General features: G+C 43.7%; 1 protein-coding gene across 1 annotated transcript; it reads left to right on the top strand.

Moving 5' to 3' along the window:
* The first annotated feature begins 44465 nt into the window (after nt 1–44465).
* Nucleotides 44466–50405, top strand: FGF3 (fibroblast growth factor 3). Its single transcript, XM_038139063.1, has 3 exons — nt 44466–44715; nt 46446–46549; nt 50073–50405. The coding sequence occupies exons 1-3, from the start codon at nt 44466–44468 to the stop codon at nt 50403–50405; spliced, it is 687 nt and encodes a 228-aa protein (XP_037994991.1).
* Nucleotides 50406–72089: the final 21684 nt, after the last annotated feature.

The raw sequence follows: 72089 nt of genomic DNA, 5'->3' as shown, positions 1-72089 counted from the left end.
GTGTACCCTGGTGAAATGCTCATTTGCCTGCTGTGGTCACTGGCTGACATCAGCTCCCCTAGTGATGTCATGGTCAAATATTTCCTGGTGTTCAAGTGAATAAATACCCACCAAGGTCTAAAGGCCCCTGTGGTTTAGGCCTGAAGAATATTTTCGCAGCACCAAGGCTAGAAATAGTAAAATAATGATTCACTTCTGCTCTTTTAGCAGCCTGATGCTCTTCCAGCTGAGCTCTGATTCTCGATGTGTGATTTTATTCCCATCAGCAAAGAGCAGGACATCTTCTTATTTCAGTCCCCGGGGAAGTGCTCAGGAGAAAAAGATGGCTCATTTTAGCTGTTTGGGAGCACCACCATGTTCCCAGCAGGAAAAGGAAAAGGCAGGTGGGTTACAAGGAGGCATTTGAACAGTTCTGTCCCCCTCGAATGGTGTAAGACACGTTCAGCATCGAGCAGGCAGCCAGGAGAGGCCGCAGCTTAAGGGGTGAACAATTTCTGGCCAAACAGCATCATACCAACCTGTAAGAAAAACTTATAGAAAATAGGAGAAACTTCACAGTTACAGATTTCCCCGAGTGGCTGCTATTCGTAAGAAAACCACTAAAGAACTATTTTTTTTCCTTATTGGGAAGTCTCCATAACATTAGCAAGACAAATTTCTCTCCCTAAGTAAACTCAAGAAAAACTATTTTAGAAGTAGTAAACTGACTAAAATTTTATGTTTTGTTTCGTTACACTATCAGTAAGAAGAAAAAGTTATAGGAAAAAGAGTAGTGTTCTAAATGTTTTATTCTGATTTTTATTACTCTTTCTTTTAATTACTGTTAATAAATTTTTCTTTATACCCTTTTAAAGTTTTAAAGCACTTTACCTTTCTCCTAATCCTCCCTCACAACAAAAAGGAAGTACACTAGCAATTAACCAACACTGAAACCCACCGCACTCATTAGTACACAGCCCAAAAAAAATCTCAAATTAGCAAAGCAAAACCACTGCACAAAACCAGTGTCTCTACCCAGTTCAAACTAAAACAACATCCTAAGAAATAGGGTCTGCTTTTAAACACAGGCAGGCACATTTATTTTTATGCAGCGGATTATTGTATCAGTTATTGCATCCTTCAGAGGCTACAAGACCACCTTTCCCAAAAATCCAGATTAAAGCAAATTGTTCTTTACCCGAAACAGCCCCAGGTACCTGGGGAACCCTTGCTGAATAAAGGCCAGGAGCTGGTGAGCATTACCTCACCTCCACATACTCTTCATTTCTCCTGCTTTAGGAGGTTTTTATGCCCCCTGAGGTCACGTGCTGAGTGGGCATTTTTGAAGGAATGTTGAATGATTTAGAGACGGGGTGTATGAGTTTTCTAGATGATGGGATTTCTTGTTTTTATTTTTGGTATAGATAGGAAGGGTGAGTTTGGTTTATATTTTTATTGTGTGATTTAGAAGGTTATAAGATTTTTTGTTATAAGGATTTTAGTTGCAAAATTTTTAGTTATAAAATTTTTAAAGGATTTTTTATTAATAAAATATTGCTAATAAGGATATTTATGATTTTGATTTAATTTTTTAATAATTTGTTTTATGGATTTATGTTACGGTGTAAGTTTTTTTAGTTAATCATGTTATGATATATAAATGTATAGTATTTCATTTAATTTTTTTGTTTATTTTTGTAATCACTTTTACTTTTTTATATTTTAAACTTTAACATTTTAAACTTTTTTTAACTTAATGTGTTTTTATTTTAAACTATACATTTATACTTTCATTTTTAGCACTTAAGTTTGGAAGTTTTTTCCAAGGTTTTAAATTAAATCTTGTGTTTAATTCTAAGCTTTGGTTTACAGGCTTAAAGTTCTGGCAATTCTCCACATTTTGGGTTTTATGGAGCTGATGGGGAGCACAGCTGGATCTTGGTTAGCCACGAAGGAGAGGGCATAGGAAGGGACAAGAGGGAGATTTGGAGCCTTCTGTCCCTCCCTGGAATGGTTGTTGTGATATTCTGAGCCCCAGAACTGCTGGAGTGCCAGAGCAGGCTCCAACAAACTTCAACACCCTTTGTCAAATGCAAAGCCTGACCCTTAATATTGAAAATATTAGTGCTTGTAGGGATCCAACAGCATCTCCACAAGGTGGCCACTGTCTTACAGAAGTCTGGAGTTGCAGCCTGTTGCTTTTCACTGGCTGCATTAGAAAGGAACTGACGCTCTGCAAAAGCCTCCTGCAGGAAAACACAAACATGGTGAATTACACTGAGCTGCTTTTCTCCCAGTCACCTACAAAGAATTAAAAAATGCTTTTCTACTAGAATGTTTATTTGTTTTTCTGTGTAGAATAACAACAGAAGACGGCAAATACTTTGCCCTTCGTTTTCAGAAAAAAAAAAACATAATTTTGTGTAACTTCCATTTTTAGGTTCAAGCACGGACATGACTGACAGGTGTTGATTTTATGTACTGCCAAGATTTTCAGTGGCAAAGAAGCAGTAAAATAGAAATTGTAGTCTGCTGGTTTTAAACATGTGCTTTTGTTTAGAACAAAATAGTTTCAATTTTATTCTGAAGCAAATATATATATATAATATAATATAATATAATATAATATAATATAATATAATATAATATAATATAATATAATATAATATAATATAATATAATATAATATAATATAATATAATATAATATAATATAATATATAATATAATTATAATAATATAATATATAATATATAATAATAATATAATAATAATAATATATATAATATAATTAATATAATATAATATATAATATAATTATATTATATTATATTATATTATATTATATTATATTATATTATATTATATTATATTATATTATATTATATATACATATATACACATATATATGTATATTTAAGACTTGAAGCTGAATGGAAATCGGGTTAGTCATGGTTTGGCCTGAAGTTACCTGTAACTTTTTCCTGATGTAAAAGGTTTTCCTCTTTCCTCTTGGCAACATTCAGAATACTGTAGGCTTACCATTTATGGCAAAGACTTGTGTTTATTGCTCAGGATGAAGAGCACGCTGCAGATAAAGGCACACAATTCTTTTAATTCTAGTAATACCCTTGAATGAGAACCAGGAATTGTGGTAACCTTAAGGTCCATTTTGAGAGTTTCCAAGAATTCTGAATTAGACCTTTGAAATAGCCCATAAAATGCCTCCTTTTTCACATCATTTTTTTATTGTCAAGAAATAAAGTTGGCAGATCTCAAGAAATCTGAAAGTTTTTATTTACAGGTTTTTCAAAATTAATTTTTAATTACAAAAAAACCCAATCCCGTAACATTCTTCTCTTATCTCAAAAGCAACCAGAAAGAACAAACTGATGGAGTAACTTCAGAGCATTTATTACTCACTGGGAGATACTGTACCAGACAGTCCATGGCACCTAAAATAATTATCAAGCTTTTATTATATTATTACTGCCACTTGCCCTGGCAAAGAAATCACATGACTTAAGAAGAAACTCTGGAGTAAGACAGAAAATGTTGGATAACAATAATAGGTTGAAGTCTTGTTCCCATTAGGTCAAAGACAAGAATTCCTGCTGATTTCAGTAGTCTTGGTGGGGCTTAAGAAATATTTTGCCAGAGTCACTCTGCCTGCTAGGGCTTTGGGTTTATTTTTAATCAAACTGTGGTATCAGAAATGAGAGCAGGGAGCTGGTAAGTTCTTCTTCTGGTACTCCCATCTCCATTCCCCACAGCAGATGCTTGCCTGGGCAGAGTGGGCCACTTTAGGAGTCTTTTCTAAGAAAATTCTATTTTTTTCTTTGTCATGACCTTCCCCAGAAGTGGCACTGTCCTGAGCTGCAGCTTCAGCTCCACAGAATTTCAGCAGGGAGATATTGGGGCCAAGGATTACTCACCTTCTGTTTCAGTAATGCAGAGCCCAGTGATTTTTGATAAATACTGCACAGGGAGCAGCTAGCCATGAATATCTTTATTTAAATTCAATGTAGCTGCTGCCTGTTCTTGGTGGAAAGAGCTCTTTCTCTAACAGCAGCACTTAGGGGCTCACCAAAACCAGAAAAAAAACCCCAAAAAACAACTCAGAGGAGGGGAAAAGTCACCTCTGCAAGTTCTAAGTAGCTGTAGTCTAACATCGAGATTTTAGAGTGTGTACAGAAATTTGAATTTGTCTTTCCAAGGCGTTTTCCTTACCACAAGATGTCACTGTTTTTTATTTCTTTCCTCCCATCTGACACAGTCCTCTTGAGTTCCACAACGCTCTCTAAAGGGAAACCGATCAGATCTCACAAAGGTGAATATTTTGTGTACCTGTTTATTTTGAAAAACCCGCTGTTTTCTGGTTTTCAGTGTTTATTTATTGCAGATATTCCTTTCCTTTCAGACTGTAAAACGTTTCACAGCTCACCACTTCACTTTTGAATTTTCATTCTCAAGCCAGCTGAGGCTTACTAGGGGTCCACTAAATAAGAAAAATGTTTTAGATGTGAGACTAATCCAGATATTCTGGTAAATTTGGGGGGCTCTGTCAAGATTTGAAGGGTTTGACTTTTAAATTCCTAATGAAATCAGGCACACAAGTTTCTAGACATCATTTAACACACTTCTACTACAGTAAAGCTTTTTTTACACTGGACATCAGGATAAGGTTTTATTGCATAAACTTTTAAATATGACATTGTTGAGTAGGTAAATGTTCTCATAACAGACTTGTACTGTCTGCAAGGACCAGGGGATTCACTGATATCTGTATTTATGTTAAAAAAAAAGACATTTCCATTAGCTGAAACAGGAGCTGGTGACAATTGATTTTATCTTAAGATGTATTCAGAATGTTCCTCGTTGGCTCTATTTATCTGGATTCACCCAGATGTTGTCAGCACACTCTCCAATAAGGGTGTTACATGGGGACTGGATTTCTGCAGAATCCAGGTTTTGAGGAAGTTTCTCACAGTGGTGGCTGTTTGAGTGAAAAAGTTGGCTTTGTGTGAGAAGTGTGAGACATCTCCCAGGTCTGACCCACCTCTAGTTACTCATTTAATAAGCCAGGGCTCTGTGCAGAGTAAGTGGGACATGCAGGGCTCTCCTTTCCACATAATGGACAGGCTGCACTACCCCTGCATCTGCTCCTGTGTTAGCCTGTCACTCACAATCAGGGGTTACTTGATGCCTAAAATAATTCCTCCCCTGACAACTAATTCATCTGGGAAGAAAAAAGACTCCATCCAGATGGTGGGAATCTCACAGGCTCCTGTTTTCTTTTCTTTTCTTTCTTTTTTTTTTTTTTTTTTTTTTTTTGAAATGACAAAGTCCCTCTATTTTTTAGTAGACACTCAGTAAGTTATATAACATTCTTGGAGCTATCCCATGCTATTATCAGCCTTTAACTATGCCTCAGGCATTCAGAAAACAAGGCCTCCCCTGACCTGGGAGACTCCATCTCTAAAAATGGGGACTGCTAAAATCCTTCACAGAAGTGAGCCCTAATTCCAAATACTATATTTTTCTCAAGATGTGAAAATTAGGAATGGAGAGGGTGATGGGGAAAGGAATGGGGCAGACATTTTTAACTCGGTGCAGCGTTGATCTGCAGAGGTTGTTGGCAAGTGTCACCATCTGTGGACTTCCTCATGGCCCAGACACCAGGAATATGTGCTTTTAAAAAGCCCACCATTTAGCAGGTGTCCCTGTGATAAAGTGCAGCATGATCTGTGAGCTGCAACTGAGGAGATAAAGACATAATATCTGTGAAAGGATGCCTTATTAACTTAGCTAAATGCCAGGCTTCAGAAATGGGTTTTCGAGAAATGTGCTCTGTTGAGAAAGCTCCCACAGCCTCGCCCTGCCAGGCAGGGGTGCCAGGGTAATTGATTTTCTATTGTTTGGTTGTAAAAGTAGAGCAGCATGACAGTTGTAATGCTATTTTTCATAAACTGATGTTTCTGTTCTGGCACGGGTCAGATAGAAAGGCAGCTCTCCTGGCTTTTGCAAAGTGACTTTCCTCATCGTGTGTTTGGAGAAAAGGGCTTGGGAAAAAGGTTCAGGAAAGGTCAAAATGCAAACATGAAGGTTATCAACCAAGCAGTATTTTCAGTCAATTTTTTATCAGAATATTATCTCCTGCCTTTCAGAAGAGCAAGCAGGGTACCACCAATAGTGACAGAATATTCACGTGTCTTAGTGGGAGTATGAAGCACCCTGCTTTTGCCAATGAGGTAACACTGTGCGGGGTTTTTTATTTGGGGCCAGTCCTTTAGCACAGTGCAGCATTCTGCTGTGACAAAAGGTACAACTGGGGTTTCCAAAATGGCATTCCAGAGCAACAGGAAGGCTCCCTGCCCAGGCCTCCCTCTTGTGCTATTATTCCCTAGAATAAAATCTAAATTCTAAATTCTAAAACCAGAATTGCCATTCCAGTTATTCCGACGAATAACTCTGCCCAGGACCATGGCACATCCTGGCCCTGAGACTGATGGCCACCCCAAGAGAAATTCCCTGGACGTGGGAGCCTGTGTGACTCTTTATTTGCTGTGATCTCCAGCGTGGGCAGCTCTGAACCTGGAAGAGCCCCAGACCTCACCCCGTGCTCCCAGCAGGTGATCCCTTAAAGCTGCCTTAGGAGCAACAGGGCACAGCAATAAACTGATGGATATCAATTGTCTCATGTGGAAACCCAGGGCACTGGGAATATTTCTCTGTCTGCTCTGGGGTGCCCTGACCCTCAGGGGAGCACTGACTGTGACCCTCATCCATGGAGAAAGTTTCCTAGACTTCAAGACAGACTAGAATCCACAAAAGTGTGAAATAGATTATAGAGAATAGTGTAGGTGTATCACTTGGTGAGAAATTTAGGGTTTGGGATTTTTAGTATGTTGTGGATGGAAGCAAGATGGAGGGCACAGGGTGTCGTCCTGGGTTTCTTCTTCATGCTTCTTCTTCCTTCTTCTTGGGTTTGGATGGCATTCTGTAATTGGGCAGAAAAGCCCACATTGGGGCTCTTTGGGATCAGTTATTGGGTTAAAAGGGAAAATAATCTAGGTGTCAGTTCTTAATTGGATAGCTTAGTCTTAAAAGACCTTGTAACAAGAGATTGTTGGCCATTTTGTGCCTTCTAATGAAAAGCTGCCGAACTCACAGTAATGAAACTGTTTCACTGATAAGAAATAATAAACAGCTGAGTGCAAACATGAACTACTGCCTCAAGTGCCTTCAATCCTGACCCAAAGAAACCCACAACTGGAACTGCCACAGTCTCACTGTAAAATTCCTTCCTTAGGCTCAAGATGCCACCCCCAGCCCCTCATGGAGCTGCTCTTGGGGGTCAGGGCTCCCTGTTTGCTGCCTGTCCTAGATGGTAACAGCTACTGGGGGGTCCCCTTTCCCATTTATTGCAAAATCCCGTTGTTTTGGTGTCACTATGGGACACGAAACAAAATGACACGGACACTGGAATCTCCAAGGTAAAAGGAAGGATGTTTAATTTCTAACCCAACATTTATAGATTTCCAAAAGTGACAGTGGATTGGAGGGTGACGGGGCACCTCTGCAATGACACTGGACAAACCAACAGTCCATCAAGTTTCTCCTCCTCCATAAAAGCATGCAAAGCAATTAATTATTTAGAGAAAAGCCCGTGAGAAAGTCCATTACAAGAATGTAAACACCAGAAGGCTTAGAAGAGCTTAGAAGAACAGGGCAACATTTTGGGTGTCTTTTTCTGCTGGGGGGCTTTGTGAGGAGAGCCTGGGGCTGCCCTGAGCAGGACACAGCTGCTCCAACCACCACCAGGCACAGCTGAGCCCCTCATCTCTGAGGGCTGCTGGCACCTCCAGGAAAGGTGTTCAATAAAGGGCAAAAATGCTGGACAGGCAGAGGAGAAGGGGTAAAAGCCAAGGAACAGTCTTGGAGCACCCAGGTCAGGGAAGAAGGAGGAGGATAAGAGGTGCTCCAGGTGCTGGCTGGAGCAGGGATTCCCCTTGAAGAGACCACAGTGCAGTGAGGACACATGTGAGGATGGAGAGGCAGAGTGGAGCTGAGTCTGGGAAAGGGTGAGTGATTTCCCTGTCCCTATCTCAACCCACGAGCTATTCCATCCCATTGTTTCCCCTCTCCCCATGTCCCTGAGCAGGGGAGTGGGCTGGGTGAGCAGCTGGACAGTGGCCAGAGTCGGCCCACCACAAATGTACAGAGTGCAGCCTCTTGCTCTGAGGAACTTCCCATGAAAATAAGGTGATAAAGTGGGCAAAAGGGAAAGATGGTTAATTTTAGAAGTAATTGAGAAGCTGAGGCACAGAAGCTGCTTATGTTGTGGAGTTACACAGGGAGACCCAGCTCAGTGACCCCGTGTTCCAGGCACCCAGGTCCTCAACCGACTTCCCTCCCACAGCAGGACCATGGCAAAGTGCTCTTCTCCTGTATTTTTTCCAGTTAACTGGCACTTTATATTCCAAAGAGGCTCAGGCTACAGGCATTGAATTTGGCCTGAAAACAGGCTGTGGTATTTCCATCTGTCAGTAACAGATTAAAAGAAGATTTCACGGATTCTTTATAAACAACCCTAAAGCTTCACCTCAGCTATTTTTATCTAAACTGCAGAAACCCTTCATGACTGATGGCTGGGCTCCTCTGCCAAATTCTTGCCAATAGACTGACAGCCCAAATTCTGTAAGACCTGTGCCCCACTGAAGGGATCAAGAGCAACACTGAATTCCCATTCCTCAATAGTCTGAAATGTTTCCTACTGACTCATGACCTGTGGGAATGAATATTCATTTTGCAAGAAGGTTACTAAGGGTCAAATACTAATTTTTACCACTTTTCTGCTTAAAATTTTATTTTTAGGTTTGAGGTTTTTTTTTTTTTTTTTTTTTTTGGCCAACAAGCAAAGGACTAGGAAGTAATATTTATTTATGATTTCCAGATATCTGTTTATTGCTAATGTCTTTAAAGGAAGCAAGGAAGCAGTGAGGGGGTGATTTCTTTATAAGAGAGAAATGTGTGCTTCACCTGCTACAATAATGAGCATTTTAATACTGGGAAATAAAGATTTTTTTAATTAACTGACCCTCTGTGTTGATACTGTTACCCACCAAGGTTCTCAGAAAGTTAATTTAAATGAAGCACTCGAACACAGGAACCTCTGAAATATTTATCCATGAACAGAGCTGGGAGTAGAATCAGCACATACATTTCTAGCACAGCTGGTTTTATTTTATTAGTTGGAAACCATCATTCACCAAGTTAAATGCAAATATTTTGGGCTAAATGGGTTGGACAAATCCTTTTACAAAACTGATAGCTTCAATTTTGAAATATTGTTCTGTCCAAGTGGATTTGCTACAAAGCAAGTGAGGAAACTGAAATCAGGAGCAGAGGAAAATAAATTTCCTCCCATCCTTCCCAACTTCCTTTCACCATTTTGGGGGTTTGTTTAGAAGGCAGTGCTGAGAATCCTGTAAAGATGTGTTGGGCTTTTCCCAGAATTTTGCACTTTAATGCAAGCACTTTTTGCTTCTTTTTCACACTTCATAATTTTTCAGCGAGGAAAAACTGAGGAAAACAAAAGGAGGAAAAAAGAGAAATATCTGGGAATTTTTTTGCATTTGCTAGTGGGTTTTGGCACATGGAACTGTATAAGAAATACATGTTTATTCCTCAACAAATCCCATTTCATGTGGATATTCAATCCTGGTCTAACTATTGTGGCAAAATATGTAATTTTTTCCCCCATTACTGTACTTGAATGATCATCATTGGCAATTTAATGTATTTTTAGCACCACTTCTGCTCCAAGTTCTAGACATGAGTGGCCACACTGATGTGAACGTGAACAGAGATGTGGGAACTCAGACCTGACCTCTCGGGGTTCCCCAAAAAGCAAGAAGAGCCCACAGGGACCTCAGTGGTCCCAGAGAAAAAATGTCTGGTTGACATTTTGAAATCTCTAAGTGAACCACTTATTGCTCACAGGTTTTTTGAGTGCTGGCAGTGGGTGAATTTCCTACACCTTGACCCTCGGGAAGTTCTAAACCACATCACAAAATAATCTCAAGCAGTTCTAGCTTGGCAGGGGGAAGGATATAAAATTCTTGGGCTTGTCCTGGCCTTTGATAAAAATAATAATATAAATGGGTCCTGATCTTTTTTTGAATCTCTACAGTCAGGCCCTCTAATCAGTGATCAGCAGTGTGTTATCTTGCCAGCTTCTCTGGCGACAGTGAATTAACGCTGCTGACCTTTCAAACAAAAGCCAAAACCTTGACCTGGTTGCTGGGTGAGCTTCTTTAGACAGAGTTTGTTGCTCTATTAAACTTGTTCATCTAGGTGTATTTGATTAATCTGGTACAATGACTACTTGATTCTCACTTCAGAAGCTCCTCAGAGTCTGGGGGGGCAGGGAAGTTTGCCTTCCCCTCCCAGCCCTGAATAAAGTGAGGCTGTGAGAGATGGTACCTAATAAATCTCAAATTCTGCTCTGCAGTGATCAAACCCCAATCAATTAAGTTTAAAACATAGAGATAAAGTACTTCTTTATCTAAGAATCTGTCAACACCCTGTCTTGGTAAAACTATGTCTTTTTGTTACTTGTATTTGGAGAAGTATTTTGGTAAAATATTGTGTGTTTTATTTAGTTTCAAATTCTCATCTAAATGCAGCTTGATAGGTCTGAGTAATGCATGAGCAATACACACTAGGCAGTGCAAATTGGAATAAATGAGATGAGACACAGGGAATCTTTCTGGTAAGCAAAAAGGAGAAGGAGGCTTTATTGAAGGAACAGCCTTTTTGAATGGGAAACCGATGAAGAACGCGCACAAAAAAAGATCAGAGTCGTTCATACAAATTCTGTATGTAGTCAAGAATCTTTCTTTTGATTTTAAACCTCATTAAAATCAACTGTTTCTATCAGTCCACCTTGTTAGCATGCTACCAATTGGGACACCCTGTCTGCTTCTGAAGGTGAGTGAAGGGTGGGTATAAACAAGCTGTTCTTGTTTCTGCAAGACATTTGAAGGTTTTTAATATTTCTTTTAAATGAAAAAGTGACGTTTGATTGCAATGTCTGTTTCCAGGGAGCGCTTCACTTTTATGCTGATGTAAACCAAGAGTTTTCACACTTTCTGGGAACATCTTGTAAAGTGTAAATAGAGTAGAGATGAGGAACTGGCGAGGGAAAGGTAAGGTCAGTGCCTCAGATTCCTTCACGTGGGCTTTCCAGGCAGGATTGGAATAGCTGTTATGGCTTGATTTATTTTTTATTTTGGCAGCAGCCCTGAGAGGGAGCCTTTGTGTTGGGATGCCTGCATGGAACTGCCCCTACGAGCCATTTGTCTCATCAAAGACCTTCTGTTTACAGCTGTCTCATGGCACCTCATGGCTGCAAGGTCTGCAGTTCTCACGTTTGCTGGATGTCAAGGAACTATAAAATAATTAGCCCAGAATCAGGCCGTTTAACCTGGATCAGTTTACAACAAGGTGTTTTCTCAGTGCTTCTCCAGCACCATGCAGCCAGCCCCCATTTGCACCACCTTAACATGGAGCTGATCATACATTAGTTAGCAGTTATTCACACATTGCCCCGTGGAATAATTTCACAAAGAGCTGTATAAGCCAGGAGATGAAAAGGAGTTGGGTTTCACTGCTGGTTTAACATGTGCAGCTGTTTCACCCTGACACCCCTTTGCTAAATGCTCAGGAAACCCCATGCCCTAACACATCATTAAAAAACAACAGCGAAAAAAAGAATCTCCTGCTCTCCTGGGCATCTCAGATCAGATAAGGCTCATAGTCTAAAATATATCATTGTTTAAAGTCCCATAGAGCTGCCACTTAAAAAAGAAAGCTTCCATAAAGCACTTCCAAAAGACATGAACTCTAAGGAGATTAAAGGAAGTTTTGTTTGTGCGTGCAGATACGTATTCGAGGGGGAAGTCAGGCTCTGTGTTTTAATCATGTCTGAAATGATGACTCAATCATGATCCAATTGCAAACATGAGCAGCCCGGGCTGGTGGAAGGTGCTCCTGCCCACGACAGGGGATTGGAATTAAATCATCCTCAAGGTCCCTTCCGACCCAGACCATTCTGTGATTCGGTGATGGAAGGAGCTGATGCTGCTACCCAGCCAATAATTCTGACCAAGCCACTTTAATAATAATGAATCCTAATCACCCTTCTAGATTGGATAAGATTCCACTGTAAGTACTAGGTTGTTCTAAAAGAAGTTATCTTCTGTCTTATCTCAGTTAACTAGCATTGAAACACTTCAGAGAATTAAAGAAGATCACAACTAATGAAGGAGGAGACTTTGATAGAAGATATTTGTAGTGGTCTTAACATTTTTCCACGTGGTGGAAATAAATAAAAACAGCTTGTGAAAACTTTGCAGTTTTTAAAGGGGCATCTAAAGTGTAAAATCTCCATGGTTAGTGCAAGGACTGGTCATGGTATTCTTCTGTGTCTAATCAAATCTCACTGACAACGGTACTTTACTGAATTTATTCATGGTTGGAGTCAGTGCTGTTGAAGAGGCAACAACCAAATGCCTCAAAGTTTTAGACCTCGAATCAATCAAGATGCATTTTTAGATAGCAGATATAGATAGCAGAAAGAGATAGCAGAAAGCTCCAGCCTATTAATTATAGGATCTTCACACGTGCGGTTCACACTTGAATTCTTGCCCTATTCTACTTGAAAGAGATGCTTCTCTCGATCTGATGCTGCATCTTTGACCCTTCTTAAATAAGTGCCTGTTAAACACAACCCTGCCCAGAAAACTTAATTCAGTGCCTGCTGGAGGGGTAGATGAACAGGACAAGCTGCACTCTCCAGCTCCTCAAGCCAGACCCTTGGCTGGCAGACCTTGTGACTGGCAGAGGTCTTAGAAGGGATCTGAAAGAGGCAAGGAAATTTATCAGAACTTCTCAGGATGAACCTGAGTTGTAAAATGATATAAAGCAACATTTAAATTAGCCAGTTAACCAAAGAAAGTCAACAAAGAAAAAGCAATGCTTCACATAATAGCCATGCATAAATCAGGTGGCTTTGGCTTTTTCCTGCAAGCAAACTGGACAGAGACAGAGCCTAATTCTTCTCCTGGGGTGAGCCAGGAGGAATTCTGCTAAAAGCAGCACTAGTGGGAGCCAGGTCAGACACATCCCAGGTTTCCCAGTGCTCTAGATCAGGTTGACAAGCTGTCACCTGTAAGTCCTTCCTGTAAGCCCAAGTCGGGAGGTTTGGGAGCCAGGCTGAGGGTGACAGGGTGATACCAGTGAACATCCCCTTGAATAGCAGAGTGCCATGGGTCAGTGGTAAAATGGAAGGCTTAGCAATGGATCAAATTGTATCTGCCAAGTATATTTATCTTTCTGCCTGCTAAGTGTTAAAGAGTCCTGGTGACACTGATAAGGGAACTGTTACTTATATTTGCAAAGCCTAAATACATCAGGTCACGACCCCGATTGGATAAGTGGGAGCTAAACCCTTATAGCTCCCTAACAATGGGAAAAAAAATTACAGAGCTGGTAATTGGGCACCAGCTACGGGGGAAAATGGGAATGGCCAGAAGTACAAAGGCAGATTATGACTTTCTGACTCCTTGGCATGCTTTAGTGAGTATATGGACCATGCCACTTCAGTCTGATCTGCACAAAGGGCTTGTCTTTGAACAAGCCGAGACTGACAGCTTTTTTCTGCCTCTGTGTGGGGTTAAAGTCTGGGACCTGGCACTCATGTCACTGGTGCATGACAAGAAGTGGAGAAGTAACACTTTAGAGACACAGTGGGCCTTCTGCTGCTCCTTTTGTTGCCCGGACAGGGCAGTGTTCTTCCGTGTCCCCAGATACAATGAAGGTGCTGGCCACTGCTTTGGTCAAGGATGGAGCTGGCATAACAGCCCTGCAATGGTGCAGAACTAATCTGTGCTGGGCCTTTCCTGTGTGATAAACCCACACCCAAGTAACCTAATCTGCAATGGGAAATCACACACACAAAAAACCCCCCCCCAAAAAAAAAACCACCCAAAAACCAAAAAAAAAAAACCAACCCCAAGTGCCCAGCATTTAGTGACGGCCTGAATTTTTTCACAGTCATTTGAAGGTTTCCATTGGGGACCCTGGTCATTTGATGTGACAATTAGCAAGAGGACTTTTGTACTCCACCGAGATGAAATGGCCCTCTACAATAATTATTTTATGCCTTGAACAGAAACAACAACAACAACAACAACTAAAAAAAAGCCCAGAGAGCAGATAACATTGTTACATCAAACAGCAAATGGGTTGTGCTTGTAACTAGTTATTTTCTTTCATTAAAGCAAAGTGTTACTTTTCCCATGAGAAAAAAAAAAAAAACCCTTGGAATTATAAGACAAAATTCCCCCATACTGCCTTCAGTGTCCCCACATTTTTACCTTCATAACCCAGTCAGTTTGCTTGGACTCCAGAGAATTTTTTAACTCTCCTCATCTTTTAATCCCTGTATGAAATATTAGCAGCCTGAAGGGGAAAAGTGTCGATACCACCTGCAAGCTCTTTTTTTTTCTTTTGCCATCAGGGCCAACATTGCTGGCAGATGAAGGACCATCCTTAGGGTGCTGGAAAGCTCTCTTCAGCTTTTTTTTCCTTTTCCAGCTATAATTTTGTCTAAATGGAATTGTTCATCATTCTGAAGAGATGATCAAAGACCTAAGGAGTAGCGGATACAAGCAAATATGTTTGACAAAAAACTAATAAAAACTAATTAGTGAAAATAAATAAGATCTCCAAGCCTGTTTTTAGGAATTTGAACATATAAGCTCCTATTTTTTTCTTTACATTATTGAGAGATCTATACATGAAACTGGAGATTCCTTCCCTGGGAATGCAGTTTCCTTTGCAGAAAACCAGGTTAGGTATATTTTGATTTTCCTGGGATAGAATTAGAGGTATTCTCCTCCCTTGTGGACACATATGCTCACTACACATTTTTAACTTGTCACCTACACTGTAAAAACCCCTAACTCACCCAGCATGCTGCTATCAGCATTTAGTCCTAGCAAAAGAAATCATTTTTAAAAGGCAGAATGGGTGGGACTAATCGTGTTCTCACTTGGATAATCTGAGTACAAGGGAGACCACATTCAAGATGCATTTTTTTCCCCAAAAGACAGAGTGAATAATCTTACCGATTTCATTGGCAGCTACGTCAGTACTTTGAATTCTCATTAAAAAAATAAAATAAAATTATTTGTGCACTCCCAAGGAGTTACCTAAACTTCTGTGCTACAGATTGCACTTCATAGCTCCACTCCTTTGAATCAGGCAGAGGTTTATTTCACTAATGGTGAGCTTTTCTAGAAATGTTTGACACCAGTAGAAAATACACCCAGTTCAAAGGAAGGTAATGGATTGTTTGTGTCATCTGGAGCTGGGTGAATAATTTGCACATTGTTGCTTTCTTCACCAAGTTCTGTCTTGCTTTTGTGATTTTATTGCCTGTGTGATTTGATGGACAGCCAGTAAATGTTTATAAGCTGTGTTTTGCTGATAGTTGAGATCCAATTTAAGGTGGATTGCTAGAAACCCAGTAGCACAGTTGAAAGGCTTAGAAGCATGTTTTTAGTGCAAGAACTCACATTTAGCAACTGAAAAATCACAGCCTGACCCATTTGCAGTATTTGCTTAAAATTCATATCTGTTTCTGCCAATTTCACCCAGAGAGTGATCCAAATGAACCGAAACACAGCTGATTTTGATTTATATCAACACACAAAAAAAATACTTCTGGAAACATGCTGTGTGATGTGCTCAGGTCTTGTGCAGTTAAAAGTGACCCAGGTGACATTTGCCTGAGTCCTGGCAAGCAGCAAGACATGAGGAGCCCCCACAAACCTGGGCAAAAGGTTTCAAAAGTGGACAAGAGGGTGCAGGAGGGCAGGGTTAAATCCCTGCAGGCTCACCTGCCCTGAGAGCAGCTACTGCACAGCCCAGAAGCTGATTGGAAATGGTTCAGCAGCAGCCCAGAGCGGAGCTGCCCATGCACACAGACACAGCACACCCTCTGGGGAGCCAGGCAGGGCAGTCTGCCAGGAGCTTGCCTGTGGATTTGTTGCTTCTTTTTTTTTGCCAAGGTTGTTATTAAATGCACGAGAAGGTATTTCTTGTTCAGACTCAGAGGTTTGTTAGTTCTTATCTATGTCACAGTCTCGCAAACCAGGAGTTCTACAGCACTTCACTCTAACAAACTGAAAGTGGAGCCCCATCTCTCTCTCTACAAGGCCTTTTAAGGACAAATTAAGAAATGGCACCTAAATTATTTTTATTTTTAACCCAATGACCAACCACCCATGCCCGCAATGAGGACTTTTTATCCAATCATACAAACCCACCCAAACCCATGGAGAAGAAAGTGAAGCAGAAGGACCAGCCCCTGCCCTAAGACCTCCATCTTACTATAAATATATTACTATCTAAACCCTTAAACTGTTAAGTTTCCCTCCCTGTGATAGTACACCCTTCTATTCAAACTGCACACCCACAATCCCAGCTCTGAAATTCAACTTTGGAATTCTTCTCCAGGGCCTCAGGTGAAATGCAGTCCTCTCTTGGGGGTCAGTGCCTGCCAGCACAGAAAGTCTGAAATTCTCAGCAACCAGGATTCCAACACTTGCCCGTATCAGAGGAGTGAGCCTCCAGTTAGTGAGGGAATCTATTTCTCCTCCTTGTGCAGTGGCCTCACTCCTCGGGGAAGTGTAAAGAGCTGGAGGTGTGAAGGCACCACAAGCTCATCTGCATTTTGACAGTCCCTGATGCTGTTTGGGGTACTGTGTTCCCTGTACTAAAAAAAAAAAAAAAAAGTTACTTTTTCACCTCTGGGCTGCCAAAGTCTAATTCCTACACCCAGAGCTGCGGGGTTTGTATGGAAGAAGCAGCACTTTCAATGCACCCAACCCTTCCCGCTCCTTTGGAACACAAAAGGTTCTCAGTCCCTGACTAAGAGGCCTGCAGAGGGTGAAGACATTTTGTCAGGGCTTTGTGGGAGAGCTGGGCACCAGAATTCCCAAACTCCCAGCAAGAGCTGCCCTGCTGTCACGGGGAAGAGGTGCAAATCCCAAATGGGATTGCTGGGAGTAGCAGTGGTACTGCTCTGGTTTTAAACACGATTCTTATGAGTTGTGGGAAGATAAGGACTCAGCACAGGCACAGGACTGAGGGTGGAAGAGAACAGCTCTTACCCAGGTGAGCTTCAGAGCAGTACAGAGCATTGACTTCAAGAGGATTCACACTGCAGCTTAAGTGTTTCACTGAGATAGCTATCTTTAAAAAAGTGTTTTTAAGGCTTAGTTCCCTGGGGAAGCTGCACTGGTTTGTCCTAGGATATAAATTTAATTGATTTAGGGAAATCAGTGAGAACACTTGTGGGAATACATTCATTTCAGTGTAAAAGAACAGTGATTAGTTTGTCTTAAATTAGCTTAGCTTTAAATTAAATTAGAAGTACTTATCTAATCATTTAACCAAGCTTTAATGATATTGATTTTAAAACTGCTGGGAGTTAAACCAGAGCACTTTTGCTGTGGACACAAGACTTATGACCTTGTTGTCTGAATTATGCAGTCTTCATCCCTGATTAAATTGATTCTGTAGCCACCTCCTAGAGTGGGTGTGAAGAGAAGCCAACAGCTTGTGTTCCCTCGAGTCTCTTAACAATAAGATCCCACCACTTTTGGTTGACCTAGGAAATAGATGCTCCAAAACCATGTTTGCAGTGTGCTCCAGGGGTGTACATGTGCACGTGTTCTTTTAACTGCCAGGGATGGTGTGAAAAACATCAGAGTTTAGGAAATTGCAGAGCCAGTGGGTGGCAAGGAAGGATCACATCATCCTCCAAGGCAGCCTTCTGCAGCCTTCATCCCAGGATGTGAACAGAGCTGTGGGATGTGCACCAAAGTCCTCACAAGCTTTCCAACTGGGACATCATGACTGAGAATTTGAAGGAGCTTTAATGCAGACTCAGGATGGCAGCCCTCAGAAATTCTCCTTGCCTTCCTCCTCCCCACCCTAAACCTTCCAGGAGAGGAATGGTGGAAGAAGTCTCCTGGCAGGCCTGTCCTAGCAGACTTCTTTGGGTTATTGCACATGTAGAGAGAGCTGCTCCATGTCCCAGGGCAGATGCCACTGACATTCTTTCTCGGGCCTTGATGGTCCCCTTCCCTTGCAAAAATACACCTGCTCCCTCACCCGTTCATGTCTCGAATATCCAGGTAAGGATCTAAAGGAATATGAACAGAGCCCCAAATACAACAGAAATTCAAACCAAAAAAAAAAAAAATCTCCAGTGATGGTGCAGTTGGGATTGGCCTAGCTCAAGTCTCTGATGCCAATTGTATTAACTGGGAGACTAAGATCCAAGATACTAAATACTGATATGACTCAATGGGATAATGGAATGCCATTCAGCCCCCGGGCTATTTTATTCCCTCCCCATGGGGTTGTCTTGTCTGTTCAGATCATGAACTCTTTGGGATCTGAGCTTGCCCCTGCTCTGCTGAGCACCTTGCACAACAGTGGTCCTTTCACAGCTGCTCCCCTGGCAATCCAGCAGGGCTACCCTCACCATTGCCCCGGGGCAGTGGGAGTTTTTCCATCCAGTTTCACTGGAATTGGATAAGGCTCGTGGACCCTTTGAAGCACATCACTCCCAATGCTGCAGGGGAGCCGTGCTCCAGGGTTTGGTTTCATGGAATGTCAGAGGTCGGGAGCGGGAACAATCCCAGACATTGTTCCCGTTCCTAGCTCCTGGCATTCCACAAAACAAGCTTTAGGACGGGTTTTCTCGGCCTTCCACAGCCATCTTCTGACAGAGGATGGACGTGGGGTTGGGCTGATGCCTCACCTCATTTCAGGAGCAGCCCAGCAGCAAGGGAGCCAGGGCTGCACACAGAGAGGTGCTGGGCCCTCTCTGCCCTGGCCCCGTTATTTATTGCAGTTACATTTCTAATGGCTGCACGTGCCCTGCACGTGTTTGATGGGACAGAACAAAAGCTGGCTGTCAAAGCAAACGTGGTTTGGAATGCCTAAATATTGTCCAAGGCAGCTGCAGGTGTGAAATCTGTGGGGTTTTACACCCAGGGCTTGTCAAGAGTTGCAGTGTCAAGGAGATGACAGCATTTAATTACTGTGGGTTGTCAGCCCAGGCAGAGAGCAGAGGTAAGGCTGTGTCCTCAACTCTTCAGCCACACGAGCCCGAAGAGATACTGGAGAACTTATTCCAGCTGTGATTCTGCATTACTGATCTCAAAACTGGCAAGAAATGCACCTGGCAGCATCTAACCTCAAATGTAATTGAAATGTCTGGGTTAAAATATTTATTGTTGAAGCATGGCCTTTTCTCAGCATAAACTCTTTATGTGGAATATTATAAACTGGATGGATATTTTTATTTTTAAATGAAGATTTTTATTGAAGTGTTTTCAATATTTTTTTTTTATATCCACCTGTTCACATTATCATTTCTTCACACAACTGAGAATCTAGAACAAACTCTCTTTAAAATATCTCAGAAGGAGGTTCTTCCATGTCAATTTTGAGGGAAATATTGTGAAATTTGGCTGACAACTGAGCCAAGAGCAATAAAAGCAGCGCATGAAAATTTTGCTATTACACTTTTTGCCTCAGCACTGAAAAGCATTGTCCATAGTTTCGCACTCTGACAAAACTGGGAGAAAAGAAGCACGACCATGATTGGTTGGAAATGGGAAAAAGAAAGCATGCGGAATTTCAGGCCTGGTAAGGAGCAGCCTGTCTGCCATCAACACCCTCTGGAACACCACCTGGAGTGATGGCAACTCACCACTGCATGGCCTTGAGCTGCAGGAGCTTTTTGGGCTCCAATTCAGATGCTAAGAGACCTAGGAAATGGAGAACAAAAGGACTATTTCATCTTCAAAATGTCACTGTACTGACAGTCCTGCTCTGCAGATTAATAAAAGTTACTCCATTAAGAGGACTACTTGTTTTGCTAAAACAGAATATAAGATACTAATCAAACTAAAAATAGTTCAGAATATAATCTAAACAAGTCAATTCTGAATAATTCTAACTGGTTCAAAATGGTTATTGGCCTTTAAAATTTTCAGATGTTTAGCTTGGATATAATTTGCAAGATTTTGCTTTTGTGGTGTTTCCAAAGACGAAAGGCTAAGCTAAAATTAAACCAAGATTTTTTTTTTTAGTATTGCCAAAGGTGAAAGAAAACTCCCTGAGTGTTTTCCAGGCAGGTACTCACCATGGGTTAGGAAATTGGTGGTTCAAATGTCATGGGGAAATAGCATGTCAGTGCAAGTTCTTTAGTGATCAATAAAGTATTCTGCATTCAGCCTTCACAAAAAGGTTTCTGAGAACCTCCTCAGACTCCCCGTGGGACAATCCTTTGACATATTCATTGACACCTACTGGGGTAGTTGTCTTTTTAGTTTTGCCATAAGACAGCAATTTGCCACCTCATTATCAGCGTGATTGATGAGAACACCATCTGAAAATCTGTCACATGATGATTGTGGGCTTGACTCCCTCTCCAGATTGATCTTCTTAGAGTCATACGCTGATGTGCATGACAAAATGTTTGCTGGGGAAAGATGTCAATGACAGGTTTTTTGAAAGAAACTGCAGCTTCTGCAAAAGCAATTGACTCTTCTCTCCCTCCTCCCCAGCCCTCCAAGACTCTCTTTTTTCCCCCCTCTCTTTGATATTTGTGGCTGAAAAGTAGAACATTAGGCAGCATTTGCTTTTAATAGAATTCCGGAGCTGACTCCATCCCCTGGCAGATGTGGTGGCTTTGGCAGGAGTGCGAGGCCCTTGCAGATCCCTGAATGAAAAGTGCTTTGCAAATCAGAGTTACAAGCAGTGCACAAACAAGAACCCTTACTGGGAGCCCTGAACACCCCTTCACTGCAGTGCTGTCGAGGTTTCTCCCTCTCTGGTTACTTGCTGCACCTCCACACTCTCTCTGTCACTTTTGTAGCTGCTGTTTGTATAACTGGACATCTCCCATCTTTGCTTGTTCCATTTGTCCTTCTCATTTCAAGCTGCTCATTCTCATTTAGGACTGGACTGAGACTTTATATTCAGTAAGAATCTGGACAATAATCTTAAAAAAAAACCCAACCAAATATTTTGGCCAACCTAGATTTGCAAGCACTTTTCTTGAAGTTTTAGGAGTACAAACTCCATCAGCAATACTTCATCGCTTCCATTCTTCTGCAGTTTTATTTCCTGACAAGAGTCTCACACTTCTCTCCGTCCATGGGCAGATTTCCATTCTGACCTCTTCTTCCCTTTCATTCTGCTACAACTTTTCCAGCAGAGAAGATCAGCACCACAACATTCAGTGACATAAAATTGGCAGCTGCCAATCAGGATGATCAGTGTGGAGATGTCAGGCTTGAAACCCCTGTAACTCCCACAACCCAGAACATTACCTTGAGATGAAAAATCTGCTATTTTAACTGCTTCACAACTTCTACAGAATAACCCTGGAAAACTGAAATTGTTATATGATTTTAAAAAACAGGCTTTCCCCCCAGTTTTCAGCAAAGAGGCTTTTGCCTATTTGAGTAGTAGACATATTTTTATTGGCTAACATTTGGGAAAAAGATCTCGATCTGCAAGATATTCAGACCTGGTCCCTAGAGAGCAGTGGATGTATTTAATCCACTGTCCTGGAATGGCTGTTATACAAACATGTCCAAGTGTTCATATAAAGGTTTTCAAGCAAAGGTTGCCTTAAAAGTATTTAAAGACATTCTCATGAAATTATGATAGAAAAGCAGCCTTTTAGAGTACATCAGCTGAGGTCTTTGAGAGCTTTGCTCCACAACAGAATTTTTAAAGTAACAAATTTGCTGGTTAGCGTTCTTTGAATAGAGAGAAGAAGTGCTACTTCTCACACCTTCTGCCTTTTCTCAAGTATTAAATAAGATTCACTGGGGACAGAAATGTTACCAGCGCCACCCTAATCCCTAAAAAGCATGAACTGCTCCGAGGTTGAATCAAACAGCTCCATCCCAAGAGCCCTGCAGGGCACAGAGAGGGGACTGGTTTGGGTGTCTGGAGCTGCAGTGAGCAGACTGCAGTGGGGATTTGGAATTCACTTCAATCCTAAAGGAAGAGACCTTGGTCTTTCCCAGGGAAAAACCCTCAGCCAACACAGGTTGCTGCAGTCTCTGATTTCCAGCAAGGCAAGGGTTCCCGAGGTAGGGATGTGGTCCTGGGGCACACCCCAGGGCTGGCGGTGCTGGTGGCTGAGCAGCTGCTGCTCCACAGGGGGATTTCCCTGTTGTGCATCACAGCAAGGAGCACCCCGGCGATGGGGGTGCCCAGGTGCTGCTCTCCTTGGAGGCGCTGCTCCCCCAGTGCCACTGGGGCTGAGGGGGGCTGCCAGGGGCACACGGGGAAGGGAGAGAGGTCGTCCTCAGCACAATGTGGAGTGACTGCAGGCAATTAAAAGGAAAAGGAAAGAAATATCTGGCTGAATGCCAAAGCGCGCCTTTTTCTTTTTCTTTTTCCTTTTTTTTTTTTTTTTCTTTTTCTTCTTCACTGCCAACAGTCCATGAAAATGGGAAGGTATGTGAGGAATTCCCCCACTTTATATTCCAGCTGCCAGCCATTGTGTTTTGGCTGTGGCAGAGCAGCACTGCTATTCTCCCATGCAGCCTGGGAAGAGGCAGGCACCTTGTCCCACAAGACTGATGACGGTGCTGGGGCTGAGTGAGCAGCAGCCAGGGTTTGTCAATGCAGGCCCAAGGAATCTGCTGATCAGATAGGGGAAACAAGAGCTCTGCCTTCTGCAGAGAGCCACCTTTTGGGGGGATCTCTTTTGTTGCCTCTCTTTGATCTACAGGAAAATAAACAGCCTTTGCTTGGTCATTCTGCGGGCGGCAGTGGGAGGTCGGCAATAGCAGATCCATATTGTGACATCTTAAAGAGCTCTGGGAGTTGTCCTCCTACTTTTGCTCTACTCCTTGGGTTACATTAAAAAAATGTTCTTTGGCTTTTGTTGTACAAAAAATTCTCTGCCTGCTGAAGCCAGTGGTGAAAATCCTGCAGATGACAACAGGGATTGTAATTCAGTTGTGGAGCACTTTCTAATTATCTCCACATTCATTAGATGAGTCTAGCAAACATCCTTATGAGGGAGATTCATATCAGCATCATGCACCTGCCAAAAAAATTAATGGGTCTAGAGCTGGAAAGGAAAATGAGAGCCCTCATCATAAGAGAGAGCTCTGGAGAGGCACCAAACCTGCTCTTTGCAGGTGCCCTCATGCCTGCTCTGAAGAGATCCTTAAGGTCCCTTTCTGGCCAAAACATTCTGTAATTCCATGATGAAAAAAAAGACCCTGGATATTTATGATTTTTTCTGCATTAGGAAAAAATCATGTGCCATTCTCAATTTCAAAATCAGTTCCTCCTGTCAGTGAAATGTGTCTGGATAAGCTCTCAGACCTTGAAAGCTGGAATTCTGTATTCAGGAAGTGAGGCTTGGTGAAAGTATCTTTGAATCTCAGCAAATGTTTTTTGAGTCTTACAGGTGGTTGTTAAAACAGGTGCTGAACTCTCTGCTGATTTGTCTTTTCAATAGAAAGGTTTTCAGTATCTCAGGAAAACATGCAGACTAAAGGGAAAACAACAACCCCATGAATAGTATGCTCAAAATTACACTGTCTGAAATTGAAAACAATGATACCTATAATTTTATTTGGCCCATTTGTTGTAGAATACCACACAAAATCAATATTTGAGAAAAACAGCCTGCTTCATCTGCAGCAACCTCAGTGGTAAAATAACAAAAATTTGTGGAATTTCAATTTTCTTCCTCGTTTTTTTTTTTTAGAATTCTTATTTTTAGTAAATTTTTTTCTGAGCAGCTCTACTAAAATAAGAGCAGCTCTCCCCTTTTCTCTCTCTGCACATTCAAATACCCATGCATGTAGATCCCCTTCATAATTTTGTGGTGGTTCTGTTGAAACCAAAAGAACTTTGTATCCAGAAGTATAGAGAGGATGCACACACCCCCTGCTCCAGGGGATTTCTTGGTGAATATCTTCCTCCAGGTCCTCCTGCAGTTTGACCCAAGGCTCCTTGAGCAGATCTGTGATTTAATGACCAGCAGTGCAGCTGAAGGGATTTCTGGCCTAGTTTTGGTTGCATGATTTCAGAGAGCCACCCCAAACTTGGTTTATATCACATCACAGAGCAACAGAACACAGGAAAACCAAGAACTTCTCCTTCTGAGCATGGGCAGTCGAGAGGCAACAAGAATCAGAATTAATGACAAGGAAATAACAGCTGACAAGGAGTGACACCACTGCAGGCAGCGATGATGCCCTTAAATCATGCAGCAAATTTGACTTGGGGCACAGAAATGATTTCTCTTGTTGATGTGATTGATCACAGACTTTCCACTCCTCCCTTTCACCAAGGGCTCCTTGCATGGAGAATGTTCTCCAGAAAAGACAGACATGGCCAGAGTGCCTCAGAGACATGAAGGACCCTGCCCTGCTTCCAGAACTGCTCCAAGGAATGTGTGGATTCATGGGCGGAGTGTGAGGCTCAATTCACCTTCCCTCAGTAAACATTCACCCAGCTGAATCCATGCTTTAGGAGGATTAAGGAAAAACAGGCACCTTCCTGGCAGCATTTCTCTCACTTCCAGCTTAAATCACTACTTTCAGAATTATATTTAATCACAAATTCCATTTAATCCTCTCCAGCCCCTCTAGGAAAAGCAAGGATGGTAACTCTGGAGCTGAAGCATGGAAAGCTGGGAGGCAGGAGGCCACAGACAGCACCAGTGTGTCAGACACCACACTCCATCGTGTTTGCCATGGATGCAAACTGTGTTTGCCATGGATGCAAACTGTGTCTGAAACCAGAACTGGATGAATCAGCTTTGGGGTTGTATCATCATCAATGAAGATATAAGTTAGGCCTCCATTTCTTCTTATTATTTTTTCCCTATGTGGAAAAAGCAAATAAATCAATAAATCAATAAATAAATGACATACTTTCAAATGTTCTTTTTTACTACTTTTTTTTTTTTTTTTTTTCTGCTGATGCCATCTTTGGCTGGCATTTATCAGTTTTCTAAATATGTGATCACACCAGAATATCTTTTTCTTGGCTAATTTATGTAAATAATTATCTATATACCTTCAGTTGCAAAGAGATTAAAGCAAATGCAAACAGAAATCACCCTTAATTCACTGTTTGATATGACCAGCGTTTTTATTAATTAGGCACTACAAGAAGTAAATTTTTTCTTATCTTTTTTCTTCTATGCTCCCCTCTTCTCTGAGAGTAAATAAACATTACAATATCTTTAGGCCAAGCTTTTCACACTCCCTTTTTTTGCTTGCAATTTTTTTAAACATTTGCATCTTTCCTCTGTGGATGAGCAAAGAGATAAGCTGACACTGTCAGTTTTTATTGTGCCCCGGGGCTCAATTGTTAAAATCCCTGGTTCTGGTGTCCTTTTCAGGCATGGCCTGCCGTCCCAAGGTCCTGCCTGAGCACTGCTAAGGGTGGGCTGATAAAAGGTGATTTGGCACCTGCTGTGGGTATATCACAGAATCACAGAATCACAGAATCACAGAATAATGAGGTTGGAAGAGACCTCTAAGATCATCGAGTCCAACCTGTGCCCTAACTCCTCACCTGGACTACAGCACCAAGTGCCATCTCCAGGCTTTTTTTAAACACATCCAGACATGGTGATTCTACCACCTCCCTGGGAAGAGCATTCCAGTACTTTATTATTCTTCCGGTGAAAAAATTTTCCTGATATTCAACCTATCCCTTCCCTGGTGTAGCTTGAGACTGTGTCCTCTTTTATTTATTTTATTGAGACTGTGTCCTCTTGTTCTGCCCGTTGCTGCCCGTGGAAGAGACCGACCCCCACCTGTCTGCAGCCTCCCTTCAGGGAGTTGTAGAGAGCGATAAGGTCACCTCTAAGCCTCCTCTTCTCCAGGCTGCACAACCCCAGTTCCTTCAAACATTCCTCATAGAGCTTGTGCTCCAAATATACACCCTGCCTCCCCATAGTGACAATTTCCCATGGCAGTGCTGATAGGATTCAAATCAATACAGCCTGGAGGACACACGAGATTCAGCTTCTGATTGAGGCCAGTGCCTCTGGCTTCACTCCTCAAAGCTTGCCTGTGTGCCATACGCCCTGTGAATGTGAGTTCACTTCTGCAGAGTTAAATGCAGGATTGATCTGGTGTGTGCCAGTTCACAGAGTGTCAGGAGCTGTGCAACAGGTCCCCTTGAAATATCCCAGGGAGATGGGAATATTCCAGATCCCCCTGAAGGCTGGTGGAGCATGCACACAGGCACAGACCCTCATTTATATTCACTTATTTGTGCCTATTTTTATGTGCAATCGTGCATATTTACATACATTTTATAACCTCCCAGAAGCCACTGTTGCTAAAAGCTGAAACATGCACAGATGGAGAGCTGCAGGAAACTGGGCTGCCCAAGAAAATGGAATTTACTGTGGAAGAAATTGGTTCTCTGGCACACACACAGTCCCCCTCTCACCTGGACAGAGAAAAACAGGTAAATGAGGATGTCTCCTGTCCTCCTGAACCTCCAGCCCAGGGAGCAGCAGTTCCCTCAACAGCAGGCATCAAAATATGAGTTACCCAGTGCTATTCTATTGGCAAGATTAATTTATCAAAGGTGTTTAGAATCTGCAGTAAATAGAGGACAAACCCACATCAAAGACAGGTCTAGGTTGCTTTCCTAAAGGCACTTCACAAAACAAGCAAAGATTATGGAGCAGTTGAGGATTTAGGGATATCAAGTCCACCTTAAATTGTCAGGTAAAAAAATGTTTTGTTGTTAAAATACCAGAGTGGATGTCTGATTTGATGAGTATGTTCAAAGAATATTTATTTTAAATGATGTTGGCAGATTGTTGGTGAAAAATGGAAGATTTGCCTTCAGTTTCAAATTGAGACCAGTCAAATTACAGAGTGTTCAAAGTGAAGCAAAAGGAATTTGCAAATGCTCCTACCTGGATCTTTAGAAATAAACCCAGCAGGTGATGACCTCTGCAGTGTCTGACCTCCTTTAATTCACTTTAATTAAAGTGAACTGTCATTAAAGAAACTTCATTTCTAAAGTTAGACCTGGAATGCCTGGATTTGGATTACCAGATCTTCACCTCTGCATTTCCATTCAGTGGGATTATACAGATTACATTAGTTTTGAGCATTCTCAGGCTGGATTGCCTGGATGCGAACAGCAATGCCTTGCAGGAGCCTCCCTGGCAAGATTTACTGGTCAGAATGTATCAATGGCAACAGAACGCTTGCTAACTTTCTTCTAAAACATGTAATTTTAAGAAAATGCATTTCCACAGCTCCAGCAAGGTGAAGGTACGTTTATTTTGCATTGCTATGTTCTTAAAATGTCAGTAATTCATATTTATACATCCTAAGTAATTTCTGTATGTTTATGCTTACGTGAATCAATTTTGACTCCTTGGAGCTTTATGCAATTATACTGCAATTATTGTGCTGCAATCTGGTTTGGATTTCTGGGTTCTAAGTCCTCCATCCATCAGGTTTGGGTTGGATACTGAAAACCTCAGGATAAAGTGTGGTTTGATATATGATATGCACCAAATGAAGTCAGGACTTGCTCTGAATTCAGGATTTGTTGAAACCTTGACAAAGACTTTTGAGGACCAGGACTGCAAAGAACTGATGGACTGGCTGGATCTCAAAGCTGGAAACAGCATGGAATAGATGCTGGATGAATTACGCAGAATTATGAAGTGTTCTTCCAAAGTTTCTTCCTGGTTTTCAGCCACCTAAGCTTCACTGATTGCATATCACACCTTGTCACTGATCAAAGAGCTATAAAGGGAAAGTCCTGATGGCAAACTGACTCTGAAAATCTAGAGCTGACTTTTGGTTACATGACATGCAACAGCCATTCCCCCCCAGCTCATATTCTGCAGATTTCTTTGTGTCCAGTGATGGCTAATGATTTATCTCACTGGACTTTCAGAGCTACATCTGCCCTTCCTTTTTCCCCAGTTTCCTTCTTTAGCTTTGTTAGACCCATAGTTGTGTATCCTGAACACCCAGAAATATTAACCTTTAAAGGGAAGACCAAGGACTGGCCCTTCCTGCCTTTCCTTGTTTCCAGGAATTATAGGATGATTTTCCCCACTGATTCCTAGCCTTGCTATTTTTCCAATGAACATTGCTTCACTGCTCCCCCTTCCCCAGGTTAGAATGCCCAAGAATTAATCTTGTGTTTGCTGAATAATGCTGAATTAGGACAGTTTACATCTAGGTTACAGGATTCAAAATGCTTCTCTTTTTTTTTTTTTTTTTCTGTCCTGCCCTTTGTTTAGCCTCTTTGATTTATTATTGGAGGCTTCTTTTTGATCTGGCTTTACCTTGTCAGTCCTTCGTGTCCCACCCACAGACTTTTTATTTCTTTTTCATCTAGTGATGCTGGCAAAGAACTTAAAAAAAAAAAAAAAAGGACAGAGGGAGGGATTTGGGATTGTCATATAAAACCTGTGTTACTCACTTTTCAATATCTCATTGAACTTCTCACAGCTTTGATATTTTAAGTAGGTATCACAACAAAGGGAAACAGAAGTGACTGGAAAGGTAATGCAGTGTATTAGGCTTGTTAATGGCCCTGAAAGTCCCAAGAAAAACCTGCTGAAAGAAGGATCCTTTCCCATGAGGACTATTTAATTTCTCTGAGAGGGTTTTCCTGGTGAATCAGAACTCCAAAGAGCACATTTAGGCAATGCAACTGCTGTCTTAGCCTATGCTGTGTGCACAGTGACATTCACCTTCACTTTACAAATCCTTTTGTGAAAAACCCCATGGCAGAGAGATTTCTGGAGAATCTGGCTCTGCTTTTGCTCTTCTGCTAACATACTTGGGAAACATAGAAAATTGGAGTAGAAAACTGTTTCCTGCAAGGGCAGAGCAAGACCAAATAAATGACATGAAAATTTTACTAAATAATTCCTTTTATGAGTTGTAAGTAATGGCCCTGCTCCAACACTTCAAATTGTTCAATGTGTGAGCATGAAGCAGGTCAAACATCTATTCAGAATAATTTTAACAGACAAGATATGTGAGTCTAACAGGCAGAAGACCAAATGCTCCAGAATTACGATGTCAATTCAAAGCTCTGCCTGTTGGATTTCTTCAGCCAAAAAAAAAAAAAAAAAAAAAAAAGAAAAAAGAAACTTCAGTTGACCCCACAAGCAGTTAATTACCACAGGGATGCAGTAAAAATGTGAAACCCTGTGGTTTGTTTTTGCCTTGTGCCACCTGTGGGCTCTGCCAGCAATGACCACCGAGACACTGAACACCTTTAAGCATTTACATCCCACTGGAATCAGTGGGAATGGAAGTTTTAGGAAAAGAGTATTTCCTAAAGGATCAGTCCTAAATCCTTACAATCCAAACTGTGCTGAAGTTTGCACATGTTAAGTGGCAAAGTCTTTCTATGGCACCATCCCTTCTTTCTTGAGAAAGCAATGAAAAATGTCAATTATTCTCAAGTTCTTACCAATCCTTTTCAGTTTCTGGTTGTCCTATTCCTCAGTAAAATAATGCTGATTGCATTGCACCACAGAGGACTTTATCCATTTCCAAACTAAGTGATTATTGAAAGAGTGCAAGTTGAACATTCCCACTCATAGGAGATTTTCAGACAATATTGATCATCCTCAAACTGAGCCTCGACTTCCCCCACTGAGGCAAACTCCATCTGCCTTTGTGTGACTTGTTCTTGGAATTTCCACCTTTCAGCAACTGCTTGCATCTCCTCATTTTGTGATGTCTCACACTGAAGGCCCTTCAAGCCTGGCCTGCACACTGAGATGTCTCAGCCAGGGCTGAGTTGAAGCCCTGCTTTAGCTTTGCAGGCTCTGCCTGTTCCCCTGGCCCGGGTGCAGAAAGGGGCAATAACTGAGGGTGTGCAGGGGCAATGGAGAGCTGAGCCCTGCTCTGGGAGCTGCATCCCTGGAGCCCCTGGCTCTGCTCAGGCTGACAAACAGCCTCAGGTTTAGCTTTTATATTTTTCAGATCCTGTGCTGCTTTAGTGTGCGGGTCTGGGCATCATGTGAGGGGATGGTGAGCTCTGCACAGAGCAGGGAGACAAAACAATTCCTGCTCCAGCTGGGCACCAAGGACAAATGATCCAAATCTCAGCCCAGGAGCACAAACAGCGTGGGCTGGAGAGAGAAAAACAAGCAGGATGGGACTTCATAACCTAAAACTGTAATAAGACAATTAACTCCAAGATGCAAATGGAGCAGAACTGATCAAAGTGACAGACCCCGGGAACGCTCGTGCATTTTGGGACCATTTGGGTTCATCTTGGGTGCAGCCCTGGCTGGGCTCTTGTGCTGCCCAAGGTGGATCCATGGAGGCCTTTAATAAATCCCTACTTTATTCTTTAACTCCATCTAGCCTCTCTTCTAGGTCAGCCTTCTCAAGGCATCACTGCCACCATTCATCCGTAAAAATGGTGGGCTAAAACACAATCCCCAGAAAAAAATGTTTCCAAATTGTTCCTTCATTTGAAAATCCCAAGGACAGGTAATATCGTCGAATCTGAGAAATCCAAAGTTTGTTAGCAAAATTTATATTAACCTTAGAATTGACATTTCTATAGAATTTGTTTTCTGTTGTAAATTGTCATTCTGGCAGGACTTATTTACTGTCTCTAGGATGGACTGGCAGCATCTTTGAAGCTGTTTTTCTCAAGAAAATCAGTGCTGGACACAGCAGAAATCAGCATTCTGGTGGCTGCAGTTTAAGTATTAGAATCTGAAACAAACTCCTGACAGACAAGATCAATTAGAAAGTTGTTTATTTGTCTTTGAGACATAACAATGAAGCTCCTCCACTGAAGTGTGCTGTAGAACACAAGAAGTGAAATTCAGACAGAGTCAAGAAGAGACAAAGAACCCACAGTAGAGCTTTAAAGATTTTTGCTGGTATTATGCAGGTTTTTTCCATGAATTTTTCTTATTGTGGTTGATATGAAGAATCCAGAGTTTCCACCTTCAAAACAAATTTGTCTTCACTAAATTTATTTTTAATCAAAAAACCCAAAACATCCCAATTATTTTTTTAATTTGTAACTTCAGACACTGTCTTCGGGTGGACAAAGAGGATTTTACTCTTCTTTATAACAGACACAGTCCAGGTTTTTTTTTTTTTTTTCCTGATGATTGCTTTTTAAGGACCACAGAAGTTGTTTTTCATGGTTCAATGCAGTTTATGTGAGGGAGGTGTCCCAGCAAGGACTAGATGTGGCTCATGGTCTGGGTGACAAGGTGGGGATCAGCCAAAGCTTGGAGTCCACGATCTCAGAGGTCTTTTCCAATCTAATTGATTCTGTGCTTCCCAATTGATTCTGTGATGGCTGCCAGAAATGAAAATTTAATTTGTACAGCACAGCAAAGTCCAGACTGAGATCCACGTCAAAGCTTTGCCCAACTCTTTTGGAACCTCCACTGGCTTCTTGCTAAGTATCCTCATCTTGCTTTACAGTACTGAATAAACTGTAAATGTTTGCTGGTTTTGAAAAAGCCAAGTGGTTTTGAAGCACCACTTTCATAAATGGTGCTCAAATGCCAGTTTGCTGTGGTGGAGCCCTGTCTTTGTGTGCACTCATTATTCCCACATTTCACTGCATTCATTTTGCAAGCTATTTATGATGCCTCCATCAAGAAGTTGATACTTGGCATCTGTAAATGAACTCTTAAAGATTATTATATGTCGTTATTATAAATTATTATATTATTACATTATATGTCATTATTATAAATCCTTACCTGACCACCTGAGGATCATTTTGTGTGTGTGTAATAGAAAACATTTAGGGCTGTTGATTGCAAACATAAGCATCCAGCAGTATTTAACAATAATTTTATGCTCCTTGAGATACTCCTGTCCCATTTAAATGCAACTGCGGGTGGTAAACTTGAGCTTTACTGAATCCAGCTCAGCTAGGAAATAAAAACTTACTGATTCTTTTGCTGTTATTTTTAAGAACACTGTAAGGGCTTTTCCAGGTTGCCTCTGAAATGCTCAGCACTGACGCTTTTTTCCCACTCCCAGATTCCTCAATACCTACAGAAGGGCATCATGCTCCTGATGGGAGGCAAACAGGGCTGCATTAAACACGGGATGCAGCAGGGAAATGCAGCTGCACGTCCAGGCAGGAGCCCTGTGGCCACCCCAGCCGGGAGCAATGGCACAGGGGATGCCGTGGCTCCTCCAGGAGCTCTCTCTGGTCACAGCCTGGGACGGAAGACTGACTCTGCTGCCCCTGCTAGAGAGCTGCTCCAGTCTGCCTGACACAACTGTTTATTGCCAAATAAGATATTTCAGCCCTGTGGTGGTTGAAAGCACTAATTAGTGATCGTTTAGAGTACTTAGGTAATGTTAACTTGGCTGCACAAGGGATGCTCTTGAGTCTGACCCCTGCTCATTCCTTTGCTTTTTGGAGCTTTGAAGACAATTGATTTTTGAAGACTGCAGGCTTCCCTGAAAATCAGGGACTAACAAGAGGGGGGACCTAATCTTGATTCAACCATTCATGCCATCCTTTAAAGACATGTTTACTTTTTTTTTTTTTCTTCTGGATGTCAATGAATAGATTTTAAAGTCAGGGAATTAACCCAATGTGAAAGAGTTTAGAGCACAATTGCGTGTGGGCAGAAAATACTAATTATAAATAATCAGGCTCAAAAAAAAAAAGAAAAAGAAGAAGAAGAGGAAAAAGTGAGTGCACCTTAAATAGTTGATGGGAAAAGGTTAAAAAAAAAAAAGCAGGGGAAAGGTTTTCAAACCTAGCTTGAAAGCTGTGTGTAGAGTTACATGGGGGGAAATGTCAGTCAAAACAATTGATAGGAAAGGTAACTTGGAGCTGGCTTTTGCACACGTTGGGTCAAACACGAGCTGCATTTTCCCTTCATAAGGACAAAGAAATGCTCTGAGAAAGACTCTAATTTATACTGGCTAAAACAGAAAGGTCAGTGGTAGCCATAAAGATATCTGGAGAACATTATGGTGAAGGAGCTTCTCCCTGGCACCTTTTGGCAACATCTCCTTGGAATTTTTATTCCCAATTGTTATAGATTGTTGTGTTTACAGAATTTTGGTTACCATCTCCCTTATAAATGCACCTGCAGCTGTGCAGTTCAGCTTGGGTTAACAGCAGCAGCATCACCACATGTACCTCATGTTTATTAGGTCTGCTCCTTCTCAGAGCTGGCTTAGATGATCTGGCCCAGCCACAACCAGGATCCCCATGAAATTCCATGAAAAATGACCTTACTGCAATCTTACTGAGTTCCATTGCAGAGAATTCCCTGTTAAAAACTATGCAATTTAGGATTAATTGCTGAACAGCTGCTGGGACAAAATTATGCTTTGCACTACTCGAAGAGGATTCTCAAAGATTTTCCTCGAGGGCTGAGTGCAGGTTAGGAGACCCAGGGCATCACCAAAAAAAGGGTGGTGATGAAATGTCCTTGAAGAAGACCTGCAAGGTGAGATAGGGAGGGATCCTCTTGAAAAGATCCCGACCCTGTTTGGGAATGAGAGGTGAAAATACAAAAGCCTGTCCCTTTTCCAGGGGTATGGTCACAAGACCCCTCCACCATGACTGGCCTTTTTTATGTATTGAAGGAAATTGAAGGGCATTCTCCTGGGAATGTTCCACCCCTGGGATTGTTCAAGGCCAGGCTGGATGAAGATCTGGTTTAGTGGAAGGTGTCCCTGCTCATGGGAAGGGGAATGGAACTGGATGAACTTTAATGTCCCTTCCAACCCAAACCATTCCATGATTCCATCATTCCATGATACACATAAACAAGGCAACAATTTCTTCCCATCCAGCAAAATTTAGCTGATACTGAGATTCTGCTCTCATGCTTTGGGGACTGGGATTTCAGAATATGAAGCTGTACTAATTAAAAAAAAAAAAAAATCCACTGCTTCACTATCAAGAAGCAACAGCATTTTTATCTCATATATTTTAACAACATTTTTATATTTTAACAACATTTTTATCTCATGTATATTTTACATTATCAGGACATTGGAACAATGAAGCAAAACTGAGATTTGGTAATAGTTTTCTTTTAACATTTATAACCAGTTCTTAAACACCTTCTTCCCTTTTAATTTCAGAGGATTTTTTTTTTTTTCTGCCAAGTATAGGATTCTCTCCTTGTGGGGGAATCAGCAGAGTAACACTTGAAAGAAGAATTTACACACTGTAAACCAAACAGATATGTGGGGAGATATATATACATATATATATATATATATATATATATATATATATATATATATATATATATAAAATAATCACTACTGTTTGTATCAGGTAAGTGTGGCAGGAAAATAGAAACGTTGAACTTTCAGCCATGAAATGTCATTTAAATATTTTTTGTGCTGCGTGCCACTGTTTCATTCATATGCATGTTTGACAACAGGTTTGAAGGCTCTTCCTCCTTTTCATCACTGGTGTGGCTTTGCTTTCTCCAGAAGTTTATGCTTCTTTCAATCATTTTAAATAGAAGAGAGGGATGTGTTAAATTTCCTTTCTCTGAGTACGGCATGTACTGCTAGGCTAAAATAAAGGTGGAGAGGTATTTTGATAAAAAGCTGCCTTTTGGGTCAACAGGGCTGCTGCTGTGCAAGGAGGCTGGCACGTGGGGGAAGATAAATGGTAAACAGCTGGAATACACTTATGATCCTGCAAATCCGAGCTCAGGGACTGGATTCCTCCAATATCACAGAGTGAAATGCATAGAGCCATTGCCAATTGCTACACAATGTCTTTTCTAAACTTTATCTGGTGAAGAACTGTAAAATTTTTTTTAAAATTAAACATTAAATGTTACGGAGATTAAACTGGGAAAGAAACTCACCTATGGCTAAGTTTGGATATTGGAAAGGATTCAGATATCCCTTTAAATACTCCAATGGTTATTTACAATAGGATTAATTTCATTCACATTGGAGAATACCTATTATGTTTCTTTAGTTTATGCCTAAGCAGCTGTCCAATTAAAGGGAATCGATCTTCTACAAAGCTTGTATCTGAGCATAGCACTGCCCACTGTGCAGTAACTCCTTTGTGCTTGGGAGAGAACATGCCATGCAACTCTGACCTGGAGAGATCTGGGGGCTTTTTTTCACTCTTTTTATTAAACCTTCCATTCCTTAATAAATTATCTTATCAATCCACCATAACGGAGCATTCCCTGCCAGTCCTGCAGGTCAAAGAAAGGGTTAAAAATTCCCTATCTCTATCTTGATCTCTGCTGAAAATGGTGCAGAGGAATGAAATGGTTGCCAATTTGTTTGCAATGCATTCTGACTGTACGGGAGTTCTTTTCTGCCTGACAGGCAGGTGAGATCAAAGGGGCGCAGGACAAAAGGGGCTCAGCAGTGATTTGTCAGGGGACGAAAGGCAGTCCTGTCTGGGAAAGTGGCTGTAGCCCAGAACGAGCCTTCAGATCACTAACAGACTAAAGAAATCATGGCATGAGAAAAAGTACAGCAAAAAAGGTTCAAAGGTCAGTTTTATTTGGTTTGGATTATTGGTGCCTCCTTTCAAACCAAAGAGCAAGAAGGGAAAAAAAAAAAAAAAAAAGAACAGGCTAATAACCTTTGTTATTGTCCAGGAAAAAAAACCCTCTTTTGTACACATTGCTCGGGGATTGTCTGTAATTAAAATGCTGTTGTTAGATCCAGGACCTGATTCTGCAGAAGTTTTACTCATGTGAGTAATTCTCCATTGCGTGAATAGTCCTGTGGGGCTGCTCACGTGAATAAAGATTACTTCCATCACAAAGAGTTTGCAAGTTCAGGCATTACACACGGGTAGGGGCTGCAGGTGTGCCTGTGTGTGTGTGTTTGTGTGTCTGCTCAGAGGTGGGTGTCCTTCTTACTGGGCAAAGAATAGATTTTAATGAGTGACCAGAAAAAAAAATATATACACATTTGAAACCTCAAAATTTCAGACAAAAGCAAGTAATTCTTTATAACTGTTTGCATTCTGCTTCAGTAAAATTTGGGTGAATATAAAACCCACTGTTCTCTTCCAGTCCAGATGTTTGTCTGACAATAACTTCACTGATTTACCTCAGAGGAGCCCTGTGAACCAAAATTATCCAAAGAAATATCTCAGAAAAGTAGTCCAAGATTCACTACTGAGGTGTGAGACAGGTATCAGTTTTTAAGGAGCCATGTTGCACTCAGATGTAGCTGGAGCACAGCCACATTGTTCATGAATGAATGGACAAGGTGCTCCTGAGACAAACAGGTGATGGTGTCCTGGACCTCAAGTGAGTGATCTGACTTCTTCACATTTCAATTTACCCTTTTTCATACAATAAAATATCAGAATGGGGCAGGAGGGAAAAATGTTCCTGGGATAGGAACCTCAACTGGTCCGTGCAGGCAGTCAGTGGTTAAGTGTTAAAATCAGGGGACAAGTGATTTCAGAAAAGAAAATCAACCTGAAAGTTTCCACGGACCCTTTTTTCCTTTTTTTTTTTTTTTTTTTTTACAATTTTTTTCGGTGGTCTATTAAGGCCAAATGACTGGATTACCAAAGAGAGATTCATGGCAACAAACAGCCTTTGGAGAAAGCAGTGCTCCAACTTAAAGACACAAAAGAACACAAATAAGTGCTGACTCTGCCTCCTGTAACTCGCTAAAGAATGGATTCTGACAGATGCATCAATTCTTTTTAAGTGAGCCACAGGAAAAACTCTGCTCTGTACCTACCTGCCAAAAGAAAGGTCTTAGTAAAGCTCTCTAAGATGCCACATCTATAGGATGCAACTCATCTATCCTGGGACTCGCTGATTTATTTTTTCTTTCAGAAAAATATCAACTTACCAGTTAGCCATCCCAGCTAGAGGAGCAAAAGCAGATTTTATATTTGTATTTATTTTCAGGTGAGAAAAACACCTGAAAGAAAACGGTGGAGGGGATTCAGATGTGGCAATGAGGTTTAGAGACATAAAAAAAATAATATTGGTCATTAGATCCTGGTTTGCTGACCTGAGTTTATGAGCTTATGTCACTCAATTGCAAGGAGGGAGAGATTGCTGCCTAAGAAGCACTGGGGAAAACATCCAGTGCAAAGTCACTGGTGGCTTCCAGCACATGTGGGATGCTGGCAGTACAAAGACCCCCCAGAGCTGAGCCTTGTGTGCACACCTGGGCTTCACCTGGAAGGTGGGCTGGGAGCACAGCTACCTGAGTCACAGCTCTCAGCAGTGCTGCAGCTCTGCCCTGCAACCTCCAGCAGAGACACGGCTCTGGCCTCTTCTATTGATCATCACCCCACATCCCTTTGCCCCCAAAAAGCCCTGTTCAGTGGGAAGATATTCTGTAGGGCTAAAAAACACTAATTTGAACCAGAGGCTGCAAGTAGAGAGGGGCTGGGTAGAGCCCCTCCCCTGTGACTTTGCAGCCCAGCTTTGTCACAGGCAGCCCTCAGTCCATTCCTGTGCTGTCACCTCTCACAGCCTGCACCTGCACCCTCCTTTTGAGGCGTTCCAGGCACGTTTTGTTGATTTGTTGGATAATTTTGCTAATCTGAGTCACCACTTCTATGATATTTTTCTGAGGACAGGAGACATTGTAGAAGAGTGTCTCAGATTAGAGAGTGCCCTGAGATGACACACTATTCAATTACTGAGACTCCCTCTTTATGTTACAGGTGAAAAATACACCTTCAGTTCTAGCAGCTCAGGCCAATTGGGTTGAAACAAGAGACCCAAATTGTCTTATCTACCCCATACTTTCTTAGATGCACTGTCTCAGGTACAGGATATCCAGAACATGGTATTCATCAGTTGATTAGTACCCTAATTAATGGAACTGCTATGAAAAAAAAAAAAAAATTTTGTTAAGTGCTGCAGAAGAGCACCAGAGGATCTGAGGTCACACCTGCTAACGTGGGGTAACTGGTGGCAGAACAGGACAGAAGAATTCCTCCTTGTTGGCTTGGCTTGTTTGGAAGATTTAAGTAATAGGACTTCTGCTTTCACAAAATAGGAAAAAAAGATGAAGAAAGGTAATATGCATTTTTTTTTCTCAGCAGCTTATTTCCTCTATGGAGTTCCAGGTCTAGCAAGAGAGATTTTTAACCCCGCTGTGGGATTAAATGCCCACTTTGGGAAGGGTCTGTATCAAGCGGAGGCCACTTTTCTGCTGGCTTGGCTAAGCCCCAGAGCCTGACCCCACATTCCCCTTGATTGCAGACCTTCTGGGGAGGAGCAGAATAACACTAATTCCATGCCAAGCCTCTCCAGGTGTGTCCTGAGTGCCTCCCACCTGCCCCACAGAGGTGGAACAGAGAGGTCATGGCCACTGTGTGAAACCCAGTAACCAGGGAGGCCTCAGGGACATGGGATAAACCAGAGATAAACTCCCATACATGTACCCCCAGGAGTTATTATTGCTCCATTTTATGTCCCAGCCAGGCTCTGAGAGATAAATGCAGGGAGTCCAGAAGGGAAATATCCTCTCAGCTTGTTCCTCTGTGCTCTGCACCTTTCCCTTTCACCATCACTCTGTGCCATCCCGGCTGCAGGAACACATCTGGGATTGTTCCCCTGGGACAAATGCCTCACCTCTTCCCCTGTGGGGAAAGAGGAATGCTGCTGAAATTCATCTGAGGTACTCACTTGGTGTTTCTGTTGTTCTCTACATCAGCTTTTTTTTTAGATTTTAAAATCACACAGGCTTTCCTTGCCTGTGTTTCTCCTGATTCCTCGGCCCCATCGCTTATCCCAGGAGACAGGAGGAACTTTAGGACACTCTGCATCGTGGCCTTCTGAGGACAACCTATAACCAGGGGTGGGATTTTTGGGAATACCCCAGGCGTACCATGCAAACCTTCATCTGAAGTGGTCTTCCCAGAAGAGATTAAATGCAACAGTTGCTGATCTTCAGAGTGGAGTGGATCATCCCTAGCACCAGTGCTCTCTCCCCCAGGGACAAATGTCCATGCATGTGGCATTTTCCTGAGGCAGCCACTTCCAGGTTTTATCCCTGGTGTTTGGGCACAGACCTAGGCCTGACCCCTCTGCCTGTCATCTGATTGTGCAAAGTGTTGATGCAGCCACAGCTTGGAGAAAGAGAGAGATCTTTTATCTGCGGGTAACCCAATTCCCAAAGATTTGCAGGGCTGAGTGAGATGGTAACAAGCCTCTGATTGTGAAAGCAACGGGGGGATAAAATCTAAAAGTAGTAGGAGATTTATCTGAACTGCAGGTCCTTCAGGCACAAAGTGCAATTTCATCGTGGCTATGGGGGCCAGATATTTCTCCCAGGTACACCAGGCTCCTGTGTAAATCAGAAGAAACTCTTTGACTTCAAAAACACGTGCTGTGTTACCAAAAAAAAGGGAGTAAAGTTTTTCCTGGCTGTGAAGTTTTCCAGGCTATTGAGTGAGGATTGAGATGTCAAAGGTGTGAAGCAGGTGTGCTAACACGGTCTCCATGGTACTCCCAAATTACATTTCTATCATTTTTGCACTCCCTTTCTCCTCTTCTGGACTTTGTGTTTGGTTATTTTCAGGCTGTAGCTTACAGTTCTGCATGAGCCTGAACATCCCTGTCGTAGCATCCTGCATCCCTGCTTTGGAACTGCCACAGACCTGCCCCAGCCACGTGACAGCCATCTAAACCTCCCCACCACACATTTCTCTCCGTTACATTTCTTCTACTGTTTCCTCTGTGTCTTGTGTTGGGAAGGAGCAAGCAACAGAGGGTAAAAAAATTGGGGTTTTTTCCTCCTTTTCTGTTGCTGCGTTCATTGTTTTGAATATTTTCATTCAGTAAACCATTAAGAGATTATCAGAGCACGACAGAAAGTAATATTTTTAGCAATAAGATTGGGCCTCATCCAAATTCACTGGCATTAAAGAAAAGGCTCTTAGTGAATTCCATGGACTTTGAATGAAGGATTAATCCCTTGGCCCTCAGACAGAGAAACTCACCAATTTTGGTAGGAATTTAGTAGGAGTATGGAATTTAGGCACTTGCATCTTGAAATATTAATAATGGCAACAACAACAACAACAATAATAATGTTTTAACCAAAATACAGAAGATCAAAACTTGTAAACTAATTTACTGTCTGAAGGGCAATATAGCAGTTGCTCACATAATATGTGTAGAATCAGCTGTGTCATCCTAAAGACCTCAGACTGTGTTCATAAACAGCAAAAAAAATGTTACTACAGAAGAGAAAAACATTTTTAAAAATTATTTCATGCCTTTTATGTGTTCAACATTTCTTTTAGAGCTTTCTTTCTGTGTGCTTTCCCTGGAAATTACCTATATCTTATTTTGCCCTCCTGGAAAAGCAACCTGAACTTCAGAGGCTGTGAATTTCCTCTCGGGAGTTTTCCTTCTCCACTCTGCCTGCATCCTGCCCTCGGGGAGCTCCCAGTGTCCAGTACAATAAAGAGCATCGCCTCCCCTGCAGAACAGGGCAACGCGGTGCTGTGTGGTCTGGAAAGTCATTTAAACGAGATTATATTGTTCGCGGGGTGCAGAATAACCCCGCCAGGACAGCACAAAGAAAACAAAATATAGCCGAATGAAATCAATTGGATTTCAGGGGCTCTTCCCGGTGCCAGCAGGTGTGAGGGGACTGCAGCAGGGAGGAAGGCTCCGCTCGGAAGATGCCATTAGCACATCGCAAACAAACACCTCATCAGCGCCGCGCCTGTTTTCCTTGGGACCTTCCCACGCTCCGCAGCTGAGCTGGGATGGATTTTTAATTGGAGAAGGAGAGGGATTTTTTTTTTTTTTTTTTTTTTTCCCCTGCTGGGGGCTCCACCCACCGCCGCGGTATTTATTGCTCTACAAATTGGGGCTTCCTTCTCCTTCGAGTAACGGGCCGGTCGTAAATCAGCACCGGGCGCGGAGGAGCAGCAGCACATCCTGATTCGCAGCCCCCATGGCTGCAAGATGGGTGTTGGTGAAGTTAATTACAGCTTAAAGCTGGCGCTTTCAAAGTTTTGTCGTCTATTTTTTTTTCTTTTCATGTTTACGCTTAGGTAATATTTAAATAAAAATTGTGTCTCCATAAAGATGTCTATATCCGAATCCATACATATATATATGTGTGTGTATATATATGTGTGTGTGTGTGTATTTGTATTCCTTCTTGGAGGAATACAATTATAAAATAATTAGCTCAGGGCACGAGTGCTTCACGTGCTTACAAGGATAAAAGCTGTCTCTGTCTCAAATACTCGCTTTCACCCAATGGCTTTGCAGGAGAAACGCTTGGTTCATGGCTGGACCGAGAGAAGCCTTCCAAATGCTCCGTTAGCAAAAAAGACCAAAAAACCCTAAAAAAACCTCAAAAAAACAACAAAAAAAACCCAAAACAAAAAAAAACCCAAACAACAAAACAGATCCCCACCGCGTTCCATTTAGCATCACACACTTCGAGCGAATTAGAAGATCATTATCAGCCGTAATTCTGATTTAGTTACGCACGGTCTAGAGCCTCTTCTCTCCCCCCTCCACGTGAAGTGACAGACCCGAACCGCTCTCTGATTATTACTTCGGGGCTACAAGGAGCTCTGGGGCATAATTAAAAATATTTCCAGAAAGACTCGGTAGACCACATCTGACGTCGCAGGCCCTGTTAGAGTCAGACCACATCAAAGGGACCCTTTTTGTTTTCAAAAATGGTCACCAGACAAACTTAAAACCTGCAAGAGCGGGCTGATGTTTTAGGGTAGAGATGTCTGAGCAGGGCGAAACGATCGGGGCTGTTCGGGGCTGCCGAGCGATCCGGGGTAGTTACGGCCCTTTGATATTTCCGTGGGGGTCGGGGTGGTTTGATTTGGAAGGGGGACCATTAATGATGGACCTGCGAGCGTTCCCCTGCCTAACAAGCGGGATCCGCCCCGCTCGGGAAGCCCGGCCGCGGCAGATGCCCGGGGCGGAAAGATTTGTGGCTGATGGCGCTAATTATGAAAATGCGATCAAGATGGAAACAATTTGAGCAAAAGTCATTAGCGTGTTGCTCTTCCACCCACTGGTCTTTGGGGTTTATTGCTGCGGTGGGGGGCGGGAGGAGGGTCTTGCGGGCTTGGTGTGGGGCTTTTTTTCGGAGCGCTAATGAAAATGCCCTGCGAATCGCGGACCGGAAAACGTCAGATGCGCATCCACAGGGCGATGCACCAGGCTCGGGACAGAGCCCGGGTTTGCTCTTAAGAGATGGCTGTAATTACCGTCGGTAATTGTGTTTTTACCTTCTCTTCAAGCGGTGCCGGTGAAAGCATCTTTCAGGAGACTCGTGGCGCGTTAAGAGTTATTTTTCGGCTGCCACTGTTGTCTCCGTAGCCCGTCAGGGGTTACGATTTACGGAGCATCCCCGAGAGGAAGGTTTTCCACAGAGGTTCCCCTTTTAGGAGAAGCTGGAGGATTTGGCCCTCAAGCAACACCCCTCACCCCCCACCCCGTACACCCCAAAATTGGGGTCCTGCATGTTTAAGGTTCTCATATTTTTATTTGCATATACTGCTTTTTTAGCTTCCAATGGAAACGCCGGAACCACTTGACTGCCCGGCAGTGGCATTGTTGGAGAACAGCAATAAAGAATTAATTGTACAAACATTTATCATCCCCAGATCAAACTCTCCTTGTGAGGCTGGGGCTTAACTTGTGGAGAAGAAAAGGGGGAGGAAGGGTGGTAATGGCGGAGAGGGTGCTTGTGGGTTTTTTTGTGTGTTTCCTTTTATTCCAGACGACTGTGTAATGAAAATCCTTTTAGCCTTGAAGAACTACTAAATATTAAGCGCAGCTTAAAACGGGGAGTAGCTTTCTAGACAGTTTCGTCCTCCGACCATTTCTTTTAGGAAAAGGTCGTAGCCCTCCCCTTATTTTCCCGCTAGTAAAAGCTTCCCTTTTAAAAGAAGTCTTTAACGTGTAAGAAAATCCTCCTGCTCTACATAGGAAGGTATTTAAAAAAATTTATAGACCTCTTCATGTTCGCCAGTTCCGGGGGGGGGAAAAAAATTATATTGATCAAGGTCAAACGCTCGGATTGTGACTCACTTCAAAGGTGTATTTGCGTGCCCTTCAAGCACATTAATACTAATTATCTCTCAAACACTTCCCCAAAACTCCTACTGCCTGTTTCAGATGCAAATCTAATTAACGAGCTGCCTTTGAGGAGCACGCAGGGACAGCGTAATTCGCGGAGCTGTTGAACCTTTTGCCTTCTTTTATATTTATTTATAGGTAGCTCCATCCTCTTTTGAAAGCGTAGGCAGTGGTGTGAAGCGACAGGGTAGCGAGGGCAGCTCCGCGCCAGCTAATGAGACTTTCCAGGAGTCAAGGAAAAGGATTAGCTGCGACTTCTTGCAAATGCACTCAGGGATGTACATCACAACACTCGCCTTAACTTTGCCTAAGTTAATTTGGGAATGATTAAATCGTGAAAGCTCTATCTAAACAACGCCTAATAGTCCCGAGCGTGAGCTGAATGATTCGGGAATAGCTGTTTGCTCTCCTCACCGGGGGCAGAGCAGCGGACTCGCACACGCAGAGCGACTCCCGAGTGCGAGCCGGGGGGGTGTCCTCTGCCCCCAGCGCCTCCGGGGGAGCCGGGACGCGCACCCCCTCCCTCCCTCACTCCTCTGCCTGCAACACGCGCACTGCCAGAGCCACCGCCCGAAGATGCTCCCCGGGAGCATCATCCCCCTTCCCGGAGCGCGGGGCGGGCGGCGGGCGCAGCCGGCCCCCGTGCGGGGGTGTGCGGGGTGCGCGGCGGCGTGAGAGAGAGAGAGAGAGAGAGATGCTGTGTAATTTTATCCACGCTGCACTCTGGGAGTTCACACGAGACTGATACCTTTTGCCTCCTCTGCTCGGTATCAATTGGTCGCAGATCAGGCTATTGTTGCAGGAAGCTCCTTTTATTTCTATGCTCCGTCGATCAACTATTTTCCCCACAGTCTCCTGCCGAAATTCAGCGGCTCCCTCCCTCCCTCTCTCTCTCCCTCCCTCTCTCTCTCCCTCCTTGCCTCTCTGCCTCACGCATGCCGTCTGTCTATCTGGAAATCCAAGGAGAAGGCTGATCACGGCAGCTGCGTGTAACACAAACAGCTGGGACTCTTCGGTGGCCTTTGCCGATGTCTATTGATTTAAGTCAATCTGAGACAGATAAAAGGGCCGGATCGAGGCTGATAAAATCTCTCCGATGCTGCCCGGCTCGAAGCAGCGTGCGCTCGGCATCTCCGGAGTGCTGCTAGCAAGACGCCTTTAATGGGACCCCCGGTGCCGCTCGCTGCGAGCCTCGCCCTCCCCAGCAAACCGAGCGCTGCGGCCACCATGCCACGATGGTTATAATTTGGATCTTGTTGCTGACTCTGTTGCAGGAGCCGCGGTCCCCGGGGCGGGCCGCGGCCGTGCCCGAGCCCTCCGGAGCCGCCCCGCGGCCGCGCCGGGATGCGGGGGGACGCGGCGGCGTCTACGAGCACCTCGGGGGAGCGCCCCGGCGCAGGAAGCTCTACTGTGCCACCAAGTACCACCTCCAGATCCACCCCAGCGGCAGGATCAACGGCACCCTGGAGAAGAACAGCGCCTTCAGTGAGTACCGGGCTCAGCGGCCCCCCGGGCCGGCCGGCGCTGGGCATCCATCAGCGGCTCTGCCGCGGCCGCTGGACGGGGCGGCGGCGAAGCTGCTCCCGCTGCCCCCCCGTGCCTCCTCGGCGGGTCCAGGGGCATCCCCCGGGTCGGGGCTTTGGCCGCCTCCCCTCCCTTCGCCTCGGCTGCCCTGTCCCGGCGCTGGCAGCATCCCCAGCCCTCGGACCGGGCGGGAGCTCCCGAGCCCGCCCTGCAGGGTGCGGGCACCCGGCCGCCGGCGGAGGGGCGCGATGCCCCCGCTGCAGGAGGAGACCCCAAACCCCAAGTTTCCCCGACGGGGACTGCGAGCCTGCCCTGCGCAGCCCGGCCGAGCTGTCACTCGGGCTCGCTCAGCCCGGCACCTCCCGGGGCCCATCCCGGAGGATGCCCTTTGGAGCCGCCCCGGCCCGTCCCAGCCTGGCTCCCGCGGGGGGCTTGAGCCTCCGCCGGCTACATCACATCTGTCCCCCGTGACATGTGCCGGGCAGCGGCGGTAATTAGGATGAAAGCGGATACGTCGGGAGCGAGGGGGTTTGTGCGAGGGCGGCGGGAGGGAGGAGAGCAGGAGCCCCCGCACCCCGCCACCCCAGCGTGCGTAAATCCCGCCTGGTGATGGCACACAGAGATAGGGAGACCTCAGGGATGTGTCTGAAGTCCATAAAGGAAAACCACTATTTCCTAGAGAAATCCCCCCTCGCTGTCACAGCCCGGAGGAGGCATCCTTCAGCAGCGACCCGGTGCCTGATTCAAACCAGCTGTGCCAAACCCAGCCCGGCTCTCCCAGAGCTCCCAGCAATGCAGCTCTGTGCAGGGAACAGGCCCGCAGCCCTGCCTTCAGGCTTTCCAAAAGGCAGCAGGAGGTTTGGGTGCCGGGGTCACCTCTTGCTTTCAGCACTCATAGAAAGTACAGAGCCATCAGGCCACGGCTGCAGAGCTGAGAGCCGGGTTTGAGCCAGCCTGATGGAGAGCCACGCACGTACAGCAGCATCCTCTGAGTCATTTGTGCCTCCGTGGGTGTCCTGGCACCTTTGGCTGGACATTTGGGCAGGTGTTGCACCGGCCCTGCCTGTGACACTTCTGGTGCTCAGGACCCCATCTTGGACCGCCTGAAAACATTCTTCCTTTTAATTTGTCTCACAGTCATACAGTCCTTGTCTGGAGGGCAGCACTGACTTCCTAAATCTCAAGTCCCTTTCACGATTATGTACATGGCTCTAAAACACAGCAGCCTTGCTCTGGTTCACCCTCTGAGACCTTAGCAAGGGCTTTGTCCTGGAATGGGCGGCTTTGTGACTGGCTTCAATAAGTCTAGAGCTCTTGTGTTCCTAAGCATTGAAAAGGATTTAAAGTTTTTTTATACACATATAGGATTAAGTGAACCTCTAGTTCAGTGTCAGATCTTTTTCATTTTTGAGTGAGTTCAATCTCAATCAGACACATCTTGGGGTTTCTTGTCCACCTTGTCTCGAACAGTTCCCGCGTCATCCTTGCTTTGCATTGTTCCAAATAATAATAATAATAATAATAATAATAATAATAATAACAACAATAATAATTTCATTCACGTGATCGCCCTGATTCTTATGTCAGCAAGTGGTAGCTGTGGGATCACACTCCTCAGGTAAGCAGCCATGCAAATGTATCTCAAAAAAACTACACCTGAGCAATAACACATCTCCTAATTCTGTTTCGAGGTATCCTGGAAATAACTGCTGTGGATGTTGGAATCGTTGCCATCAAGGGCCTCTTCTCTGGCAGATACCTGGCCATGAACAAGAGGGGCAGACTTTATGCATCAGTAAGTTTTACTGAAGCCTGGCACGTGCCTGTCATTTCCTGTGGTGGGGGGAACAGGTCTAGTGGGGAGCACTGATTTCTTATAAATCCACATTTCTAGAGAAGAGTAAAGTTACAAGAGGTTTTTGCCTGGAATTCTTACAGGCAACCAATGAATATATTCTTAAAAGTGGGGGAAAAGCTGTGTTCTTACCTTCTTACTGCCTGGACAGCCACAGGTATGTGGAATGTCAGAATTGCCCATGTTTTATATGGATCTTGGATGCCAGCAGAGACACGTCAGGTAAAGAGTGCCCACAAGTAACTGAGCATTGATGCTGCAGGAAAGCAGCCTCCTGATGGGAGTTTCCTTGCACAGAGCTTATGGCTGGGCAGTGGAAGAGTTTGCAGTACTGAAAGGCAGGGCTGTGCAAGGAAAGCAAAAAAGGAGACGGTGCAAGAAGATAAAGGTGAAAATAAACACCTTATTTTACTCCTTTGACCTAATTTTTTTTCCGTGATCTGTGAGATAAAATCTGGGGTGTGCTGATGTAAGTGGGAGCCTTGCCTTCTCAGCCCAGACAGTATTTCCCCTGAGTGAACAAAATACTTCAGCTCAGACTTCTTCACACTCGGGGACATACCAGGGCACGTTTGTCAGCGTGTACCACATACATTATCTCCCTACTGAAATTTCTTCCACTGTCTTTGATTACATCCCAGCAATCTTGTGATCTCTCCCTGCAGGACAGCCAAACTGTGCAGCTTCCCCACGAATCCTGGGGCGTGGAAGCAGGTTTGAAGAGGGGAAACATGGCTGAGGTGAAATTTGCTCCCTCCTGGAAGCCATTAGATGTAATTCTGTTGATTCGAGCAGGGACAAACCCTTGAGCGATGTGATCTTTTCCCATGAGAGCCCAGCCTAGGTGACACAATCAACTCTGTCCCTCCCCAGGTTGACACCTTTAACTCCAGCTTTTCAGGAATGTTCTGGCAGTGTTTACCACCCAGCTCCCTTAATGTGCCTCATGTGATGCTCGCTGATTAAGGGGGCTGCGTGTAAAGATGAGTGCTCTTTGCCACTGCAGAGAACCACCCTACAAACGATTTTGGCCAAGGAAAATGCAGCTGAAGAGGAATGAGGGCATGGTAGCTCTGCTTGCCAAAGTTAAGGCTGTCCAGTTGTACGCTTCTGGTTAATATTCTGATTGAAACAGGTACATTTTTCCCCTCCATCAGTTCAGAGCCAGCATCTGTCCCAAAGAAATTATTTGGAAGGATGATTTTTTTCACATTCTTCCTCATGTTTCTCTCTTCTTCAAAATAGGGGTTTTTCCCTTCAGACTACTTACACTGAATTAAAATAAGACTAAAATTCTGAGTAAAAAGCTCCTCTCCTAAAGTGCAGGAAAGGCAGGAGCAGGATAGCTCTGAGACTCCTTTTCTCCTGGACTTCCCTCTCTGGTGGTAGGAGCATCAGGCCACCTCCTGACTGTTCATTCTCTGGTTTGTTCATCTGTCATGTGCCAAAGAATATCAGCCATGGAAGGTTTCTGTATAACTTGAAAAGATAATTGGTCCCCTTCCAGCTCAAGTTTGAGAGAGACTAGCTCAGGCTTGTGTTTCAGAGCTGGAGGGACAATCCAGGGAATGCTATTCCACTCCAGCTTTTTTCACAGGAGCAGGAAGGGGTGAGGACTCAGCTCAGGAGAAACTTCCTGTCTCTGCTTGCCTGTCCAACAATTTCACTGATGTCACTAGCCCAAGAGCCTGTGCAAGGTCCCTGTTTAAAAAACCTGACTAATTCAGGCATAAATTACCCAGGGAGCATTTTATGAAATGGTGTTGGAATAACCCCATCATCCCTCAGTTCACCCATTTCCCCATGCCAACAGGGTGGGTTTGTTGAGTCTGCAGCATTCCTTTGTGCCCTTGGCAGATTGTGATCATCCTCTGGATTTATCCTGTGTGATAAACCCTCCGCAGGCAGAAGGGAGGCAGGCAGCAGGACAAACCCACCTACATCTGGTGGCTGTGTGGGCTCCAGCCCCACAGCATCTGAGAACCTTGTCCTTGCAAGGGAGGGCGCTTCCGTTGCACAGCTGGGAAGCCAGGACATGTGGAGCCTTTTAAAACCTTGTTAAAGGCCCATCAGTGTTTCTGGGGAGTGAACAGCACCAAAGACAAGCTGCTCATGGGGTCTGGGGCTCTTCTGGCCCCAGCCTGGCTACCTGTGCCCTTTCTACACCCTCCAGACAAGGAAAAATAAAACCCCCGCGGTGGTGGTTCCTTCCTGCCTCTGCGCTTGACACATTTTAGGTCCTGGAGTCTTAATCCCAGAGTGGAGCAAGGATGGGTTTGGAGTTAAGGAAGGATGGACAGTGTGGGAGGTGTTTTGTCTGTGCTGGTTCTCCTGCTCCCGGGGAGGGGGAAGGAGCTCCGGGTGCCAGGCTTCTGCAGAGAGGTCTCTCAGTCAAGGAGCAGGTGAAAAGGGGCAATTTTGGTCAGATCACGTGAAATGTGAGCAACCGGGACGGGTGAATATTGTGCCTTACAGTTTGTGGTAAAGGAGCAGCCTGGCGTTTTGGAGGAGCACACTGGTAGGCAGAGTGTGCTTTCATTTTGTTGTGCTGCCAAAGAAGCTCCACAAAGGCGTGTTTTCCTGCTCAAATATCCAGTCTGAACGGGCTGTAACAGACTGCAAGGGTATCTAATGGCTAATACTCAAATTGAAGAGACACATTTTACATTACACTGTAGGATTTTACCTTTTCAATGGGTGGCAGAGGTTGATAGGCAGCAATTAAATAATCTATCCAGTTTCACAGCTGCATTAAATTCATAAGCACAAAAAAAAAAAAAAATTACAGCTGAACAATCAGTAGAGCTATTCACTCCTATTCACCTTTTTGTTTTCAGTTTGGTTTTGGGGCTGCTCCCTAGGGTCTCTGGTGCACAGAGTGTGCTCACACTGCTGACAGGGAGCACCTTGCTCAGGCTCAGTGCCTCCCTCCTGCCTTCTCTGGTTTTCTTATCAAAGAAAGAAGTGTTGCTGTCCTTGTCCTAAAACTCAGGAGAGTCTGGCTGAAGATTTTTTTGTCGCCACATTTCTCTTCACAGGGAAAAGCAAGGCACAGTTCCTCCCAAGAATATTTCCGGGTTTCACATTCTCCGAACCTCAGAGAAAGGAAAAACAATTCTCGTCTCACTTGCTGTGCCCGTGTTTGTGCAAAAGTGGAATGCAATATGGAGATTGTTCAGCCGGAGTGATGGTGTTTTGGTTCCTTGGGCTATCAGGGCCAAGTGTGTGTGTGTGTGTGTGTGAGTTGGGACTGTCGGGGGACAGTCATGAGATGAGTGCAGTTGAGTGCTTGGCAGGTTCAGTTTAGACGTAATAATATAATATAGAATAATAGAGTATAATGAAGTAATTAATTAGCCTTCTGACACGATGGAGTCCTCCTCATCATTCCCTCCCCTTCGCCGGGGGCGAAAATATATAATTTTATAATGTATAATTTTTTTTCCCCGTGTTTCCTTCCCAGGAGAGCTACAACTCTGAGTGTGAGTTCGTGGAGAGGATCCACGAGCTGGGTTACAACACCTACGCCTCCCGCCTGTACCGGACCGTGCCCAGCAGGGCGGGCAGCAAGCGCAAAGCCAGCGCCGAGAGACTCTGGTACCTCTCCATCAACGGCAAAGGGCGACCCAGGAGGGGCTTCAAAACCCGCAGGACACAGAAATCCTCCCTCTTTCTGCCCCGAGTGCTGGATAACAAAGACCATGAGATGGTCCGGCTGTTCCACAGCAGCGCCAAGTACCGGGAGAGCCTCCTGAAGGCGCCCAGCAGGAACCAGCGCAGGAGGAGAGGACACTGACGGGCTGGGGGAGCTCGTGGTGGGGCTGGGAGGGACTGAGAGCCTTCAGAAAGCTCCGGGAAGGACTGGCAGCTGTGGTTGTAGCAGAGGCACTGGCAGCAGCAGGTTTCACACGCTGCGCGGTAGAACCAGAGCCCGCATCGCTTGCTTTTAGCTGCTGTAGGCTTGTTACCTGTGGGGAGAGAGAGGGGAGGTAAGCTGAGGCACACCCAAAAGGTGAATTAGCTGGATGTAATAATTTTGCAATGACTTTCATGTTTTCTTTTCTTAAAAAAAAAACCCAAAAAAAGAAGTCAAGTATTTTCATTCTAACCTGCCCTAGGCTGTTTTCTCAGTGCTGCCCTCCCAGACCATACGGATATTTAACACTTGCCCAATTTATGTCCACAGGGAAGGTATAGTGCTTTCATGGCTCTTCTGGCCATGAGAGGCTACATTCTTATTTTTACATAATACAGGAGTTGGAAAACTGGTGGTTTGTTTTTTTTTTAATTTACACGTATTTATTTTTATTTTATGACCACCCATTATCAATTATACTTTTTCCAAGACCGTCCAAGAAAATTAAGATTGTCAGCTACTTGAAACACTTCAACAGACCTGCACATTACCAGATCATCCTTGATTTTGCTGAACTAAAACTCCAAGATGCCTCACCTTGCCTTTTTAAATAAATGAACGGTGGTAAAGTCACATTTGCATTGGCCAGGTTTGGCAGTATAAATCTGTTTACCAAGAGATGAATCCTCTCTTAGAATAGTACTCAAATGGGTTGTGAAAGAGAGTAGGTTTGGCTTGGATATTGGGAAGGAATTGTTCCCTGTGAGGTGCTGAGGCCCTGGCACAGGTTGCCCAGAGAAGCTGTGGCTGCCCCACCCCTGGAAATGTCCAAGGCCAGGCTGGATGGGGCTCTGAGCAACCTGGGATAGTGGAAGGTGTCCCTGCCCATGGTCAGGGGGTGGAATAGGATGAGATTTAAGGTCCCTTCCAACCCAAACCATTCCATGCTTCTGTGATTTTTCTGCCACGATTCTTCTTCTGCAAAGTTAACTTCTGCAAAGCTGAGGGGAGTCCCCATCACAGATTCGATTTTTGAGCAATTTTAAGCTTTAAACATTTTTCTCGGTATCCAGGAGATGACAGAGTAGTACCAAGATTGATGTGTGCTTGACAAGCACAAATAATGGTCATTTCAGAGGGGTTTGGCCTTGTGCTCTTCATTTCCCAGAATTAGGCCCTAACAGTGGGGAGCTGGAAAAAAGAAAGACTACACTGAAATAAAAGCTCCACCTGAATTTAAACAAAGACCTGTAAGTTAAATCTGACATTACATAGAAACAGACAGGTGTGAATCCTATTCCTGGTCACATTGAGAAAAAAAGGTCTTCTTGTGGGCTGCTTTTGAATAGACCCATTTAAATGTGCTCATTTAAAACTAGATAGGGAAAAAAAAAAATCTTCCTTTCACCAGGAGGTGAAATCTGTGAGACAGAGAAGTAAGATGAGTTCACAGAATGAGGTGACCAAGCCTAGGTTTAGCACTGCTTACGTCTCCATGAAGGTAAAACCAGAAAGGTTTTTCATACCAAGTAATTTTTTATCATTTAATATTTTTATACCAAATAATGTGTTCCATTCCTTCCACCCTCCTATCTTTTCTGAAATATTCCAACACAGGAGGAAAGTATCTTTCAATAAGAAAGTCAAAGTTCCTTGATCTCCGTTCTTTTTTATCCTAAAATAATGTAAAAAGACCCTTAAATGATTCAATATCATTCAATAATGTACACACATTATAAAGTACATTCAATAATGCTGCACACAGAATAGACCTAGGTTTAAAGAAGAGCAGGGAAAACCATGGCCCATGGCTCCCAAATTTTCCTGCTTTTACAAAACAACAAAAAAAAATAGTGATGGGATCTTCCTGGAGTTAACCAGGCAGCCTCATGTCAGGAGCCACTGTGCCAAGAGGAAACAGAGAGACTGAAAAGGAAGCTGAAGAATTCAAGTTTTCTCTTTGCTCACTGCCCTGTCAACCACACAGGGCCCAAACTGCTGCAGGATCCAAGGTGCCCTCTGAAAGCTGGTCCTATCAAGGAAGAAAATTAGGTTTTGCCTTCTGGGCATCAGGGCTGTCTTGGGGACACACTCTTGGGTCCCCCTGTCCCAATTCCCAGTTGCACTTCCCACTAGAGCTGAGAGACGACTGGGTAGGAGAGGGGGACACGAGGAGCCCTCCCAGCTCTCCAGCTCCAGGAGCAAAATGCAAGGGAAGGAAAGTGTCAGCAAGCCCAGCTGGCAAGAAAAGATCACATACAGCTGAAGGTTGAGAGACACTGTTTCCCTCAGGTGTAATTTCTAAATAAATAATGAAAAATATTTATTTTGACCACTTTCAGATTTACTTGACCTCAACTTGTAGCGAAACCAGGATCCATTCTCAGCTTTCTCTCCCCTAAAATTGCTGCTGTAAAGTTAATGATTACTGTCTGCTTCAGATATTTTTGACAGACCTGATGGTCTGAAGAAAATGAACCAACCCGTGTTTCCCATGACACAAAGATGCATCTTCACCCCTGCTCCAAGTCCCTTTCCTATCAAACTCTTGCTCTTCACTCCCAGCTTTTCTCAAGGGCAAGTTTTATTTTGGGCTGGCTGTATCCCTTGCTTTGCTGCACCTCTGTTGTTGCCGATTTTTCCTCTTGTTCTTTTCTCCCGCCTCTCTTTTCCAGATGGCCCAGCTCCCTGCCATAAAGGATCAGCAGTGGGTGATACAGGAATATCACTAATTACAAAACACCTTCTTACTCCTGCCTTTGTTTAGAGCTGTATTTCATGCTTGTGGGAATATTGTTTTAACAGTTTTCCCATAGGAAATCACAACGAAGTTAAGCTTAACACATGAATTAAATTCTTATTTCAGTGTTAGTTTTTGTCCCAGCAAAGCCTAAAATACTAACACTGAAAAAGAAAGGAGAGGGGAGACAAAAGAAAAAAATAATTAACTCATTGGACCCAACGGCATTTTAACTACTGTAGGTAAGTGATGATTTTCACATCAACCTGAAACAATTTCATCCACATTCTTAGGATTTTTCTTTGCCCAGTCTCATTGCATCAATTCAAAGGAGATGGCTTTGGGATTTGGCTTTTTTTCTTTTCTTTTTTTTTTTTCTCTATCTCTTAAGAAACATTAATGTTCTTGTTGAAATGCTTTTCATTACAGACATTCATTGCTTAATATTCTTTTAGCAACCTTGAATTCCACAGTTCCCAGACACTGACAGGCTGAAATCCTATTCATGACAATGATCCCGGTTGTATTCTATATCCCATTTTATTTATTTGGACCAGAACCATAGTGGATACCTTACAGGAGGAAGTGGATTTGAGCTATTTTCTCCTTAGGATTAAAACATCAGGATGCATCTCCTCTCTTAAAAGTTCCTTGAGTGAATCCACACCTTTCCATTGCACAGGCTGCTACCAGGACTTTTTTCTTTTGTGTTTTTTGAGGAAGATGTAAACTTTGCCCCTTTGGGGGCTCCAGAGTTTCTGCAAACTTCACCTACTTCAGAGCACAAAGCTAGTGCTGTTCTCACCCTGGAGCCAGGAGAGGATGCTCACCACAAATTCATTCACTGCCTTCTCCTGGGCTGCCTGCTCTGCATGACCCTGCCTGTGGAGAGGGCTTGGACCCTCCAGGGCTCCCCTCCATCAGCCCATCTGTGATTCGGTGATTGCTGTTCTTAATTCTAACTGATTATTAGTTTGTCCTCACCTTTGGATGTTCAGATTCCTGCAGCGCATTTTGGAGTCCAGCTCCCTCTCCCCAGCCCTCCCATTTCTCTCCATTCAGGAACGCTGTTCAGTTTGGGATCAGTAGTTCCCCAGCCCACTCCAACCATCTGGCGTGCTAACTTTCTGTTCTCTCCCTTAAAATCACTTGCTGCACCTTCAGTAGAGTTGCCCAGTTGGCAGGTATGAACAAGAGTGGAGCAGCTGGTGTATGTGCTTCCAAAAACTGTCTTTTCAGGTTGCTCTTCTGCACCATCTCTTTCCCACACTCTACAAGGTACCTTTTCTTCATCCCCTTCACCTCCTCCCCATGGCAAAAGTCTTTCCATTGGTGCCATTCCTAGCATTTGTAGAACCATTTCCTTGCAGTTTTGTACTTTTAAAAAACATTTTTCCATAGAAATTGTACAAATGATGCAATTTTTTTTCCCTTTCCCTCTCACTGACTCATTACTCAAACAGGGCTTGAAAGTCATTATCTTTTCACGAGGCAGAGGACAGTGAATTGAGGGGTTTTGGCAAAATTTTCATTTACTTGCTTCCAGACAGAAGAGACACAACCTGGTCTGTGACTTCTTGATTTATATCTGGAGCAGATTTTTCAGTTCCTTTAACCCTTGCTTTAGCCCATCATAGCTCTGTTCACCAACCTCATGTGAAATATCCTGGCCTTTGGTGATTGTGTTGGGGCTTTTGTGGCTGTCTCTTGGTAAAAAGCAGGAGTTGTGCTTGAAACATGAACAGCTCCCCCATGCTGAAGGACTAAGCCACAAGGCAGGAATTGTTTCCAAATTTACTCACACCTTTTTTTTTTTTTTCTCCACTTTCTAAGCATGGATTTCCCTTCTCTTTGAGCATCATTCATTTGCCATCCTGAGATTATATTCTGGTAGTTCTGTGATATTTCTGGCTCTTTATTTCACCACTTTATAGAGGTCTGATACTGGTTTCTACAAGCCCTGCTCCTGCTTGCCTCAGCAAGGGCAGCAGTGAAATCCATCTGTATTTGGAAACTGCTTCACAGTTATTCCCCCAGCATTTGCAAGAGGGCCTGGAGACATTTCTCAAGGTAATCTTATTTAATTACAATGAATGTACAAAATCTGTTTTTCTCAGTCACCACCAGCATGAAAATAATGCTAGAGAGGATGTTTTGTTCATACCCTTTAACAGCACTAACCAGCCCCAAAACCCTCTCTGTTCCGAGTCCTTTTGTGAGCTCTTGGATTTCCTGCTTTGCTTCCTGACGTTTCCACTTTCTTCCCTGCTTTTCTTCCACAGATGTGCAACCCTCTGGAAAACAATGGGCCAAGAAATCCCTTTGGCCACACGTGTCTTCCCTTTGGATACTCGCATGGGGCTGGTGGTGGCATGGGGCTGGTGTTAGTTCAACTATTCAGTGGACAAGGCTTAAGTGTGTCTTTTAATTGTCTGAATCAAGGATGTGGTTACACCCCCAGCTTTCAGAAGGTTTTCTCCCATCCAGAGCAGCTCAGGATGAGAAAAATCTCTACAACAAAGCTGTTACAACAGTTGATATTCACCATCATAACTTCGACTCACAGCCTCATCTGTAAATATGAACTCAGAGGAGCAGAAAAGTAAATATATTAAAATTGTAACCAGGCAGGGCAATATATGAGATATCACAGGAAAATGCCTTTGAAAAACATCTCTTTGAGTTGCATTGAAAACCTTTCCCCTGAGCACCCTGCCACCACTGAGCATTGACATCCAAAATCTCCTTCAGACCTAAACAATAACCTCAGAAAATAAAGCTGTTAACAACAGCAATGAAAACTTTGAATCTTAGTGCTTATTTGTGTCTGATACAAAGCACAAGGTTCTTCATACTTGGATGCCCCTGTATGTCATAGAAACTTGGAATTTTCCTCTGGAAAGAAATGTATAACATTAAAAATCAGGAATCCTTTTTGTTCCTCAAAAGCTGAGGGAGAGCACTAAAAGAGAGAAGTTTGCAATATACCTCCCCAAAAATGAATACAGGCAAATTAAAACCAAACCTTTCTAAGGTTAGTAGCAACAAAATCACTGGTTGCCACATTGATGCAGCAAAGACATTCACACCTCTGGACTCAAAGCAAATGAGATTCCACATAACTTTACATTCCTGGAATTGAAATGCTTCCATATCAATTTCAATATTAATTACCAGTGACACGCTGAGGGCCTTGCAAAGGGAGGCATTCAGTTAGGACAGCTGTTTAGGCACTGTTGATGTGCAGAATCGTTTTCTGAGAACCAAAGGGTAGCAGCTTATTATTCTGCCAAAAAGATTTTGATAGGAACTGCTGAGATCTGTCTTATCAAAATAATCTGTGCACAGAGGGACCTTACTGACAGCTTTTCTTCTTCTCCTTCTTGGAATGCAAAATATTTTCCTTGGTAATAAACATAGCATCTTTCTGCTGGCCACAAAAGAAGTATCTTTTCACAGGAAAATACACCTGCAAAAAGCCTTTCCAGCCCAAACTATTCCCTGGTTCTCTGTGGAGAGGGAAGGCAGAGGGGAAGGATGCCAACCTATCAAAAACAGGAGACTGCAAAGGGCATCTCCCAATGAGTCAGATCCTGGCAGATATTCCTGCATCTTCTGGAGCTGAACAAGAGGATGTGAAAGGTCTTCAATCACCCCTTGGCTGCTTCTGGTCTCCTCTGCTGTACAGATCTTCAGGGACTGAAGAATTCTTGGTTTTCCTCTGCTCTATTAATGGCATTTTTAAAAATTATCACAGTTTCCTGGCTGCTGCCAGGGTTTTTTTTCCAAGCAGTGAATTCTTTGGTTTGTCCCAGGAAAACTTAGCTGCAACATGAGGGAGGTCCCCTCCTTTGTGGTTGTTTCTCATGTTTTTCACTTGTGGTGGGTGGGAAATGAATTTGTAGAAAATTTTCAATTTGATAGAAGGCTTATACAGTATGTATTTGTATGCAAACTTTAAGATAAATGCATTATAACATCTGTATTGTCTCAGCCTTCACATGAGACTGAAAATGGAACAAAAGTTTTTAAAACACCTCTTAATTGCCCCATCTCTGGGTCAGAAAAGGCTTAATCTGACACTGGTACAAAGCCTGAGAAGGCACCTGGGATGGGAACTGGAAGTTCTCACCCTTATCCATGATGTGGACACAGCCATTAAACACAAACTGACCCAAGGGAGAAAACACTGCCAGCTGCAATTGTCCCTTTTTTATTGTGGCCTATTTTATTGAGATGACAGCAAAAAGAAGTGACCAGCTTCTAAAATAAGAAAAAAATTGACCACAAAATACTTCATTAATAAAAGTAGACACAAAAATATCTAGGTGTAAAAATTTGACTTGAATTTGACTTATTTTCCTCCAATTTTAGGCTGAAATATTATTTTTGTTAGCAAAAGGTGCCTTGCTTTTTGGATGTGCTCAGGAAGGAGCACTGCCCATAGGGATGATGTTGGAAAGGTTTATTTCAGCAACATGAATTAACAAAGCAGAGGGGAAAAGAGAGTGAGAATATGCATGAAACCCTAGGGGAATTATGGAAACTTGTTCTCCTGTGAGAACTAAGTGACACAACAAAACTGAGTAGCCTGGATAAGGCAGCAGTCCTTTAGTCCACATATCTGCCTCCTCTTCTATTAAAGATTTGCTCTCTTCCTCCTCGGATTTTCAGAGGTGAAATGCTTCCCATAGGGAGAAAACGCATTGAACTGATTGGTCTTTACTTCTTTTTAAAGCTATCTTAAACAGTCCTTTGAAGTTTGCAAGTTCAAATGTCTCCTGTTTCCTTTCAGAAGGTTTGAAGGATTTGGGAAGGTGAACAAGCAGATCTATAATTACAGAGCAGTTGATGGTAACTGCCCTCCTTTGTGAGCATTCTGGGGCCACCTCCAAATTTAGACGCTTGAAGAGAACTGTCCCGTTTTAGTCCTGCAATAGTTCAGATGCCACCACTGCATAGCAGAAGGGAAGCCTTTCTAAAAACCCAGGGAAGATCCCCTTTTTTGGCACAAAACATCGGGGGTTTTCTTCAAGGTCTTCACTTTATGGTTAAAGAAAATATTTAATTTTTTTCCACAGCATCAATCCTAAAAGCTGTGGTGTCTTTACTGCTGAAATATGTGGATTAGAAGAACACTGAGGAGAACTGTGAGGAGAATTTAGAGGCATCCTGGTGCAAATGTAAGAAACACAGGACAGCAGGGGTGGCTGCAGAGCTCCTGGAGGATGCAGCCTCCTGCAGGATGTGCAGTTCTACCAGCTTGGAAATATCTCTGGCACCAGCTGCTTGATTTGTAAATTTTTGTCTTAAAAGGAAGAGAACTAGTGCTGATAAAGTCAAAATATCTCACACTTTGAGCCAAATGTCTGTTTCTTTTGGAAATATCCTTTTTTTAAACTTGGAAATAATCTTCTGTTAGAAGCACTTAATGTAGTTTTGGTTTATCCTGTCCAATAATGCATCATACGTGAGAACCAGACAATGGTTTGTCTTAAATCAATTCTTATGACTAGAAGTTACTCCTTGCATGAATTTTGGAGGGAGAAATGGGCTCATTCACCAAGTGTGACCAGAATTCAGTGCCTTCGGATGCTTCATTAAGAAAGAATTGACAGCAGGTCACTGTTCCACCTTCCTTTTGTGTTTCTATGAGGAAAAGCCACACAAATGTTACTTTGGGGAGCCAGAAATTATCTAGTCCGAAAGAACAGTGTCCCTAGAGGATAGGTGACACAGTGTGCTGGGCACAGCATAGCTGTGGTGTGACCCTGCGTGCCTGCTTTGCACTGCAGACATCGGAGGCTCACAGGCATGTGTTGCTCAGACCGTGAAACCAACTGAAAATTATTCTTAAATCCTTTGACATTTTTTCATGGCAACACGGGTCTAAAACTACAGCAGCAGAAACTGAGTTTATTTGTGTCCCATAGCCTGTCTGCTCCAAGTATCTGTTACCCATTTTCAGTAGTGCACATGGAAAGAAAGCCCTCAGGATCGGATTAACTCTTTCTTTCCCCAGCTCTGAATGAAGAATGAAGCTGTACTTCAAGTGCTTCACTGGAAATGTGTTCAAAAGTGGCCACGAAAACTGAGATTTTCTATTGTCTTTGATGGTAAAACAAAGCTCTTCAGAACTGAGTCACAGGTGTCTAACAAGACCTTAGAGAGGTTAGACAAGAGTTTGCTTTCTTGATAAACCTTGGAGACAATCTAGGTCATGTTCCATGAAAAGAACATGTTGGTTAAACAAAGGAATAATTATTCTTTATTTTGGAAACTAGTGAAGCATTTGGTAAAAAAGCCATGGAAAGACTGAAAGACACTTTGTGCCTCTCTTCCATGCAACATTGGTAAAGCAGAATAGGAAAGGAGACATGGACAGGTAAAAATGCAAAGAGAGAGAAGGAAAATACTCTTACACCTTGAGGTGCTCTTGTGGGGCCATTTCCTCCATGAGGCTGATGGAGGATAAAGAAGAAAAGAAGCAGAGGCAGGTGGGGAAGAAAACAGAGAATCAGTTCATAAAACTGTCCTGGAGAGCCCTGCCAGGTGAAGGCCAGTGGGTTTTTATTCTGCACACACCTGCAGGACTAGAGCCTTTTATCTGAGGCAAACAAAACGCATCTTCTCACACCAGTGACATCATCCACTTGTCAGTGTGACACTTCAATTTCACTGATTTATGAAACAAACTCGTAGTTCCTCTTTGGCCAGATGGCAGTAGCAAACCAGGGATGCACTTAGTGGATGCAAACCCATGTTTTCAGCTTTGGGTGCACACGTGTGCTTGTACTTGGAGGCACCACAGGAAGGTGGTTCATGTTACCCCAGGAAATGATGGGATGAGGCTCTTGGAGCCCATCACGGCAGCCTGGGCAGGAGCTCCAGGGCAGCCCTGCAGGTGCTGGAGGGAGCAGGAGCTGGCCCAGATCTGCAGGGGCTCCACGTGTGCTGGTGAGGAACTAAAATAAACCAGAATGAACCAAAGAACCAGAATAAAAACCAGAATAAACCAGATGCCAAGGACAAAGGCTGCTCCCATCCCTACTGGGTACCATGACTGCGCAGCAGTCGGGGCAGTAGAACCAGGATTAGATTTCAGGAACTGGCTCAGCTCTACAACCCCGCTGCATTTCAGTTCCTCTTCAACGTTAGCGGCAGCACAAGGCAACATTTTCAAATAATTCTGCATTTCAGAGACGAGGTTTTCTTGCTCCTGCAAAGGTACAAACCTGCCAACAGTTCCAGGACTACTGGGGCTGTGTGAGATTTCATTCTCCTTTTTTGCTTCCAACCAAAGCAAAGGTAGGTCTCTCCCTTTCTGAGTGATTTTTGTGCAAATCTTTGCATAGCTTCAGTACACTTGTGAGAGGGGAAATGGTTTTGAGCCAACTGAATTAATTGCAAATTGATTTAATGGGTTCAGCCGCTGAATCTGAGTAACCAGGGTTTTGAATAACTGAGATACTTTTCAGTGTAAGCAATAAATGCCAGGGATAGAACTGTATTATAGGCAACAGAGACTATGACTGAGCTTTGGATAATCAAGATTCTACTTTGTATCATGTATACTTTGGCAGCAGCTGATTCCTGTAGGAATAAGAAAGAAAGGACATGTGCAAACTGCAGCATGACACTACCACTGTGACCTCGTCAACAACTTCAAGGTCATCATTTAGAAAATCCTTCAGCTTTTTTTTTGTCGCCTGTTTCCACGTGGGTTGTTAAGATTTATTACAATCATTGCTAGAGAACACCTGCTAAATGTCAAAAGATTCCTGGGAATCTTCAAGTGTTTTGCCGAGGCAAAACTGCACCTTTTACACAGCTTTTGAGAATTCAGCCTGATGGAATACAGTCCAGCCTCCACTGACTCAGGGTATTTCATGATTCTGATTCTATGATTTGATCATGCCCTAAAGCAGAAACATGACCACAAGTGGTATTCAAACACATTTGCCCTCCAGACAAACTTACCACTGTCTGAAACGATCCATTTTTGTTTCCTGGGATTCCTGATATATTTCATTCTCTGAGTAAGGACCAGATCCTTGGCTGGAGTCAGCTGGCATTGCTGTAATGGCTTTGCTGAAGCTGAGCACTTCATCAGGTGCATAAGCACTGTCTAAATGTATTTGGGAAAATTAAATTTGACTTGTGAAATTTATCCTAAACAAACATGGAGAAAGACCTTTAAGTTCAAGTTTCTAGAGGTTTTTACTGGAAGTCACCACGTGTCTCCTTTGCGGAGACAAAGCACTGTTCCTCCCCTACATCACCATTTTATTTTCAGATCTGCAATTCTCTGTTTCTTTTATTTTCTTTTTTTTTTTCTTTCCCTGAGCAATGAAACTCTGTCTGCTTTTCAAGACTAATATACGGCCCCTGAGTGAAGGCAGGGCTGTGATTCAAATCAAGGGTTCTGTTGACATTATAATCCTTAGAAGCACAGCTGGAGCATTTCATGAACGGTAGCAAAGACCCTCCATTGATTTACTGCCTTGGTATTCCATCAGGAGTCCATGTTCTGTGTCATTGGCTGCAACTCACAAAAAATAACTCAGTGAACTTCTAATTAAAGCATTTAGCTCCTTGCCTATCTCGTAAGAAAGGAGCTGTGCTATATGTGAGATGCTGCTGCTGATTTTATGGATTCTCCCCTATTTTTATAGCAGGAGGGCTTCAGGCCCTAAGAAGGTCCTGTGGGCTATAAACAGGATAAACACTGAAGTCTCTCCCTGACCCTTCCAGCAGCATGGGATGGCAGGAATTTTCATGTGTCTCCCCCAAGCTCTCTCTCTCTCCAAGCTCCTTTCCGTCCCAGTTCTACACAAACCTTTCCCAGCCTCATCGCTCCTCAAGCAGAAAAACACTCATCACAGCAAAGCAGGGACCCCCCCAGCCCTGCTTCTGGGCATGGAACAGACCCTTCCCTTCCTGCAGGGCCAGTCCCCAGGCACAGCATGCACGAGAGCAATTTGGGAGCCGTGCTCTTTCTCGTCTCGCCCCTCGGAGCGTGGCCGGGCTGCCAGCCCCCACTGACCTGAAGATGAGAGTTCCCTAGATTGTTTCCAGCTTGCACCGCTAGCCCCGCTCAATGAATAGCCCCGGCAGTATTTTTGGGGTGGTGACTCACCACAGAGTCATGAACGGCCCCTTAAGAGACCATCAAAAGCCCCCTGGTAAAAGGTTTTTGTTGTCCTAAGCTCCAGCGCAGTTTTCTCAGTTCATTGTCCAAGCAGAGAGTTGATACTTAAAAGGCAGCAGAGGAGAGATGCAGCCCCTGGTCTGACACCATTCCTGGCTATCCCAGCCCACGGCAGCAGCCAGAACAGTCTTCCCAAGCGCTGCAGGGGCTGCCAAAGTGCCAGCCAGGACCCCCACTTGCTCGCCTGCCTGCTAATTCCTTCAGGCAGATAACATCATGGAAATGCCAGGGTTTAGGGATAAAGGTGTCTTGGCAGATCTGGTCTCAGGTGTGTCAGTCACATTTTCTTTTTTCACCTTCAGGAAGTGCTTTGTGAACTTCATTCAGCCTCTCAAAAATAACATCAAGTTGGCAGGGATTGTTATCACAGTTCCCTGTACCTCCAAGGGCGATGAGATTCAACAGCTTGGGCAGGACCAGAGAAAAACTGGGGTTGATGCCTGGTCTGGATTCAAAAAAGGCTTGGAATGGCTGTAGGTTCTGGAGTTGTGAGTGTTATATTTGGACAGAAAGACAGCTGTGGAAAGGAAAAATGGCATATGCCCATTTTTTTGTCTGAACACGTGGCAGGACACGCAGCACTTTAACAGAAGGCGTTGCCTGTTTACCTTCCTTCATCTCCAACATTTGTGTTCTCCAGGCACCTTCACTGGGCTTCAAGCCTTGGTCAGCATCTCTTACCGAGCCAGAGGTGCAGCTGGGCAGAGCTCTGCCAAAGCCACCTGGTCAAAACCTGCCCAGATGTCTGTTGGCACACCCAAGAGCTCAGTGACACAGATCTGTCTGAGTAATTCTTTGCAGGGCCCATCAGTGTTTTATCTGACCCACATTTTTGGGGCTGAGTGCTCTAGGAGGCAATAGGAAAATGTTCTGGAATTGCCTTCCCGTGAGCAAGGCTGGGTTCCCCCTTGGCAGCAATCCCTCCCTGGCAGCGATACCCCAGCCACATCTTCTCAAAAGTGGGCCATTACAGGCAGGAAATAAGTCAAAGGAAAGCTGAGGACAAAAGTTTTGAGGCTGGAAGTCTCACAGGGCAAAGCAGAGCAGATCTCTCCTGAACCACTTTCAGTGCTGCAGGGTGATGGAACTGGTTTGAGCCCGGCGAGATGCGCAATTCTCCTGACAGAATTGCCCAGTTTGACTTCCCAGGGTGGCCCTGTATCCTGTGAGAAGCTGGAAAAGCTTCTGGCAACACCAGGCAGGACTGTAAGAACAAAATTCTGTGTGTTGGTGGACTTGCTGCAATAATTTTATCCCAGGCAACTTGCTGTGAACAGCCAGGTGGAGAGAGTGGCTAAGGACAGAAAGGCTGGGCTGCTGCTCCGTCATTCAGCTGAAAACCTTCCTCAAGAACAGCTCAGTACAGTCCTTCCGAAAGTGTTTAGCTGTGGCTTCCCTCACAGGCATGAAGGGGAAGATCTCTCACCATAGTTCACTTTCAGAACAACAGAAAGTTTTCTAGTCCATGTATGGCTAAAGACTAAGTGCAATGAAGCCATGGAACATTCCAATTATTGCTTCTTGAAAGGAATATCTTAACATTGTCCTGGGCCAACAAACTAAATATTCCATCTTATTCATTTCTCTTAGAGCCCTGATTCCAATTTGGTGAAAAAAAAAAAAGTGGTGGAAAAACCTCAGGATCTGATATTAGCAAAATAACGTAAAGTAAAATAAAGAGAGTGTGAGGTTTATGACTGCTTATTTGGTGGGGCTGGGGTTATCCAATGGGAGAAATACTACCAAAATCCAGTGAGATATGGTTACCAGACAGGAATCCCAGGAGATTCTGTTACCATGCAGGAATCCCATGAGACAGTATTATCAAGAAGGAATCTGTAGTATTCAGTTCACCACAAGGCAGTAATATTAGATTTTTAGAATTAAACCCTGTGGTATCTTGTTTTATAAGAGTTGGCATCGGAGGGACAGAGAAAAATGCAATGGAAGAAAGATGCCTCCCTGGAACCTGAGCTGGGAGCCTTAATTGTTACACTGATTTCCAGCTGAAATAAAACATCACAAACTTTTCCTCATGGTCCAGAGATATTTTTACTCCACGTGATATAAATAATTTATTAGTGAAATGTATTTTAATTTTTTTTCTTTGTTTTTACAAAATACAGATTCAAGCATTAAAATGCCAAGGCGTGAACACCGACATGACTATTTTTGACTGGTATAAATATCTCCTGGATTTATTTATTTCTCTGTAATGGGTTTACTTCTGCCCTGAGCAGTGCTGTTTTGTTAAAAATGTGTGAAAAGGCTGTTTTACATCAGCACCAAGCAAGCTTGTGAGCTGCTCAGAGCAGTGCCTTACACTGCAGGATTTTGTGATGCCTCACACCACGTCTGCAGTGTTTGAACAACACAGAAATGTTAGAGAATTGTTTTCCTCGGTGCCTTTTTTTGTTTTTTTTTTTTTTTAATTGTTTTGTTTGCTGTTTTCACCTGATCACAACAGGTAATTCTGAATGCTCATCATCCTTCACATAAATGTACCATTTTGCCTGCCTGTATCATGGTACATCTGTATGAGTGTTTAATCAGATAACATCTGGTCAAGGACAGAAGTCCATCAACATAAAGAGTTTAGTGTGAAGAGACAGATCAGTTTTGTGATTAGCCTGAATAAAGGCTGAGTATGTGTTAAATTAGGACCTCAACCCAAATTCCAGTTGTACTTTTAATTCATCTATATTTCTAAATAGATCCTTTGAGAGAGAGAGATCTCTGTGTGGTGGCAGGTGAGGGACACACACAGTGGGTCACAAACTCACGTGGCTCCACACAAACAGTCACAAACCTGCCAGGATGGTTCATCTCCCCAAAGCTGATTTTATGGACAAGGGAGACAGAAAAAGGCAGGAATTTAGGTGAGAAGTGAGAAATGAGAGTGGAAACGGAAACCTATTGGAAAGAGCATTGCTGAAACGTGCTGGGAAATTTGGAAAAGGAAAAGCCAACAAACACGGGTGCCATGAATTGAGACCAAAAGCCATGAAGTGGCTTTGCAGATCCTTGTGGCCCCCTGGATCCAGCCCTTGGTGTGACACATGGCCCTGCACCCTCCTGGCTGTGCAAAGGTGTCACCCGTGGGACACTGCCAGCTATCCCGGCGCTCTCTGGAGCTGCTGAAGGACTCCCCGGCTTTCAGCTGTGCTCACAACAAGCCAAGGAGAAAGAAAAAGAGGTGGCAGGAAGGAATATAAAACTCAAGAGGCATTAGCCTGTTCGCTGTGTTTGTGAATCCATCTGCTTGAGTGCCTGTGAACAAGAACGGGGCCGCAGCTGAATGGCAGGCTTAAGGAAAAGTCAGCTCAGCTTCAGAAGAGGGTGTACAAACACTGATCAGATCTTAGCCCTAAAAGACATAATCAAACAATGCTGGAAGCTTGGAAGACCTCTGAATGTGCTAAGTGGACCATTAGAAAGCACAACACCCATAGTGGGGATGCTGGTGGCACACAGGTACCAGGAAGATCACACAGAGAGATTGCTGGTGACGACAGATGGAGAAGTCTGGACCCATACTCGGGGAGATGCAAATCACAACCTCTGGTGCTTTTGTGATAATGATTTCAAGCCTGTAGGTAATGGTTTGGGACCATTAGTTCACACACCCGTGGATGCTAATGGATTGCAGCCCTGGGGACAGCAGAATTGTGTCACCCCACGGGTCCCGGGGCAGCTGAACTTCCCTCTGTGGTCTCTGTGAGCAGCTGAGGGCACCCCACACACCTCTGCTGCACTTTTGGCTCAGTGTATGACACACACCTCTGCCCAGAAGCCTATGGAAATTTAAAGGGGGAACATAACCTGTGAGTGAAGCCGCAAGGAAATTCATTCTCCATGTGCAGTGACCATTTTCATGTTGCCAGAAGACAAAAAGGTCAAATGACTGAGTTGTCTTGGAAGGATTAACCAAATTAGTACATTCAATATCAAGCTGAGAGCCAGGACAACAGTTCATGGATCTCCTGACACAATCTATCAGGGAAATCTCACCTGTATTCATGGAACATTTCACAAAGTTTGTCTCATCCTGCTTAACTAAATACCTTCTTCTTGACATAATGTGCTTCTAATTGCTTGTACTGCAAAGAAATAATTCTCATTGTCCTCATTTCCCACAAATCACCCCCACTAGTGTCAATCTCACCAGCAGCACCTCCTGTGCTCCCCTGCAACATGTATTTTCAAAAATTTGACTTGGGAGCCACCAGTTTTGGTAGGAGTGGAGCTCTTGCAGAGAGGCTTGGTGGACTCAGTCGGAGTCTCGGAGCAGCCTCCGTGGCAAGTCACAGGTCTGAGACTTGGAGCAGAAATCTGGTCCTGAATTTGGTGTGGGATTTATTGCTCAGCAACTTGGAGCACAGCGAGTCAGCAGCTGGCTCTCTAGCCAAAACACACCGGCAAACAGAGCAGAACTGTCATGGTAACAGTGACACAGAGCATGCTGCAATGGCACCCTGCTCTCCACAGGGAATTCCTAAGTGGTACCACAGTAAAAATTATGGCTAATAATAACCTTAATAGTAACTATTGCTGCTACTAATAATAGCAGTAATTATATTTGTGCTGTAACAACAGCGAGATATTTTTGGCTGGGATTTGGTGATTCCAAATTGCTCTTTAAATGGGTCAGGCAGATTTCTTTGTGACCCTTTTGTTGAGGTGTTGCAGCTCCTTCAACAGTGTAGGGTTAGTCCATGAGCTGCATTTTTTCCTCTGCAGGTGATGGAAATGTCATTCCCTTATCCCTGACTGTCACAGAAGTTTTAGAAATATGTAACTTCTTATAGTATTGTTCAAATTCTAGTAATACTTAACTTCAAGGAATATGCAACTTTGTCATAAATGACAAAGTACAGTGTTGGTGATGCAGGAGTAGCTCCACGGCAGGGCATTCCCAAAAGGGAAGAAAAGAGTTCCTGAAGCCACTTTGCCAACACGATCAAACCATCATCCCTTGTATTTAGGAACTGATCCTGCAGCCTGTGTCCATGTTGAGTTGAAAGCATCAGGAAAATTGAGAATGGGTTGCAAACCATTCCTCAGGCTTGGTAAAAAATAGGGGGATTTTGCTGCTGTTAAATAATAATCTCCAACAGTGCGTGTGAGGTTTGTTCCCACAGCTCTGAATTATGATTGCACCTCCAGAGCTGCTACAGGAGGGAGTTTGGGGGTAGTTTTTTGGATATACACTCCTCAGTTTGCCTGCTGCAGTTTAGGTAAACTACTGTGATGATAGAGAGGGGTGGAGAGAAACTTTCTAAGCTCTGTCAAAATATTTTGTATAACAACACTTGCCAGCACAACTCTTCTCCCCACTCTCCTTCATCTTCCTAATTTTTCAGCAGTAGCCCCAGCCAGTGTGAGAAAGAGCAGGGAAGTTTCAGGGGGAAAGGAAAAGAGGCAAACTGACTGCAGGTGTAACACATCCCCGTGCTGCTGTTCAGAATGACAATTCTTGCCTCTTCAGCACGCACGGTGCAAACTGTCTCTGCCACCAAAACTAGCATTTTATTCAATTATTTTGGCAGCCGTTCAGTGAGGACTTCCAGGCAAACAAACAGGAGAGCTCTGAGAGCTCCCAGGCTCTGCTCACTCCAACACCTTCCAGCCCTCAGGCAGTGGGATTTTTACTGGGGCCACAGCACCTCAGTCCCCAAAAAGGGTTCTGAGCCCGGATTTCCATCCACCCTCTTAGCCCCAGGTAGAGCCCACACCAACAAACACCCACCTCCCCTGGGGTCCTTCACAGACAGGATCCTGAGGATTGCTCCATTCTCGCCCAGGCTGGCTCTGGTTTGACACAGACCTCCAGTTCCCAGAGGTCCTGGCAGGATGTCCTGCCCTTTCCCAGCTGCCCTCCTTCTACAAATCAGCCAGCAGCTGATTTTTCCCACCCTGTTTGTGGTTTGATTGTGACTGAAGTCTTAGAATGACTTTTTTCCCCCCCAGAAAAATAATCATGAAGATGATAATGATAATATGTATGGTGTTGTAGGCAACAGAAATGGCATTGTACAGTAAGAACTGTTGTACCATTATGATGATACTTTGTCCTCCAGTCTAAGAAATGCTCACAAAGACTCCAATGTTTTTCCTTTTTCTGAAACCCTGCATTTGAACTTCAAGTGACAAGTGGCCTCCTACTGTGCTGGTCCAGCAGCTCTCAGGAACATAAACTTACAAATTAAAAAGTGGAAAGAGGGGGGAGAAGGAAAGAAGACAGATTAATTTTGAAAGTATATTTTCAAAGATTAATTTTGAAAGTATACATATATTTTTTAAGGACAGAATCCTTTTTTTACCCAATACTGATATCTGAATTTAGCTTTCAACCACCGAAATAAATGGATACTCTGAAAACTCCAGATAGTTTTGTAACACCTCACTCCAGCATCATGAATCTCATCAGGGGAGCCAAAACTATTTGTTTCCCTGTTCCAGAGCAGTGCTAGATGGCCATGAAGGCACTGAACCCAGCCCCTGTGGCTTTTGCCTGACTCTTTAAATACAGAACAAACTGCATGCAGTGTGTCCCTGGCAGGTCACTGGGAGCACTGCTGGGCTCCTTTTGTGGAGGAGGGTGTGCTCCAGGGGTTATTATAAGACTCCAGGACTTTGGGGTTCACAGGGCTTTTTCTGGCCGTGTCACTGAGTGAAATATTTTGTGCCTGGATATAGCACGTGGCAAATAGCACAGCAGTGACTGCACAGCGCTGTCTGAATTCCCTGGGCAGGGAGTTTTCCCTTGGTTGTGTGTTCTTCCCATCCTGCTGTCCTGATTCCAAGAGCTCTCCTGTGCACCCTCCATGCCTGCTAATACGGAGAATAATGCACGTGGGGTTTTGTATCAAAATAATCATCCTCGGGGGGTGTGCTCTGAAGTAAAAACAGTGTCTCTGGTAGAGTCAGACTTTGTGCAGCCACAGCTTCTTTTGGTTTGCTCCATTATGCCAGGAAGTTATGTGGAAATGAGCTCAGTGGCACCTTTTATGCAATAATTTACCTGTTTTTTCAGGTGTATGGTAGCACAGGGAGGATGTCAGGGAAAAGCTGCTGGGACGTGCTCTGCTGGGATGTGGCAGCTCAGAGCTTCTAGATGGCCACGCAGTTGCACTCAGCATTTGTAGGACATTCAGGAGGGACACTTGGCTGAGTTCCAATCAATGGAGGGAATCACAGGGTGCTCCTGGAAATTATTAAAAACACCCAAGCCTTCATTCTGTTGTTGACTGCCTCATTTAACACTTCTTTTTTTCCCTCAAGACAATCTTCAATTTGGTCATTTCTAATTTGCATTTATCTCATTCTGTTTATTAATAAGCAGTCCCAAGTCAGGTGAGTATCTGAACTAATTCCCTGGGGATCTCTTCCCTCAGAGCTCATTAGCAGAATGGAAACTGTACATTCTCCTGGTCCGAAGATAAACACATTCTGAAATGCAAGAAAATAATTCATTGCTTAGAGCTGAGGAGGCTGCATGGGTTCATGGAGCAAACTGACTCAGAGCCTGGTCCTGTTCCCTCTTTCACCTACAGGAACAAAAGCAAACCCAGAGGGAAATGTGTTCTCAGAGCAGCACGAGGAATCATCCAAAAGGAGATGAACAGCCTTTACTGCTTTCTTTTGCTTGTCTTTTCTTACAGGATTAATTCCTGTAATGCTGATGTTTCTGTAGCTCTCAAAGCTTTATTAGTGAAGTGAGAAAGATGGGAATAAAAATAGTATGAAAGTGGTTGACTGGAACAATGATGCTCTTGGGCCTTGAATAGCAAGGAGAATTAAATTATTAAATAAAAAATCAAGCCATGCCATCTCTGTGGGTTTCTTGGTGTCAAGGGGATTTTTCTGGGCAAGGATCATTCATCCAAATCTTATTTACCTGTAACTCGTGTGATCTGAACTCGGAGTGAGAACTGGCTGCCACTGTGATCTGCCCGGCCTGTTACTCAACAGCACAAAGAGAGTGAGTAACAAAACCTGTGGCAAATCCCCTGGACAGCTCTGCTGACAGATGAGTGCCGTGTCTGCTGACAGGTAACTGGTTTCACACACTGCCGCAATACGCTCCTCAGCCGTGGAGCTCAGCTGCAGACCTCCTCAGCTTTGCTTTCCAAACGCAGGGGAAGAAAACGCATTTTACCTGACATGGTCTTGTAGATCAGGTAGATCTCGTTTGATCTACCTTCAAACGAGACAGAATTCGGTGAGTATTGGTGAGTAACCGATTTGGAAATACCAGCAGTTACCAATAGTAGCTACTGGTGAGTATTTGGTGAGTAAACCTCCATGCTGGTTGGTCTTCAAGCTCCAGAGCTGTTACCTGTGCACAGTTCATGGCTTGCAGTTTGCTTTTCAAAAGCTCACCCATCAAAACCCTGCAGATGTTTCTGGCCGGCTCCACCAGGAGTAATGTCGTGCTGACCTGGTTTCATACCTGTTTTTAGGGCTTTTTGTGTGCCAGAGTGAAAGATAAAGCTGTTGCCACTGCTAATACCACCGGCGGTGTCAGGAAAGCTGAAGATTTGTTGCACGGTTGTGACACTAAAGGTCAGCTGGAAAAGCTGGTCTCCTGCAGGCTGGCAGAGGCTGTGGATTGCACATCTGTGTCCATATATGTTCTGACAGGTTCTGAGTGCTGCTTTGCCAGGGAGTTTGAGAATTCAGCAATACACGTCATTTGCTTACAACAGCCAGTTTTCTTCACTTTAGCCATGGGTAAGAAATGATTCATGCAAGAGAGGCCACATGTTGAACAGATTGGTGTAAACCAATTATGCTACGTTCAAAGTCAGCTAAAACATTCTCACACAAAAAGTCAACTTAAGCTACTATTTCCCACAAAAATAATAATAAAAATAAGCTTAACAAACAGTTAGTCTGCTTCTCAAAACTCATTTTCTATTATGTTTCCTTTTCCCAGCTTTGTTTGGCAGAGTGCCAGGTAATGTATCAGCAGAAGTATGTGTGCCATAATCTGACAAAAGGAAAAAAATGTATATTTTTAGTTTTGAAGTGTTTATAATTTCAATAGGTGAAAAGCATACAGGACAAGGAAGGACAAAGTAGCACATGCAGGAATTTCAGCAGTGAGTATGAAAGCATCAGCGTGTGAGCTTCAGCCTAAGAGCAAGCCTGGCTGGGAAGAAACATTTCCAAAGGCCAGCATTAGTAACTGCAGCCTCCTGAGCTTGATATCTGTGCTCTTAGCAGGCTTCCCTCCCAAGCTTTGGTTCAAGCTACACGAGGATGAGGGGTATGGGACTGTGACAAAACCCCAGAACCTGTTCCCCCCAAAAGAATCTGCCTTGACTGATGGCTTCCCATTGTCCCATCCACTGAGCCCTGCTCTACAGTGACACAGACTCCAGTGGAGCTCCTGGGGGCTCCTCAGGTCTCCACCCTCTCCACTCATCCCACCACTCAGTTAAGGTCTGGCTGATGTCTGGGAATGCAGCTTCCATGAAGCTGAGAATGACTAAGGGAGCAGAACAGCTCCAGGAGAAAAGAGAGGACAGTGGAACCCAGGAAGCACATGCAGCCAGGACAGCTGACAATGGAGCAAAAGCCACTGAGCGAAGAAAACTGCGGGAAATACAGAGCAGGAGTGACAGCAGGGCTGGGATGTTTTGTGTTTTGCTCTGGACAGCACGCA

This window comes from Motacilla alba, chromosome 5 (assembly GCF_015832195.1).
Source record: "Motacilla alba alba isolate MOTALB_02 chromosome 5, Motacilla_alba_V1.0_pri, whole genome shotgun sequence".
Lineage (NCBI taxonomy): Eukaryota > Metazoa > Chordata > Aves > Passeriformes > Motacillidae > Motacilla > Motacilla alba.
The sequence above is the reverse complement of the archived record's forward strand: the minus strand, read 5'-3'. Positions and strand labels throughout refer to the sequence as shown.

Bases quoted from the DNA above. Each gene is read 5' to 3' on its own strand.
- FGF3 (XM_038139063.1), top strand. From the start codon at position 44,466: ATGGTTATAATTTGGATCTTGTTGCTGACTCTGTTGCAGGAGCCGCGG. The intron at 44,716-46,445 runs GTGAGTACCGGG...TTCTGTTTCGAG, and splicing joins GGAGAAGAACAGCGCCTTCA to GTATCCTGGAAATAACTGCT. The intron at 46,550-50,072 runs GTAAGTTTTACT...TTTCCTTCCCAG, and splicing joins GGGGCAGACTTTATGCATCA to GAGAGCTACAACTCTGAGTG.